Source organism: Erigeron canadensis, chromosome 8, assembly GCF_010389155.1.
Source record: "Erigeron canadensis isolate Cc75 chromosome 8, C_canadensis_v1, whole genome shotgun sequence".
NCBI lineage: Eukaryota > Viridiplantae > Streptophyta > Magnoliopsida > Asterales > Asteraceae > Erigeron > Erigeron canadensis.
Genome location: NC_057768.1, coordinates 22906277 through 22978365, shown reverse-complemented (window position 1 = coordinate 22978365; position 72089 = coordinate 22906277). Strand labels below are relative to the sequence as shown.

Here is a 72089-nt window from a genome sequence, read left to right as displayed (position 1 = left end):
ACAATGTTTTTGAAAAATGATGTATTTTTTATTAGTGCTACGGGTGAAATAAATATGGGATACCGGTCAATGTGACCAACTTTAAACTTTTGAAACATTTTTCTATCAATAAAACTTATAAAAATGTATCTGTACAACTAAATGAGAAATAAAAACTACTACAAATGTCAAAAATATCTTAAAAATCAATTATAAATAGCCAAAAATCTTTAAAAAAATGCTAAAAGTCGTAACAATTTAGTCCTTACCATTATTATCTTTACTTAAATGCTAATACAAAACTAGTGGGGAAAAATTATATTACCGGTGACTTTTGTGTCAGGTTTGACCATATATATATATATATATATATATATATATATATATATATAGCTACTAAGTATATACTCGTATTAGGTAGGTAGATACATACATGGACATATTAATGCTTCTCTAAAGCCAAGGTCACTCGGAAAAGTTCTAGCCAAAGCCATCAAGAGCCGATCATCTTGCATAGCCACTTGAGGAAATTTGTTAACCAATCTCGATGCCATATCTGCAAGAGTTTTAAAACTAGCTAGCTCATTCTTTTATTGAGGTTCAATTCCGTAAGGTTAGGTTTGGAATGGCAACTACTCACGTACCGTATTGTTTTGTGGAAATAGCATCATCAAGAATACCAAAGTCAATAGATTTACGAATTTTATCTTTGGTATTTTTCATATCCTTATGTTCGCCTTGCTCATTATTTTCAATAGCTTCCCACAAATATAAAAAAGTATCGAGGTTTTTGTTGTCATAAGCCCACTGTAACGGTGTCTCGGAATCAGAGTTCGCATAGAATAACAAACTTTTACATCTTTTAACCAAGAGTTGGGCAGCACGTTTATTGTTTTCGTATGCCGCCATGTGTAGGGCAGTATTGGTTCTTGTTTTCATTTTATTTTCATCGTCTATGAAGTGAAGCAACCTTTCCAGGAATTTATTGCGGCCTTCTTGAACAGCTATGTGAAGCATTGTATGGCCATTAAGAATACCTTCTGTGGCCACATCTTTATTGTTTTTTAGCATGACTTTGGCATCCAACCATCGCCCGTCGGCAACGGCTTTGACCAACTTTTTGTTGCGGATGGAGTTGTCTGTTGGTGGTGGTGGTGGTTGTGGTATCTCTGTTAGGGCCGTGACTTGCTGCGGCGGAAAAATCATATCCTCCACCCGCTTCTTAAGAACAAGATCTGGCCGGCACAGATTTGTAAACCAACTTAATTAAAAAAGAGTGTTTAGGTTTATTTGAGAAGATGATTAATGTGCCTAATTCGTATAAGCTAGCTTAAAAGAGATATCAATCCATGTGATAAGATCAAAGGTAAAGATGATGAAAGAGAATGATCGAGTGGAAAACATGACGAAGTTGACATATTTTTAGACATACCTTCCCCTATGATCCGAAAGATAGCAACAGATTGAATTCAAGACTTGTGCTAATATTCAAAGACACTACATCAACGAGTTGATCTCACATCGTTCGCATTAGTTAAGATCTAAGAAAATAAAAGATTTGGTTTATAACTTTCTATAATAACAAAAATCATTTTATTTTGTAAATCTTGATTCTTCAGTATTGTGAATTTGTGATACAGAATGTATGGCAAAAATCAATTTGATAAAATTAAGATTTTTATTTTATTAATAAGTAGCTAGGTCAATTCTTTTTAATATGTTAAAATTAAGATAAAAAGTTTAAGATCGATTAAGATTTTATTTTTTTTATTAATCACAGGAAGAATAACGTACTTTTGCATCTGTATACGGTGGCCCATTATACTTTTTTATTGATGAGGTTTACACAAAAACTTTTTCTTTTGTACACGGTTGACTCATAGTTGACCGGTTTACTGGTTTTAGTCGGTTAATAAAGCTGACATGGAATCACAACGATAGGTTTAATCTCTGGATGACTAATGTAATTTTTCTTTTGTACATGGCTAACCATTGAACTTTTTTAATTGATGTGTATTACCAACAAACTCTTAAAATTTATACATGGTTGACCCAAATCTTTAAAAGTGGTTCTTTCTCATAAAATATAATGGGTAACCATGTATAAATGAAAAAGTATGTTGGTCTTCCCGTGATTAATCCTTTTTTTTGACATTCACTCGGTATACGACATCGAGGAAATCTCATCGCACAATGGTGAATCCTTGCACGTACCCTAGACAACGAGATATTGATCATGAGCCATTACAAGTATTCAGGGGGAAAAACCCCAAGTTTACCATTCATAAAGATCGAACTCAAGACTTTGGTAAAACTAAAAGTGTATCTCACCAGTTGGATTCATCTTCATTGTCATTAAGATGTTAACTTGATAAACTCATTATACATTATTCATTTATTAATTTTCTTTTTATTTGTTTAGTTAAACTTTCTTCTTATAATTATATTATTTAAATATCAAATCAATTTATAATAACTTTATATTTTGTAATAACTATTATGACAGTAATAATGAAATTTATATAATTAGAACATTATTTTATATATATTGTGTCTTTATTATGAGCAGTGTGTTCAACATCTTCTGCCAATTGTCAGTCTGTTCAGCTGACCTCAAAGGATTCCAGTCATCCGAAACAACATGTTCATTCTCGGCAGCGATTACAGTCTTGGGTCAGACCATAAGATCAGTAGTCTAAGTCCAGTTGCTTCCCTTTTAGGCGCTTCCTCTAGTCAAAGAGTGAATTCAGGAGTTTTAGAGATAGGAGATATGAAATTCTCCGCAAATTATTAATTATATGTTTTTAATAATCTAATTCAAGATTTTTTTTTTGTTATTAACTAGCTTAAACTCATGCATCTTAATCTTATCTTAATATACGAGAGCAAATACCCGCACGTTGCGGCGGTAAAATGATGAGGGTGACAGGTCATAAAGTGTGATAAGTCATAGGAGGTTATATGTCATAAAGTGTCATAGCCAAATGCCTTAGTCATACAGACTCCACCCTCGGATTTAAAAATTCGTCAAAAGTATAGCGAATCACATCTCTAATGAAAGAGCATGAAATTTTAAGAACACCCATATAATTTTTTATAATTTATTGATATACGGTTTTTGAGATAAAAGATTTTGAAAGAATTAGAGGAATAAAATAATTTATGGAGGAGAAAGAAAGTTGTATTCATTGATGTATGGTACATCATGCATTAATATGTGTAGATTGTTGAAATTAAATGTTGAAAGTTGAAAAGTGAATTTGCTTTATAATATAATATAGATATCAAAAGTCAACTAACCTAACTTCAATTGACCAATCGCAACTCAAAAATTTTTCTATCAGTTTACACTTTTAAACTTTTTTCTTAATATAATAAATTTATTGAAATAAAATACATAAAATATTAAAGATATGTTCATCCCAAATATCCAAATAGTTAAATAAAAATATCATTTTAATAAATAAAAAAACAACTTTGTTTACAATTAGTGTTCATCCAACTATAAGTATGACTTATTCAAGTTATTAATAATTATAACTTATCAAATTATCAATTAGTATATATACAAAAAAATATATATCTACTTGATAATAATTATATAATCCAAACTTTCATGAAAAACATATCACAACAAAAGTACAAGAAGTTTCTTTAATTGTAGACAAACAAGTTAAACGTTTTCGTCAATGTTTCAGTATTACAAGTTAAAGCTTGACATGATAGATAGACGAACAAGTTAAACGTTTTCATCAATGTTTCAGTATTATATTCCGTTACTTTGATTATCATTACATTATTTATATTTAAACCGGTTTGTTCTTTAGTAATTTTTGTTACATTCTGAAATTTACCGGTTTGTTCTTTCATAGTTTTTCTTGGATTACATATATTTAACTTAATCTTTAATATATTATAAAATAATCCGTATAATTGACACGGGTCTAAATTTAGTTGCATGTTAAAGAAAATTAGTTATGATAAAATTTTGTAATTAAATAGACGACTCACACTAAATTGTCACACAAATAAAAATGTATTTACCAAATTTAGAGTACAAGATAATAATATATTGTAGCATCAATGACAATATAGACAAATGTATAATTACTTATTAAGCTAGTAATAATTTTATATAACATGTATATTTATTAATAGATAAACATAAAAAGGTTAAATTTGAATGAATAAAACTTAAATAAATTGGTTTTTATTATTATTATTATTATTATTATTATTATTATTATTATTATTATTATTATTATTATTATTTGATGTATCTAATAATTACCATTATAATTAATTTGAATTATAATATATCTAACATATATAAGTACAATGTTTTTGTTAGACCATCATGAACAACTCTCAAAATATTATATTTAATTAGTATCATACATTTTTAAAGGGATCTAGTAAACCGATGAATTATTTTGACGATCAAAAGACTTACTGAGCAACTTAACTTATAATGATAATAATAATAATGATAATATCTATACTTATATATAAAAAGAATAGTCCCTTTATTTGTGGAAATGTTGAAATTACTCTATGCAATATGACTATAATACCCTTAATCTTTTTCTACCCATCTTTATTTTATTCACTAATTTAATTATCTCCACTAATATACCTAAAATACCCTTAATGAAATAAATTACACTACCAGTCCCTCAAGTCTTAAAATAACTACACTAATCTAATAGCCTACACTATTTGTCGTCACTGCCATCCACTCATTGTCAGCCGTCACCACTACATTGTCGTCACCGCCGCTGCATTTGCGCGGACACCATGCTATATATTATAAAAAGAATAACATTTTATTTTTGTAAGTGTTGAAAAATATGTAATATTTTCATTTAGTACCCCTTAAAATATTTTCATATACACTACCTTCTTATTGATTATTAAAATACACTATCAATTCTTAATCTTTTAAAAGAGGCCAAAGTACTTTTTTCGTCCTTGTGGTTTTTTGACATTGCAGTTTTCATTATCGCCGTTAACTTTTGCCTAAAATCATCACTATGGTTTGCATTTTGGCTCCGTTAACCCACTCACGTGAGGGACATTTATGTCTTTTCACCCATCTTTATGATTTGTCCTTATGGTTAAGTGCAAAATTCATCCCTGTGGTTTGTTGTTTTTGCCTTTTTCATCCTTATCTTTAAAAAACCTCTAAACAGGAATTTAATCAAAAACCAAAACAAAGTCATAGATATGAGGCCGTATAAATATATTGGAATATTATCATAAATTCTATATATATATATATATATATATATATATATATGAAGATCTAATCAATCACCTTCAAATCCAAAAATCCATATATGAAAATTTAGTCATCTTCCCCATTTTAACTCACATTTATGTCTAAAAATCCACTTCATATTCAAATGCAGGTTAAAATGGAAAAGATGACTATATCTTCATATCTAAGCAATGTTTTAAAAATCGGTATTTTGGTCAAAAGATGACCATATCCGCATATATAGGCAATGTTTTAAAAACCGGTATTTTGATCGTACCGGTGTGGTGATTTAGTCTGGTATTACCATAGTATTGACCGAAAATACCGACCGGGACGGATAATATAAAATGTTATGAACTTGCTATAATTTAACGAAAATAGTCAAAATATAATTACAATCTACTAAAAAATAATACCAAATAGGTACTTTATAACAAACTATAAATTTTAAAATTCACAAATTACAAAAAAATAATGTTAAAGTACTATAAAAATATATTTTAAAAAAAAATTAAAAAACTAAATAATGTGAATACCGGTCAGAATTGAATAATGAAAATACTGGACAAAATTCCGTGATAGTTGTACCAGAGCACCCTTCGATACTGGTATTACTGGTAATATCGACCGACATATACCGGTATTTAAAATATTGTATGTGCGTGTTTGCATTTGAAGAAGATTGACTAGATTCTAAAATGTAGATATATAGGTTTTTGATTTTGAGTTTGTTTTGTTTGGATTAAATTTTTGTTGGAAGTTGAAAATGTAAAGTTATCCTGGATTTGCACTTATATGAGTGAAAAGACAAAATTACCCTCACGTGACTTGCATGTGAGAGGGTTAACGGAAAAGTTATAACGGCAGGGATGAAATGCAAACCACGAGGATGATTTTAGTCAAAAGTTAACAGTGAGAATGAAAATTGCAAAATCAAAAAATCACAAGGACGAAAAAATTACTCTGGCCTTTAAAATATTTTCATTAACTCTTTACATCAATTACTTCTACATAACTTATCTACACCACCCGACGCCGTCTCCAACACCAACAGTCACCCAATCACCACACCGTCGTTGCCACGACCATCTTCGTATTTGCGCGGGTACCGTGCTAATAATAATAATAATAATAATAATAATAATAATAAATTATTATTATAATAGTAATAATAATAATAGACAACTAATAATAATAATAATAGACAACTAAAATTTAAGATAAATCAAGACTTAAGCTATAATCAATTAATAATTTCAACTAACTAAAAAAAATATTCTTACAGAGATCTGCACCAATTTTTTTAGCATTTTAGTAGTGGGTTGGAATTATTGCGTGGAGTTAGATCTCAACTATTTTTTATGTGCAAACTGCGAAGCAATGGCACTATACAGCTGTACATAACTTATGTAATGCAATGGCTTAATTTAATTGAAATAATTTTTAATTTTTACCCTCGTGGTTTTAAGAATAAACACAAATAAATCCAACATACACCTTTGTTGTACACATCTTGTGTACAACCCAGTACCTATAATTGTCTCACTTTTTATATACTAAACTATTAACTTTGATAAACCTCTAAGTGAGATGTTTCAAATGTTAAGTTTATTAATTGTTTTGTAGTATATGCTAAAGAAATTTGAAAATTTGGTAATTGGTAGTGTTAAAAGAAAAAGTTAAGTGTCGGACACGTTAGTCCCGTGAAAAAAATTTCTATCGTAATTTCGATTGCCGGTGAGTATGCTGGGTCAACACCCACTAGATAATAGGCAAAAAAAGAAAAAAAAAATCATCTGAAACAAAGATTCGAACCTGCGCGCCACTTAAGTTTGTCCCTATGAGCCCTCACACCGTTATAACGAAAATGAAAACGAAAATGTACGTACCGTTTGTAAAATCTTCTTCTTCTTTGGGAGGATCACATATTTTTTCTAGCGTTCCCCAAAGCGTTCGGGGGCCTTCAAAGCCCACCAAAACCTTGAGCATATGTTCATTTAGTGAACCATAAATCCAGCCTTCAACAAGCTTCTCGTATTGTCTAACGATGTTATTGCTCTTAATCTCTGGCGGAAGATTATTAATTGCAGGATCAACGAAGACACGCAAGTTCTGACTGTCTAGGAGGTAAAGCATTTGTTTCCTCCAGATAGGATAGTTGCTTTTAGTTTCAAGACTCACCGACACGAAGTTGGATACGTTAATATTTGATACATACAAGTACCTTAACACCTCTTCGCTTATTGGCGGCTCAGAATAACTAAAATATTGATGATGATCACCCGTTTTGGGCCACTCCGTTGTTGGTACTTCTAAATTTGGATGACTACTACTACTACTACTACTACTACATATCGTTTCTAGTGCGGACCAAATTTCTTGGGGGCCGGCACAGTCAAGTACACGATGGAGCATATCTTCATTCAGCGAACGAAAAATCCAACCTTTGACAAGACTATTGTATTGTTCCAAGATCTCAAAGCTCTTAACCTCCAGTTTTCTAAACCAGCTCGGGTCAACCAAACTACGCATATTCTGACTATCTAGAAGGCAAAGCATCTGTTGCCTCCAAAGAGTATAGTTGTTTTTATCCAAAAGCTTCACCGAAACAAAGTTTGAGACTTTAACATTTGATACATACAGATACCTCAACTCTTCTTCCTTTATATTTGGCGGAGAATAAACATGATGATGATCAACCGATTTGGTTGAAAAACTACCACTTGACATACTATCTCGATACAAATTTCACTCGTTGATTGACTTATTTTTCAGAATTATATATATATACTAAAACATCAGCTTTATTTCACAAGTTTGACTTTTTCTAATTATTATCGCTCATAGATCCGCCGTAGTAGGTGGGAGTCAGAAAGGAAAAGTTCACACCTTACCCAATACCCATATAGACAGTTTGTATATATTCAGATCCCGTCCAGTTTCAAATAAAATAATATATACGTTTCGTTTGAATATAACTTTTATAATTTAAAATTTAAAGTACGAGAGTTAGTGTTCGCACGTTGCAGCGGTGAGATGGTGGGGTGGTAGGTAATATGAGGTGATAAGACATAGAGTGTGATAGCCAAATGCCTTAGCCGTACGCCCTCGAATTTGAAAATTCGTCGACGGTATATCGAATGACATCTCTAATGAAATAGCAAGAAATTTTAAGAATATCCATACAATTTTTATAGTTTATCGATATACGGTTTTTTAGATAAAAGATCTTGAATAAATTAGAGCAACAAAATGAATAAATTATGGATGAGAGAGAAAAAATGAGTGATTGAGATTTGAGAAGAAAGAGAAAAATGAATAGTTGAGATTTAAGGGTATTATAGGTATATTAGATAGAGATGTTTAAATTAGTAAATAAAAAAAAAAGTAATATAAGTACTTCAATTCATCTTTTGAGAATTTGAAAGAAAAGAGGTTCTCCTTTATAATATAGTATTGGATAGTATTAGATATGCAATAGACAATGTTAGTATAATTAGGCTTGACTAGCTTAAATGAACTATTAGGTTTACTAAGGTAGTAAGGTTTGGCTCGGAACAATATCAAAAAAGAGAAACAATAAACAAAAGTTGAGGATAAGAAGACTTAAAAGGCCATGATTTAACATGAAAGTTGAAAAAAATTAATAAAATAAATGATGGTTACCTTAAACTGACCCGTAGTTTAAATTGAAGTCTCCCATCAAACGGGACCAATTAAAAAAATATATAAAACTATAGGATTAATTAGAAGAAGAATTAGGCTCAAGGAGGAGGATTAGGGTGTCAAGTGCATCCCTAACCTCCTCTTTTAGTTATATTATAGATAATAATAATAATAATAATAATAATAATAATAATAATAATAATAATAATAATAATAAGAGGGAAGGGAATATGAGGCTGTTAGACACCTAAGTTGGGTGAAACCCTCACATATCATTTTTTAAACCATAAAAATCATGGGGACCAAGCATTTATTCAAAATATTAAAATATTAGTATTTGAGGGGTTTTTTCACCCAAATTGGGTGCAGAACAGCCCCATATTCACTTTTCTCTAATAATAATAATAAAAACAACTTTTATTGAAACTTTTTTAAAAAATTTACAAGAAATTAGTGGGGAGCCAAATGCCTTAGCCGTACGCCCTCAAATTTGAAAATTCGTCGACGGTATATCGAATGATATCTCTAATGAAATAGCAAGAAATTTTAAGAATACCCATACAATTTTTATAGTTTATTGATATACGGTTTTTTAGATAAAAGATCTTGAATAAATTAGAGCAACAAAATGAATAAATTATGGATGAGAGAGAAAAAATGAGTGATTGAGATTTGAGAAGAGAGAGAAAAATGAATAGTTGAGATTTAAGGGTATTATAGGTATATTATGTAGAGATATTTAAATTAGTGAATAAAAAAGAGGGGCGTACTTCAATTCATCTTTTGAGAATTTGAAGAAAAGAGGTCCTCCTTTATAATATAGTATTAGAAGTATTAAATATGCAATAGACAACTGATGCCCAAGTGAAGAAGTGGCTGCCCAAAAAACCTTATCAACTGATGCCCTAAGTTCAAAAGTCAACAAGAGTCAAAAGACTCTTAGATATGAGCCTATTTGATGGGCTTTCCTCATGGGCTATGGAAAACAACCCAACATCCATGTCATGCTCGTCCCGCTTAATTAGACACATATACTTCGGGCCTTTCATGTCCATGCCAGGCTTTTGGCCAGCTTAGAATAATACTTCTTCTGTCCCATTTTAACTGTCCAAATTTGACTTGCTGAGTTAATCTTTTCAAACTTTTACCGTAAGTATTTTTGTTTGTATACTATCATACCTAATGAAAGTTATATCAATAAAAAATACATCTAAAACTCAATCTATCCATATATTTTACATCAATTATGTATAGATAACACACACGTAATAATTTACGGTCAAAGTTTCGACGAAAAGACTTCAAAAGTCAAAATATGGATAAAAATCATGTTATACATAAGGGATATGGTGAAGCAGAATGTTAGATATAAGATAGGAAATGGCAACTTTATCTCTATGTGGTATGACAATTGGTGTCCTCAAGGACCACTGAGTAATTTCATTACTCAGAGGGTGCTTTATGATGCAAGATTAGATGTTGGTACCAAAGTTGTCTCAATGATAAATGATGGAAAATGGATGTGGCCAAAGGGTTAGGAGGATAATTTTGATATTTTGAAGGAAATTAGTGTTCCTGTTTTGTAATTGGATAAAAAGGATAAAGTTGTTTGGGTAAATAGAAATATGCAGCAGATGGAGTTTTCTACTGCTCAGGCATGGCAAGATTTGAGATGTAATTGGCCTATAGTTGAATGGAAGGATGTAGTGTGGTTTAAGAAACTTGTTCCCAGGCATGCATTTATGTTGTGGCTTGCGTTAGGAGAAATTAATGACTCTAGACAGAATTGCAAGATGGAAACAAATTTCTATGCAATGTAGCTTATGCAGAAATGGTATTGAGAGTCATAAGCATTTATTTTCCAAATGCAAATTCACTGAGGAGATTTAGAATAGGTTGAGGAGCCTGACATGGAATATGAAGGATCATACTGATCTGCAGGATATTGTACAAGAAATCAAAGTGTCTAGAGGTCAGAATAACCTTAGAGTTGTAGTGAACAAGCTTATTCTTGCTGCTGCTATTTATTATATTTGGCAGGAAAGAAATCATAGAATTTTTCAATATAAGGAAAGGAATGAGGAGGCTATAAGTAATATCATTAAGGAGAGTGTCAGAAATCAACTCATTTCCATTAGAGTAAGGAAGACTAAAAATGTGATCAAAATAAGTGATCAATGGAAGTTGAAGTGGGAGAATCTCAGTCTAGTGGCTAGTTAATGGTTTGAATCTGTTTGGTCTAACAAACTTGAAGTATGCGTGCAAATTAGAATAGTGAACTGTGAAAGATGAAGCTATCTGGTCTTTTTCTAGCATATACTTTAAGTTTGTTCCTTGTGAGTTTGTGTCTCCTGAGTGTATTCATTGGTATGTTTAGGGTGGGTATGTTTTTGTTTAGGTTGGTCAGGTTGTTTGTGTTGTTTGTTGGTCTGTATGAGACTTGGGGCTATCCAAGTTTCTTTGATGTTATGTACATATTCTGATTTGTTAATAAAATTCACAAGTTTAGAAGTCAAAATATATAGGACATTTAAATTGAGATGGAGGATATATTAGACTTTCCATGTCCATGTTACGCTTATCTTGCTTAAGTGACGTTCCATGTCCATCTTAATCTCAAATGAATCCGACACAGAGATGTCCATGTATATATATTTGCCACTACAATCAGTGATAATCAGATCCATAGCAGCTAGGTCCAAGAAAGCCTAATTTAGTGGACTAATATTTAAGATTCTTGAATAGGAAATTATATATATATTTTTTTAGCATTTATAGGTCAATTTCTCCATTGTTACTAAACAATAATGAAATTTAATATATTTCACCAATTACATTTATTTTATTCATTTTATTTCTGAATTTCCAAAGGGGTAAATTCAAGGAAATGAAATGAGATTCTGCGAATTGAAATAGAGATATTGTTTGGTAATGACAAGTTACCGGCCCGAACAGAACCTTCAGCTCATTAACCTATAACTTAAATCACCCTATCTAGTTCAGGCGCCATTTGTCAGCTTCATTTTACATTGACTCGTGTATGCGTGGCAGTTTTTTTAGCAAGCGGCCGGTTTGACCGATAGGCAGAGAGGTGACATATTTGAGGATATATTTTCTATTTTTATATTTATATATAGAAAATAAAAATGAAAATGAAAATATAATTAATATAGGATAAAATGTTTCATAAATAAACTTTCAAAACAATTACTATCCACATGCAAGCCTATTAAATAGCCAATTGTTGAAGGGCCCCTGACTTTAACTACCATTTAAAATTTAGGGGTGTTTGATATTTCAATCTTAGAAATTATATAGTATATGTATGTTGGAGTTAACTCTTGTGTACGTTTTTCTGGCGTGGCCCCGTCCATGCGTTTGTAATTTAGCTTGTTGCCGAAGGTTGTGTAGATCACTTGAAATTGAGAGATTCCTCTTTTATTGTTTGTAATATAACGAAAAATAAAGTGATCAAAGAAAATTATAGATATATATTGTTAGTAAGGATTTGATGAGGACAAAACTAATTTCAATTAACGTATGCCATCATTATTGGAAGCACTACTAAAATATATATAAAAAAATATTTTTGTCACTAATCCTTATAGCCTACTCAAATGAAGATTTAATATGGTGACAAAAAATACATGAAACAATTCTTCAGTTCATCTATCGTCCAATACAAAGACAACAATCTTTATATATAGTAAAACAAAATTGTCTTATAAAACTATTTTTAGAAAACAAGATTATATGGCATGTTTATATTTTTTTCTAAAAAATTTTATTTTATTTATGATGTCATATTTAATATTGAATATTTTTAAAGATAAATAATTAATTAAATACTTATTTTAAATTTCTATTTTTATTTATTTTTATGTTTTGTTAATGCAATAAGTATCCATATATCTATAATCTCTTATAAAATATATTGGACTCCCTATTTTAGAAATTCAACAATCTATTCAATATCTTCATATTGCCCCTAATTCACATGTTACCTCTAATTTTATATCTCTAAACAAGATCTAACACACAGTCACTTCTTTCTCTCCTTCCTATTTACAGACACGCATATCGATTCCCCGACCCACTGTTTTGTATTATTATCACCGTTTAACCGTCGCAACGCGCAGACACCAAACCTCGTATATATAAATTATGTTAGTCAATTTAATATCTTCAAACCAAGTTATAATATGTCAATAACAAAAATTACATATACCTTTTTTATAATTTTTTTGCTTTTAAAAGCTTTAGTTAAAATATCCGGGTTAAACCCGGGTCTATTAGCTAGTATATATATGTATAATTACTACGTACATTTTTTTTCTACCTTTTTAAAGTTATCACATTCCATGAAATTAATGATGAGATTAAATGCTAGGCTTAACATATAGCCTTAATTTATTCATATAAGTTACATATTAAAAATATGTATACATGAATGTCATAGAAAATAACTTATACGGAGTATATATATGTTTACAAATTATTGAGAAAACTATATATGTAGTATATCAAATTCTACAAAATATATATATGTATACACGCAAGGGAAAAACAATATATATAATTATATACCATCTAATTAATTCCAGTTAAGCAATTCTTCTATCATCTGCATTGCCATCCTATTCTCTTCCTCTACATTTCTATCAAGATGTCCTCCCGGACCACCATCTTCCACCACCGCCACCGGAGACAATGATTCCAACGACGACGTCGTGTCAGTGGTTGTCGTTGCGTCAACCAGTTTTCTCTTGCTACCAACCTCAACCCTCATTACCCAGCCGGAGTCAGACCCTTTGCCAGCGCGTTTTTGCCACACACCAATGTGGGAATTGTCGCTATCTAGACGCAAACAAGTGAGGGACGGGGCAGGGTCCTTGCAGCATTTACGGAGCTTAGCAGCTATATTGGTTTCTGCTGGAGAGCCTTGGCTGCTGGTTATAGGGAAATTGGTCTTTGCATTTTGACCATTCATTACAATGGCTGCTTGATCATATGCTCTTGCCGCGGCTTCAGCCGTATCAAATGTACCAAGCCACACCCTTCTCTTCCTATACATGATGTAGAAAAGTATATTCACATTTAAGTATAGAACAATAGTCGTATAAGAAAAAAAGCTTTTGCTAATTATATATTATATATATAGAGAGTTTTTTCTTATTTTGAAAACCATTTTTTTTTATAAAAAAAATATCATGAGAACTCTTAAATTATACATGTTTTTTTTTCCATTCACATGTGAAGTAATATAAAAATGTATATTGTAGAAGAAACTTTTTTAAAAAACCTTTAAATTAGTCTTTTGTGAACTTATGAATGAATTTGTTCATTTTTTGTTCACATGTCATAAACGTCTATATATAAGGTTTTTGAAATAAAATTTCCTTCTACAACATACGTCTTTAATTATGACGTTTCACATGTGAATGAACAAAAAAAATAAATTTCTTCTACAATATGTTTTTCTGACATTTCACATTTGAATGTACAAAAAAAAAATATGATCCAATATAAAATTTAGGAGTTCTTGCGGTTCTTACAAAAAATGGTTTCTCAAAGTAAAGGTCCCTATATATATATATATATATATATATATATATATATATATATATATAGGGTAACACTCCAGTGAAAACAGTTTTAAAATAAGAACGGTGAGAACACCTTAAAAACATCATTTTGATGCATTAAAAGTCCATAAAACTAACATAGTGCAGAACTAATTATCTTTATTTAAGTGTTTAACAACACATTCATCCGTCAAAATCGAAATAATCATGTTTTTTGTTTTGTGCATCCATCTTGGAACTTGGATGCATAATTATCAAAATGATGCATCTAACAAAAAACGTGATTTTTTCGATTTTGATGAATCAAATTGTTGTTAAACACTTAAATAAAAATAATTAGTTCTGCACTATGTTAGTTTTATGGACTTTTAACGCATCAAAATGATGTTTTTAAGGTGTTCTCACCGTTTTTATTTTAAAATTGTTCTTATTTGGTTGTCCCATATATATATATATATATATATATATATATATATTAAATGATAGATAGTTTGAAATATATGGTAATTATAGAACAGCATATACGTACCAATATGACTATAAATTCTAAATAACTAAAGTAGATAAAAGGAACAACACATCCTTCTTAGTCAAAGTGGATCTACATGTAGTAAAATTAGTACCAACTTTTATATATGCAACATATATGGATCATGACTTCAAACAAAATTAAGCTTAATTACTTCATTGTACGTAATATATATATGATCTTTTTTTTTTTCCTTACACATTTGGTTATTATCCAAGAGAGATCATCATTGGAGAATAACAAATGTGAATAGTACTAGTCCTTCAAACAAAAACAAACTATGAATATTATATGAGTAGTAAATGACTAAATGCTATATATCCACATGTTAAAATGTCGGCCATTGAGTTAATGTGGAAGTAATATTATTATATATTCGAAGTAATGTACAGTAAAAGACAAAAAAAAAAAAAGTTAATGAAACTAACTAGCAAACTTACAGCAATGGATGGCGGATCTCTGAAACCCATGACCCCCATTGTCTTTGCCTGACACCACGAAACTTCTTTGATTGATGTACCTCCATTCTCTCTCTCTCTCTCTCTCTGTGTAATACTCTCTACCAAACAGATATAAATATAGAGAGAGAATGCTACAAGCGGTGATCACACACTTCTTATTATATGAGAATATGAGAGAGGGAGGTTTATATAAATAGAGAGAGAAAAGAAAGGTACGTACATTGTGATATTAAAGATCGACAGGTGTGTGTATATGTATATGAGATGGAAGCTAGTCAAGAGAGAAAAATAGTTAGAAGGTTAGAAATTACTAGTACTTTTTTAACGGTGGTTTGAATAGAACTTGTTCCCTAGCTAGCTACTAGCTGTTAGATCAAATTAATCGGTTGTCTTAATCAAGCTATGCGACATCAAATGGTAAGTAACTATCTAAAGATAAATAAACCCTTAGACACCCTAGCTAGACTTTTGGAATTACTGAGATTTAGTTTAGGAAAACTGTTATATGATCACTACATGCAAATAATGTTGCATTTGTCCATATTTTTAATTAGTGTGAACAAATTATTTAAAAAGTTTGGCACGTTTTTATGTGCGTACACACTAGAAAGTGTGTGGATTTTAAAAGTTCACACTTTTTAGTGTGAACTTTTATAATTAATTTCTAACACCTCATTTGTTCACGCTAACTTTTTAGTTATATATATTTTTACACACATAAATGCGTGACAAATTTTTTAATTTGTTCACGCTAACTAAAAGTTTGAACAAATGTAACATTATTTATAGTGGATGTTAACATTACGATGACACACTCACAAACTGGCATCATTGTGAACGTACACTTGACATTATATATAGGATGTACACGTAAATTCGCATATTCAAACCTATTTTAGTAAACTGATATATATAGCCTTTAAAGTTAAACCACAATGTAATGTGATCTCTTGATAAAGGTTGTCTTGAGTTTTTAAAGTACTAAATACCCACCCACCTCACTTCCCCTACCTACACAGACAACCTGAAAAAGGTTAACATTTTTCATTTTAGATATACAAACTTTGACATATGTGTATATATCCTTAACACAAGAAATGGTAATTTAAACTTAAAGTATTATACACATTTGGATTCACATAATTGTTATCCTCATTAAGGCTCATTAAATACATGTCTCTAGTAGAACTTCATTTTCACATGTGTCAAGAATGAGATGAAATAGTTAATTATCATGTTATGTAATGTAATTATTGGATGTTGTGTTTTTAATTAGATTGGAGTACATTTTACATGTGTTCTAAAATATGTATCGTGGACTTCAATCCTGCATCACATTTTTAGTATTTTAAAACATATATTGTTATTTATAGTTAACAACATACACATTCTAACTTGTAAGTAATGATACCTATTTATTTATTTATATTTATGCTTTATATAAAGACCTAGAGAAATCAAACGGTGTAAATACGGAAGCATTAAAGGTCATCACCTAACAAAGGTGTTCCTCAAAACTAACTTGAGTAAATGAGGTTGGACTTATTCTTCATGTCGCTTATTTTAAGAAGTGCTCAACCAATATCCTATGCACTTCTATTTTCTACTTTAGTAAATCTAATGAATACTATATGGTTGTATTGTATTTTATTGACTTCACCTTAAGAAAATTCATGCATGCTAGCATTAATTTTATTTTCTTTTGCATTATGTAACACTACTACAAAGAATCCAGAAATAAAGTTTTTTTTTTCTATTTTCATTTCAATAAATTGTATTGTAACGATTTTAAATTAAAAAAACATACGAGTATAATTTTAGAAGATTTGTCTAGATTAATTATTGTAGCTCAAGAGGTCGTACTTTGATTCTCATTCAGTCATTTGTAGGACACTGTTTTCTTTCTTCATCCGCACATGAGAGCCTTCACGAAGCAAGTACTCGTATATCAGTCGTTAGTGGCAAAGACTTTTGGTGATACAAAATAAGTATAAGAGTTAATTACAGAAATCGTCTCTGTCGTGGTATTCAGCTTGCAGGTTTCATCCCTAACTTTCAAAAATTACAGTTTTAGTCCAAAAAACTTTGCTCCATCAACAGTTTTAGTCCTGGCCATAACGTCCGTTTAAAATCAAGTCACGTGATTTGCACGTGATGGGTAATCTCGTAAATTGACTTAATATTACCCAATGTTAATTACAGAAATCGTCCCTGTTGTGGGCGGTCACTTGCGACTTTCATCCCTAACTTTCAAAAAATTACATTTTTGGTCCAAAATCCAAAATAAAATTAAACGCAAATTCATCTAGATTTCTAATGTATAACATATATCACATATACAATCCCAGATCCAAAATCAAACACAAATTTAATCCAACATTTAATGAAACTCCAAATCTCATTACTTTCATATCAATACACAATGGTTTAATTGCCCGTGCTTCGCACGCCGAGTTTGAAATATATTGGTTGCATGTATAATGTTGTCGGTATATTGAATCGTTAATGAAACTCAAAGGTTAAGACATTGATATAAAAGAATGTAACAAATGGTTAACGGAATAATACATGTTTTATAATTCATGTTACAATGTTCGCTCACATAGATACATATAAAAGCATGAATTCCCTATGTCTATACTTCTATCTCTATACTTCCATATTATGTACTAAAAAAGAATAGTCATATGTTGAACGTTACATGAGAGAAAATGTCTAAAATACCCTTAAGGATTATATTACACTATGAGTCTTTTATCTTTTAAAGTATCTTTATTAACCATTTACATCAATTACCCTTACATCAATAATCCACACCACCACACCGTCGTCGTCACGAATACCGTCACATTGCGCGGATACCGTGCTAGTTTAATTAAAAGATAAAGAAAGAAAGAAGTTGCTCAGTGCCGCCTTCCGTAAGTTTTGAGACCCAATACCTCGACGGTGTATGAGGGAGGTTAAGATGTAAGCATACCTTACCCCTACCTAAGTAGAGAGGATACTTCCAAATTCTACCTAAATAATAGAAAAAACCCTCCAACCTTTGCATGAGATGAAGATCGAACCCATAATCATACTGTTTTTGCTAGTTTCATTTTAAAATTAATGACTATATTCTACAAATATATCTAACATGCCCTCCATAAACTTATGTCTACCAAAACGTTACAATTAATGCTTAATTACTACTACTTTACACTTGAAAGACGATATCCAACACGCCATGCCTTTAATATCGATATGAGTCTTGACCCATTATTCTTGTTTTATCATATTCCCAGTAGCAATCTCTAGTCCATATCTGTGTTGATCCATCAGAAGCCTATCAATTTCGGTTAACCTGCAAAACTAACTATGCAAGAATAGAAAGCATAGAAACACATTGGAACTTGAATAGTTCTTTCTACTTGGTATAATCTTGTAAGTGTTTCAAAATTCACATTTTCTTGAAATAATCACAACTTTGTAAAATTTGTAAGAATAAATCTATATATAAAAAGAAAAGAAAAAAAAAACCTAGATGTGTTCATTTTAATCCAAGATTGACAACATATATAAAAAACACAAAATTAATATATGTAGGGATTATACATGTTGAAGGGTTCTAGGGTGCTTAAGAGCAGGTCTTCATTGGTTGCAGGTGCTACAAAATTGATTGCCGTTGTTCTCATCGCCGCCGCCGCCCATTGATTTTTCACACACACACTTGTCGCAGACCATTCAGTCCCCAAAATTAATTTATTTTTCACTGTATGTAAACCACCTAAAACATAAAAATAATCGAAGATGGATAACTTAATCTCATGGGAGTATAATCAATTTACCAAGATTTACACCTCCAAGGGTAATATTTTTAAAAAAAGTTAATTACAGAAATCGTCCCCGTCGTGGTACTCTCCTTACAGCTTTCGTCCTTAACTTTCAAAAATTACAGTTTTGGTCCAATTTTTTTGACTCTATCAACAGTTTTGGTCCTAACCTACAACGTCCGTTTAAAAAATATGCACGTGATGGGTATTTTTGTCATTTCATTTCCTTTCTCAGATCTTTAATATCAGAGTTCATTATCTTCTTCCCCGTAATACCCCCACGTAGCCACTTTCTTCAAAATGAATACCAGATTAATCATCAACATTAATAAACAATTAAAATAACAATAAGTCAATTACCAGATAATCAAAGTAAATTGATCAACAAAATCAATATCAGACCATCATTATCATATATCAGAACATCAGATCTGTCAAAAAAAATCCCAAAGATTTACTATGTAATTTGATGGATAAGAAAATAAAATTAAAAAAAACAAGATGTATAGATACTTGTGATACATGGCCAGCAAAAAAAAAACCGGAGTTTGATTTCCAATCTCATACTATTCTTCTATCTCAATTTATATTTCTTAATTTTTTTTTTACTACCATTTATCCATTGAAAAGAATTAATAATATTCATTCATAACAATTATATTTTATAAACAAAAATCAACCTCTAATTTTTATTACAAAATTTACATAAATATATTGTAAAAGAAAGGAAATACACATCACAAAATATATTTTTTATTTTTTTTGTGTAAATGTTTCTTTTCATATAGATTGAGGATAAAAATTTTGGACCAAAACTATAATTTTTTGAAAGTTAGGGATGAAAGCTGCAAGTGATCGTCTACAAAAGGGACGATTTCTATAATTAACTCTAGGTATTATTAAGGCAATTTACGAGATTACCCATCACGTGTGAATCACGTGACTTGGTTTTAAACAGACATTTATGGCCAGGACTAAAACTGTTGACGGAGTAAAGTTTTTTGGACTAAAACTGTAATATTTGAAAGTTAGGGATGAAACCTGCAAGCTGAGTACCACGACAGGGACAATTTCTGTAATTAACTCTAAGTCTAATAAAAGAAAGAAAAAACGCACAAGGATTAAAACTCAAAATGTTCGAACCACAAGGATGATTTGTGACATATACTCAAAACTTTAAAAATAATCGGAACCTGAGTCGACTAGGTAATCATCAGTGAACCCTATACATCAAACGCAGCCCCAAATACACAGTCAGAATCAACGAATTACAGAGCCTTCCAAATTATTCAAAAGTAAGTTTCAAATCAATTCAATATAGTGAAACAATTTATCGTTTGTATATATCATTTACATACTTCAACTATTTTATTTTTATTTATCATTTCAGATTTAGGGTTTAAGTTAGTATTATTATTTGTATGTCTATATACACCTTGAAATAATTTTTGAATTATATGATGTTTTCAAAATATAAGAAATGGATGTTTGAAACTATACTAAAATGTTATTTTGAGGTATCCCTGTTTAGGCCACACGTAGAAGGTACTCGGAACGATTTGAACTTTGAGAGTAATAAAATACATGATTTGTGAAGTACTTGGATAGAAGTAGAAAATAAGCTCTTTGAGGATTATTGAATAAAGTATCTATAGTAAGCAGATTTGGCTAAATTTCGATAAAGTTTTATGTGTCTTTCACTCGCTATAGCCGAATATATGTCTATGTGGTTGTTTGAATAAATAATGCTTCCACCACTATCAAGTTGTTATTGTACTATAAAAATTTGACTAGGTTGGCCTGCAGAAATGAAGGTGAGGTCGTCAGTGAAGAAAATGTGTGAATTCTGTAGAACAGTGAAACGTCGTGGTAGAGTCTTTGTTCTGTGCTCCGCAAATCCTAAGCATAAACAGCGACAAGGTATCTCGACAGTTTCTTTCCCGGAAGGTTCTCTCACGTCCAGGTATTTATTCTTTTTGTTGCTTATCGTTCTCGTTTATGGGTGTTTTGCTTTTGATGTATTTGATTTAATATAGTTGCATTTTTATTGTTCAACTAGCACCACACCCGTAGGTACATTATCATAAAAACTATGTGTGGCTTGCTGGCTTTTAGCTTGGCAACTATTTCATGTGAAACTTATTATATTGTTATGGCTTTGTTATTTGTGGATCAAAAAGTTTTAGTTCGTTTAATCAGGTAAGGAGTATCTGTCACATAGTCACAGGAAACGGGTACGAAGCAGGGTTTCTCGTACGGTACACCTCGTACCGAAACGCAGTACGAAATCGTCCCGGACGAAGGCGAAACGCGATCCGAAACGGTAAAATAAGCGTACCTGATTTGACGTATCAAGGCTGAAATTCGCGTTCCTTTTAGCTTCGGTTCGCCGTACCTTTTAATAGAAATCAATGTTCCGGCAAAGAGAAATCGTTTTTTTTTTCCGGTGGGGAGAAAAGTGAGTAGAAAAGTAGCGGCTGTAGTGTCCTCTTTATTTAAAGTGGGAAAAGATATTTTAGGGTTGATAAGGAAATGGGTTTATATTGGGCCATAAAATACAATTTTCATATAGGCTGATTGATAAGGAAGTGGGCTTATATGGTTTATTTCATACAATTTTCATATGACCCAGGGTCGATTAATTATGGTTTATTTTTTTATGATTTTGATTATGAACAACTTTTGGATTTTGGTATGAATAACAAGTAGTTATTTATATGTTTTGTACCAAGTTTACGTACCGAAAAGGGTACGTCGTTTCGCATACGCAATTGGCATTCCGAATGAACCTACCCCCCCCCCCTCGTACCGGATTTTGGAGGCTTACGAACCGCGTACCCGTTTTCGTTCCACGTACCATATCGTACCGCGTTCCATGTGACTATGATTCTGTCATTCTGTCCAAAATTCTCTGCACCACCTTTTTACTTGATCAAGGTTTCTTTTACCCTCCCGAGCTTTCACCATTCACTAATAAGTTACGGTTCACTTGTGTGCCTGTATCTTCATTGCAAACTCATGCAGATACTTTGCTATTGCTGTTACCGTAACCGTGAAAACATGTTCTACCTTTAGGAAAGAATAATCATGATTCTTCTTCCAAATTAATGTTTATTTGCATAAAACAAAAATACGTACGTATTAATCACATGATGTTTCTTTAATCATATTAACTACACCTTATTCTTAGCATCTTATTCGTTGTTAATGTGTTTATTGAAGTTAGACTTATTGATAAAATGACTTTACTCGTTAATAAGTTAGAAAATGTGCAAGTAACATAACATTTTTAATTTGATTTACACCATAAGTTCAATTTAATTGCGACCTCTAATTAAGAGCGTTTCAGTATCTGTACTCTATAGAACTAAGGTTTCACCCATCTATTTATATGGATCTGTTTGGGGGTTGTATTTAATTCTTAATAGGTCGAATGGGTTGACTTAAAAGGCTTAGCCAAAAGGAGCCGTTAAATGTGTAAAGCAGGTTAGGAGTCATCTATCAATCCAAAAAGTAGTGAAGTTTATAAACCTTTTTTTACAAGTATAGATTATTTATGAATGGTTATTGTAATAATATACTTTATGATTGTATCAATTATATTATTCAAAAATAACGAATTTTAGTGTTAGTGGGTTGGCCCAAGCTGATCTTACGCAAACTACAAAATTGCTTTAGTTGACCTATACATGTTTGACCAGTTACTCAACCCGCCGTTTTCCAATCACTAATTAGAGCTATTCATTCTTTGACATAAAAGTTTTTAGTCATTATATGTTTGTTTTGCTCTCAGAATATCAGAAATGCAGATAACTCAAAGCAGTTATCAAGCTCCTATTTCTAACTCTGGCACTGGAGGTGGCTTGGCATCTCTACTGGTTGAGAGGAAAGTGCCCGTGCTTTTTGCTGGATGGAGAGTAAACATAGCATCTCTTCTTCAGACACGGGCCAAGTGATGATTGCCGAAATGTTACCTTTTGATGTCGGAGGGATTTTATTTGCTTTCTGTGTTTATGGGTTAATAGCCTGCTGACACAATATTTTTATGTCTCTCTTTAAGGAATACAATTATTATGCTCATATAAAATAATGCAGTCAAACTTTTGAGGATCATCCACTTTTGTTTGTCAAGTTAATATCGTGCCTCTGCAAGTCCTTCGTTTTGGGAACATGGAATGCACACAGCTGCAATTTCAAACAGAGAATGTGACAATACGTTAATGCGAGTCGTGTTCCACCCTTCCATGGGTTAATACGTCTAAAACTAAAGAATGTATTCATGTGAAGGAATTAGTTGAATATAAAGTTGGATATATCATAGAAACCCTTGTCATGTTTCTCAATCATATGTATTACCTATTGTGTATCGATATTTCATTTCATTTTTAGGCAATTAACGCATGAGCATATTCAGTGACATTTGTTTTTTATTCAGATGTCACTGTCGCCTGGTAAAATTTGTTTGCCGATTGCCCAATTGTAATCCTTAATCCGGTTTTGAATTTCGCAAAGATCATATCAGTTTGGCTATCTTGCATAGAAATAAATTTACAAAAATGAGAATGGACACCACTCTCAAAATTTAAAGGTAAAAGGCTTGTGACATAATTAATGTAAACAGCTGCAATTACACCCACACATATGTTCAAGCTTGAAAATGTATGTAAACTAAAATACTTGCCTTTCCAAAATAAAAGTCAACTAAGATACAGTCTGTAAAATGGACTCGATGGATGCCTGCCAATGCCTTTGGGATGTCAAACAACTTCAATTAATAGATGAACGGTACAAGCTCAATGAACCATTTGTGGTGTAGGATCAAAGTTCATAAAGTGTACATTTGTAGACAGAAATGGAAACCTCAAATGTCTACATGACTACATGAACTGTCCCTCATCCAGACATCGTTGAGTACTCTCGGTTGGTTTTAAAAAACGAGTGCCTTGTGATAGAGGATGTTCATCTTTTTCTTTGTTTTTGGAAGAATGTGGGACCACTTCACTGAAATGAACCTTTGCTCGGTTTTTTACGCTTAGTTTGTTTCAACACATTCAATGCTTAATACATTTCACATATGACATATAGCATCAATCCAAGAAAAGCGCCACAGAGGCCAAGCTGAGATTCAAATCTCTGCCTTGTGGGTGAAATATGGTTGCCACATGGATCATTGGCTCTTAAAGCTATAGATAAAATTTGAAGACTTTTATTTGAAATGTGTATTTTAGTTTAAGTTACTTAACGTTATCAGCTAGTATCTTGACATGGCACTTAACAAAATTGAGGTTGGCATGCCTAAAACATTTGTCCATCCGATTATTGAATTCAAACTTGAAAATCAATGGTTCATTCAAAACTGGTTTGATTAATGGAGGAAGCATCTGGCCCAATTTCTTCCAATCCTCAAAAATGTGTCCACCTAAGCATTATTCAAGTAGGACGATAGATAAGTAGAGTAAGAAGAGGGTTTGCAAACAGTAAGATGCGGAAAAAACCAAATCAGTCGCAACACGATAACGTAAGTTGTTCTCAAGACGCAAGAGGAGGTTCTTAAGGTGCAAGACAAGGTGTTGGTCGATATGCTGCAATGGTAGTTGGTTTTATATTTCGTAGTTTCTTTAATAAGCAATTGAGTTCGAGCATACATAATAGAACATGAACAAAAAGGATGTAAAGAAACACATTTGCATAAACTTCATTACTACAAAACCATCTAGCACACAAGACGAATATTCGCAATGTTTGTGAACGTAGTGATTAGAGGTTCCCAAACGGGCCTACATCGTTAGCCCAGAAACCCGACTAAGTAGAAAAAGATGTGGCCTAGTAGCCAACAAATCAGTTAAAACTTCCAGCTAAAATATTGCCCAGTCTAAGCTGGGCCCAATTATAGTCCCAATATCAATTTTTTATAGCTCAAAGTTTCAAAGCCCATTACCATTTTTTTTAAATTTAACATACACCAAATATGTTCTCGTTAAATTTAAAAGTATCAACATTCTTTTTGGAAAATTTAATTTTCTATTGTTGAGAAGAATTTTTGGTGTATTAATTGCATTTTATGTAGCCTTATAGGACATATTACCTTATATATTTGCATAAAATATCGACCATAATTCATGTTATAATGTTTCTAGACCTTTTCGAACCTATTCTATGTTGCGAGTGTTTATTAAATTATTTTTGTCTCATATTTGAAGAGAAATAACCACACCAATTGGGTAGGATCAGTGGTTGGAGCTTATGCCTCTGGAAAAAGAGGTCATGGGTTCGATCCTCATGCCCAGCAAGGTTGGAGGTCCTTTTCTACCTATGGTAGAACCTGGAAGCAACCTCTCAACCTTTGGTAGGGGTAAGACTGTCTACATATCAACCTCCCCCATACACCGTCGAAGACGGTATTGTGACCCAAAACCTGTAAAAGACGGCATTGGGAGTTACTTTACTTTACTTTCTATTTGAAGAGAATTAACCCAGAAACAAGATGTGAGACTAACTCAGTCCAGACCTTAGAAAAAAAATGGGTGCATAACATACATGATCAAAGTCAATTCTATATTCAATCATATACTTAAATAACATATAAAACTTCTTCCGCTATCGAGAATGGTTGTATATAAGGATGTCCAAAGGTCAAAATCCGGCCCAAACCAGGTTGACCCGTGACCCGCGAGTGCTTGAAAAATGAAATAATGACTCGGCCAGCCCAACCAACCCATGACCTGGCCCATTAGGGCTTCAGGCGGGTTCGGGTTTAAGAGTCTTGTTCATCCCTAGTCGTATATTGTGTACTAAAATCGAGGTGCATGTTGCTACTTGATGAGTAACCGGGAATAAAAGAGAGGGATAGGGAAAGAATGAAGTAATGAAAGAGCAAGTCATGGCGAAGTGAAACAAATTTGAAGATGTAAAAGCGCCTTGATGATCAACAAGAAGACCACCGGAATATAGGCACCAAAAGTCCAAACCGCATTTACAAGACTATAACAACTCACTGGTAGTATAATCTTTGCATAAGGTAAATGAAGTGAAAGTAGAAGTCAAAGGTTCAATCGTCACTTCATGCAAAGGCTGAAGATCCTTTTTTATTATTTTAATAAAACCTGGAACCAGCTTCTCTACCTTGGTGGAGGTAAGGACGACTAAATCTCAACCTCCCTCGTACACCGTCGAGGTATTAGGACTTAAAACTCATAAAAGACGACATTGGGTGTGTGCACAAATCCTGTCAATATATTACATTATATTTACACTAATCTATATCTATACTATATTATAAAGCAAATAGCTCATGTCTAACATTTTAAGTTTCAACATTTACTTCTCCAAAATGTCCATCCTATCTATTCTATATTTACTTAAAATAACTATAATACCCTTTGTCTATTCTCAAATCTGAATCATTCGTTTTTTTTCCCCTCTCTTTCATAAATCATTTTATTCCTTTAATTTATTCAAAATCTTTTATCTCAAAAACCGTACATCCATAAATAATAAAAATTATTTCGGTGTGATTAAAATTTCAAGCTCTTTCATTAGATAGGTCATTCGATATATACTTTCGTCGAATTTTTAAATTCGAGGGCAGAGCCCGTACAACGTAAGGTTGATTACCCCATCACCACCACCACCACCACCACCGCCATTATATCACCACCCTGTCATCCCCTTCGTCACCGCCGCAACGCGCACCTTTCTCTCGTTTACACTAAAAGTTACGAAAACAAAAAGTTCTTATGTAAATTCAACTGAACACTCTCCAGTATATGTAGCTTCGGTAGTCCCTCTCCCTCTCACTCTCCAGTTCTTATGTAAATTCAACGCGTACCATTACTCTTTATTAGAAGCGTCGTGACTATAGCCTTACAAAAAATAGAAGGAAAAAAAAAAGCATTGTGACTAGTGTGTTAGTAGAATGCGCAAAACAGATTGATGTGAAGTGTTGGCAGACTGTAACAAATCTGTTCGTTTAACTTATGAGAAAACAAATTAATCAAATGAGCTAAACGGGTTTAAGGTAATGCAAATTGTTCTTTTTTTTTTTGAACCGCCGACTTTTATATCAAAAATGCAAATTGTTCTTAAATGATAGATTATCATCATAACAAAAAAAAAGCCGATGAGAGTTTTGCTAACGATCTGAACGGAACACCAAAATTTATTTCAACAGATTACATATAACTACTATCATTACAAAAATTCACGTACACGTATGATCTACAATCATATAATATGTATATATATATATATACACGTACATATGCTATCTTGGCCCTGAGAGGCGGACAGCAGATAAATACGCGTCACTGTTACAATCAGACGGCCCTGATGACGTCCCTTCTTCACTAACAGATTTAAACAACCCCGTGTACAGCCTGGAACCGGTCTGAGATGCCATTGGCGGTGTTGGCACCGGGCACAAACCCTCAAGCATTTGAACCACTTTGGTCATTGGAGGCCTAAGGTTCATATCATCTTGTATGCACCATAGAGCCACTTGTATAGCAACCATCACACGATCATCTTTCTCGTCAATTTTCATTTGCTGGTCAAAGATTTCTTGTAAGTTTCCTTCTTCCATCATCTTAAAGGCGTAAGATGGAAAATGGGATTTCTCAGAAATCATTGAAGAGTCGTAGTTTTTCCTGCCTCCGATGATTTCAAGTAGGACCATCCCAAAGCTATAAACATCACTCTTTTCAGATATCGCATAACTTGTGATCCATTCTGGCGCTAAGTACCCTCTTGTACCTCTCATAGTTGTGAAAACATGGCTTTGTTCTCTTGTCATTAACTTGGCCAAACCAAAGTCTGAAACTTTAGCCCGGAAGTTAGCATCAAGTAGTACGTTTTCAGGCTTGATATCACAATGAACAATCTTTACATCACAATCTTCATGAAGGTATGCAAGTCCTTTTGCAGTACCTACTGCGATGTTATATCGTGTATCCCAATCCAACAAAAACTCAGTTTTCTTTTTCTTGAAAATCCACCGGTCTAACGACCCATTAGCCATGTACTCATAAACAAGAAGCCGGTGTGCCCCTTCTGCACAGAACCCTTTAAGCCGAACCAAATGGTGATGGTGAATCCCACCGATGATGCTTACTTCAGCACGAAACTCTTTCTTTCCTTGACCAATCCCTTCTAGCTGTTTGACCGCAAGCCGGGTCCCGTCTTTTAAGACTCCTTCATAAACAGAACCGAACCCTCCTTGACCAAGCTTCTTACTGAAGTTATCCGTGGCTTGTTGAAGGTCTAAGTAAGTAAAACGAATTGGCATTCCGGATATACTCTCCAGGAAATTATCCTCTTCTGATGTTTCATCCAACTTATCTGCAGGGGCGTTTTTCTTCTTGGACCATCGAACCCCAATGAATACAAGGCTAACAATTACAAACACGGTGGCTACAACTATAGCAATGATGACTGCTGTCGAGTCTTTCTTTTTCCTTTGTGAAGTTTTTGAAACCTTAACATATGATTCATAACCGACCCCACTTTTAGCGTCTGAAAAACTCCCAATTTGATCAAACAGATAGCAACTTCCTGAATTATTATCAAAGAACATAACCAAACAAGAACAGTTACCCAAACACGATGATTTGCACCCTTCTAAACTTGTCTTTGAGGAGGGTGCTACAAACCCAAGAGCCGAATAGGTCATACCTTCACCTGCATTGATTAGAGTAATTTTATCTTTTGAAGCAGGACAAGACACAACACCAGGTTTGCAGTTGATTTCACTTAGTCCAGAGGGGCATTGACAAGTTTTTCCCTCATGGCATACAAGATAAGGTGAACACGATTGAGGTGTACCACACGAATCACCGGGTATTACATTGTTTCCATTGGTTTTTCCAGGGAGATTATAGAATCTAATGAACCCATCATCTTCTAAAACTGCAGCCCATGTAGTGTTAGCATCAGTACCATCTGCAAACACAAACTGCCATAAAAACACTTTGGTTTGATCATAAAACCTCCAAGAATTGCCATCAATGATGGCGGATATAATCTTTCCGCCATCTTTATTAATAATCTTCCTCTTATCATTACCCATAGCCCAATATGGCTGAGGATTACGAAAACCAGCTGATAAAATCAAGTCACCAGACTTAATCTCTAACGAAAACGACAAATTGCTTTTTCGATTGCTTACAAGCTTCATCCCTTCACTAAAATCTTGATTCGGCATAAGTGTGTTTGTTGGATGGCTAAAACTTTGCCAAACAACACCACCATCACTCCCAACCAAAACCAAGTTGCCTGAATCAAGCAATGCCATAGAAGAAACCCCTTTCCCATTCGTATTAGTACTCCAAATAACTTTTCCATTACTTTCTATATAAGCATTACCATCATCACCAAATACAAAGTTATCAGAATTACCAACAGCAGACCCCCTATTCGCGGACCAAATGATCCTTGAACTCACCATGTGGATAATAACTACAGTAAACGACGTTATATCGGTATTGGGATTGAAACCAAACCCGAAACTTGATGTATTTGATACAAGGAACAAACCATCATTGTCAATGTATTGCATTTGAGACCCTTTAAAACCAGGACTCACTTTCCCTATTTTTCGGACACTTGACAAACATGTTTGAGGTAACAACCAACATGTCACAATGACACAAAACAATAACCACCAAACTCTCATGATCATGTACTAAAATACCAAAATTCAACTAATTGTGCTTCTATATTTATTTATTTTTTTCCTGTTTTTTACTTTTCAAACTAAAAACTCAGACTTTCCCAGATAACCAGAGCAGACTAAATCAAAAAGACTAGGGATCTAAAAGTTGACTAACTTGCACCAAGTACAAAATAGCACAAACTATGAAATTTGGCATCATCATCATAATGACTAATAAGCATCAATAAATACTCTTAACTCTGGCTATAACAAAAAAGTCAAAACAATTCTAGAGCTTTTTGAAGAAAGCCCAGAAAATAGAATACAAGAAAATGACATGAAACTTAACCATAAACACAAATAAAAAACAAGTCAAATTTGTAACACAAAACTCAAACCTAAAGTTTCTTCAATGGGTATTCTTAGTTCCAGCTAGAAACAAACCAAAAGTGCATAATTCATATTCATATAGCTGAAAATAAGAATATTTTATGCACGTATATATAACTTTGTTCCAGCACATGACAGCAATAGATATAGATATAAATACAGAGAGAGAGAAAGAGTATGGCAGTTTGCTGGTTTTAGAAGAAGTTGTTAGTCATGAGGTCAAAAAATATAGAAAGATCTGAGGTGGGGTGTTTTCAAATTTCAACCTAAGCATATACATATACATATACTATATTTTTTTTTTTTTTAGTTTTTGGATATTGTGTGTGGATGACAGCAATATATATGGGACTAATGGGAGTAAAATATAAAGACAAAATTGATGAATATGTGAAGATATATAATGAAGAGTTAATAGGTGGTGTGGTGTGGTAGAGTAGATGAGATGAAATTAAATGTGAAAGAGAGGTCAAAGGTCTGCCCAACCAACTTGTTTGCAAACATCCATTTCATGGCACTGCAAAACAAAGTATACTTTTCCTTCTTTTTTTAATTTTTATAAACATATTTTTGACTACTGTTACTTGCATTTCAAGTCAATGTGACATTATGATTAACATAAGGTTAAAGATATAATTGACTGGTTGTAATTTTTTTGATACGTAAATGACAAATTGGATTGTCATTTTTATGTCACAAGATTCATTTGAAGTGGCAATTAAAAGGTGGACAATGATCGATGCTCCTAATTTATTAGCCTACAAATTATTCTAATTACTAGGATTATGACATGTAAAAAATCAGGGGTGATATTAAGAAAGATAATTAGTGGATTACATGTATTAACAAATGGATATATTAAGAGGATTTTTAGAAGGATTTATCATTTTCCTTATAAGGTTGTAAGTTGTCACCTATATTCTATTTACATCTCAATGAATTGAGATCAAGTTGTTTGATAGGTTTATTTTAATAGTCCAAGTTGTATTTTTTCGATTATTAGTTGATTGAGAGTATATTAAAAGTGTTACTCTCGTGTTCTTTTGTCGAATAAGAGCTCTTTCAATGGATAACATTAGTTGCCTCGTCGTTAACTTTGTCAGTTGATATTACATTAGCATTTCTCTACTGAGCCATCACTCTAAGTTTATTTAACTAAAGTTTTGAAATAGAACTGGACTCAACTTCTCCTTTTTTGATTTCTCTATTTAGGAGTCTTAAAGTTTTCTAAAACCTAGTCATTGAAAAGTGGTAAGTTAAGAAATGTGAACATAAAAATATATGTAGAAACTCCAAATTATGAGAAAAACCATGAATGTCCAAAGACAAAACATTGCAATATATGAAACATTATTATCACCATATAGACTAATATTTTAAACTTCCAATTGAGCATGACAAACATACAACCAGAAAAACATGGGAAATTTAATTTTTTTCACTATCTCACCAACACTCCCTAAAGATTTACCTCGCGTCGTAGAAATTTAAAAACATAAGGAGAAAGAAAAAATAAAGGTTTAAGTGCACAGAAATGTAGTTAACTAAGCTTTTCAGGGTTACGAGGTTCTGGTTGTTCATGCGCACTATAACTTTTCAGGGCTAATTGATTGGAAAGTTTTTCAACTTGTCACGAAAACCTTTTCTAAGGCTCAATCTAAATTTTTTTTCTCGGGTTCCAAACCGACAAACACATCTATTTAAGGTCTGTACCAACTAAGGCATGATGTGGAACCAGTTTTTGCTTACTTGGCAGCCATGATATATACATAATATATACATATATATATATATATATATATCATTTGTAGATAAATCTATCCCCACCCACACACCCCACGCTTCAAATTATAGCCAATAGACCGCCGCCCACCTTGCCAGAATAATAGGATGCACATCAAAACGCTTCAAAGATAACCTCCATCAACATCTAAGCAACACTGGGAAACCATCCAACCCCCAACACCACTCAACGCCACCTATGTCGCCAACCCCCACATTACGCCGTCTCCGCCACACCAACCGAAGGTCACCACCGTCCCGCCACATCCCCCCAACACCAATCTTTCTTGGTTATTTTCGGTCCCTATCAAAAACCTACCAAAACCCGTTTCTAGCTTCCCCCAATAAGCATATCTCGTTTTTACATCTTCATTTTTACTTTTTTTATGCTAATGTTGGTGACTAGAGATAACTTTCTTCAATTATTCCTAGGATGGGAGGGAGTAGGTCCAATCAGATCTTCATCGTCGGCATGCTATTTTTTTGTAGTCTGATTAGATTCGGTTTGTCACAGATTTATTTCATATTCATTTGGCATATTTGTTTGTAATGATGGTTGTTCTTCTTTTCGAATGATTCAGATCATATTCAAATTAATTTACAATATATACATCTTTATTTTTAAAATAACTACACTTTTTACATCAATAAACTACAAGACTTGTTGCCGCCACCAATTGCCCCACCACAACCTGTCGCCGCCGCCAGATATCACGTAGTCGCTTTAACCAATACCGTTGTATCGCGCATTGTTATATCAATATATCGAATATTAAGTAAGATTAAGGTTTATATATACATTCAGCTCCGATAATAACATTACAAAATATAAGAAACTGTTAATCTTAAATCCAAATTAAATCAATAAAACTTTAATAATTCACGGAGTGAAAACCGGTTGCATTGTCTTCGTTTGGTGGCGATTTTTTTTTTTTTTTTTTTTTTGCATCAGATTCCTGTAATTGACACGAATTCTTATTTTTATTTTTAATCCCTTTTGTGACCTTGCAGTAAGGCCCTGAGTTCGTAATTTGGTGTGGTATTTGTCATCCTTTAGTGATTTATGTATGACTTATATATGTGACTGTTAGTAATTTGCTAGTGGTCACATTAAATTAATAACATTTTTGTCATTTGAAAAAAACTATAATAATTAAGAATATTTGTTCCTACAAATTTACAATATGCAATCCGTACAGCCAAAGTAGATAAACTAACAAAATTTACCCACACAAATCATCACATTTTTTTTAAAAAAAAGTGAAGCTAAAGGATGCGTTTGAGTTCATTTGAAAAAACCCTCTATAAATTGATACTTTATAAATTAATAACCTCGATAAAACTAATAATTATAGGACTAATACAAATTAGACTCCAGTTAATAAAATAATAAGATAATAATTTTTTTGAAATCACAATGTATTTATATTGGTCCCGACGAAACTATAAATTAATAATTACTAAAATATTCCAACTTTCAGTATATAATGATATATAGTCACTTTTTTTTTTTTAGAACTTTAACTCTATATTGAGTTTATCAATAAATCTCGTCAAATTTAAGAATGCAATGTAAAAGTTTGAACATTGTTTACCCGTATTGTAACAATAAGTTGTGAAGAGTTCTATTTTTAGATCACCCCAACTTCGTCGTCAAACGGATTTTGAATGATATCCGTCATAACTTCTCCAATGTTTTAAACCTCATAACATTTATTATTTTCACTAGCATAATCTATCAAGTATTTCACATCTACTTTATGTTGATAATACATACGGGTAATCAAAGTATCATACTCACGAATGTGTTCTTCAAAGTTTACATCATAAAACCTTTTTAAATTAATAAATTATTAATTTATTGATATAATAATATCTCATTAAATTGATAAAATTTGTTAGTTCCAAGATTATTAATTTATAGAGGTTTCATTGTATTTATTCAATTTATAACTAAAAGAAATAAATAAGAAGTTATGGTTAATTTTGAGGAGATTTTCTAATTAAGCGATATTGTTTAGTTAGGGGAAAGAAAAGATATAATTGTTTTGATATTCATTAATAAAAAATTACTAATTCTTTGACAAAATAGAAGACTATTATAAATTTTTAATATATTTATTTAGGACAAAGATTATTAAACATTGCTTAGTAGTGGGTGAGCATTTCTGTGACAATAAAATCAACACGCACATGCAAGTGTTAAGCCGTAAAGAAACAATAATCTATTGATGATTTCTTGCACGATATTCATTTTTATTAAAAAAAAAATTCTTTATATATTAGATTTGTATTAAAAAAAAGTGGTTGACAAGGTATATTTGTAAAAATATGTGTTACATGAATCGTTTTACTTAGATTTGAAAATACTACTTAAAATCCAAAAAATAAAAAATAAAAAAGATAAATGCTCGGGTGGTGTTTCCACCAAATATGTTTTTGCATAAACTTGGGTGGTGTTTCCACCAAATCGTTTTTTAGGGTACGTGGTCACTGGGCTTTAACCCAAATGGTTTACTACTTAAAATTCACTAATTAACATGGACTTAATTTTTTCAACTTTTAAATGTTGTGTTTTCCTTTTAATTCATCTTCGTGTTATATATTTACCCATTTTTTTTCTTTTTAATTCTTCCTTGAGACTCAAAACTCGCATAAGGCATTACTAAGCAGTTTTTTTTTCTTTTTTTCATTTTTGTTTATGTACTCTGTTGTATGCTAGTGTCTTACTAGCTTTTCATCACTTTTATTATAATACTGAAAGACCTTGTTTGAATGTAATTAAATTAAAAAAAAAAATGGACTTAATTTACATGTTTAACATCTTATTTCAAGAATGTTCTGTGCATATGAAATGCTATGGTTGGATATATATATATATATATATATATATATATATATATATATATAGCTTATATGTGTGTTTTTTGGGTAATGAGATACCCCTATATATTTTATACCAACAATACAATGTTACGTACAAGTAACGTGGTTGAAATACCACATTAGTTCACATACGACATTTCGTATGATTACAACCCCCTATCTTAGCACAACCAAATGAATCTGATCTGAGCTTACATGTGTGTTTCATAACTACTTGTCACAATATATGTTAAGAATAATAGATAAACGATCACATGACATGTATATAATAAAGAAATAATTAACCATTCTAATTAGATAGCCTAACAATCCTACTAATCATAAGCTGAAAATAAGTGACAAAATCAAGGGATAAGATTAGAAAAGATAATTAATGGAATTCACATGTCATAATTTTAGTTTTAGGATAGTTTTTAGGCTAATTTTTAGGATGATCAATCATTTCTCATATACTAATATAAGAGTAAATTACAATTTTCGTCCCTGTAGTTTATACCAACTTTCACGTGTCATCCCTGGGTTCACGAAATTACGTTATTCATCCCTAAGTTTGGACATCCGTCAACGCTTTTGGTCCATGACACTAACGGTCATTAAAGAAGTGGTCCCATGACTTACACACTTAGGGTATAATGGTCATTTCATTGGTCATAGGACCAAAGCATTATTAACTTTTATAACATGTATCTATCAATCTATGATGATCATCATCATCATTGACCCTTACAAACACAAAATCTTAAAACATCACAACCCTCAATCCCTTTCTTAAACCTCTTTTGTTATATATTCATTCGTATATATATATAGGGATTAGGCATTGTAAAATAATAATTAAAGTAAAACAAATAAGACAAGATCATGACCCTTAGATCATGGTTAAATTGATGCAGGAAGATTCAGGAAGCAATTGATGAACGATGATTTTCATGATGTGTGGTAATTTTGAGTGAAAAAAAACCCTATTGTTTTATATGTTTTACTTTAATACTTGTTTTATTTTATATGTGCGGTGATTTCATGATGTGCGGTGATTTTGAGTCTTATCAGCTTGTCCACTTTTTCCTTTTCCTTTGAACTTACCAAAAGATCTCCTTCTTATCCTATCAGCCAACATAGCCACTTCATTGGCTATCTCCTCACCATCAGATTCATCACATTTAGATTCAGAACAAACAGAGTTAGTGTTAGACTTCACAGGTATAGATTCATTGACACAGGGAATGATCTCATTAGATATTGAGCTAGGGTGTTCAGTCATGGAAGCAACAAGTGCAGTAGGAGGCTGACTATAAGAATCACCCATAGCAATCAACTTTTCAGCCTCTGAACACTCTTGGTTATGGAGCAAACCAAAAAGTCCAAGGAGATCAAGATCATGATATACAGAACTTAATTTCACAAAAGAAATATAATTGTTCCACTTTGGTGGTAATGAATCTAAAAATTTGCTTTTCAAAACTTCATTTTTCTTAGTAATACCAACAGCTTGGACAATGAAGTTACGTGCCTTCACATCCAAGTTAGCCAATCTCCTATCCTCACCTCCCCAATCTGCCCTATCCTTAACAATGGTTTTTATTGTGGCAGGGATGGTTGGTTGACCACCTCTGACCACTACATCTACAACAAGAGTCTGTGTAGGAATGTAAGGACCATCTGTCAGGATATCAGGCATATTGTTATCGATGAATTCAAGGAACAAAGACATACGACCTTTCCACCCACTAAAATCATCTTTGTCAAACATGGGTGGTCTGGTAGAAGAACCATTATCAACATAGGATGACATTTTGCTTTACTATAAGGAAAATAAGTAAGGATCAAGTCAAGTTAATTCTTAATCTGGCTCTGATACCATTTATTATGTCCCAGAAGTGTATCAATATACCAAAGTATAGTGAACTGTAGAGGGGGGTGAATACAAGTTTTCCTTAATTCTTAACTATCTTTTGAAATAAAGCTTTAACGACTCAGATTGCAAAATATAAATTTTAAGTAACTAGAATCAATAAAGCAGTAAACAATCACTTTTGAACGCAAATTGTGGTTTTCAAATGTAATCCTTTATTAAGATATAATCTATACAAAGAGTTACAGGGTTGTTGCGGAAACAAGATAACCTACAATATCTAAACAACCCCTGAAATGACAAACAACAATCAAGAAGTTCTTGCTCAAGAGAAGCAGCCTAAGCTGACTTCTTACAGGCTAAGTTATGTGTAAGAGCAGAGAAAACCTATACAAAGAATGATTAAAAGGAAATGCCACTGGATATGCATACAAGGAACGTGGCTTTTATAGACGAAAACCATTCTTCTCTTGGTATCCAATTAAGCCACATATTCTTCTTCTGTTGGACGATCAAAGGAATATTTGATCGTGCCTTCATCGTACTTGTGGTCCCCAAAACCTGCAGCGCGATATTTTGATCTTCCAATAAGAGTATGGACACACATATGTATATCTGTCACCAACCTAGATTCTAGGAACCTTCCTAGTCACGTCATTTGTCCTTATTAACAAAGTCCAGGTTATCATTCTTCACTTGATTGTCAGACACATATTGCTTGTTTGTCAGGAGCAAATCTGTCCAAGTGTTTTCAAGCAGACTGCTAATCCCAAGCTGACTTCCATATCAGCTTGGTCTTCTATCTTCAATCATCCTCTTCGACTTGGATTGAATGCTGTGACCAATTGACGCAGCTTGAATAACACTTGCTTCCATAAGATAAACAATTATAATATATGAAGCATGATCTGGGTCAGTTATAGATCGCAAGTTGTGTCAGCTTAGTCTGACCCAGATCAGATTACAAAAACCAAAAGATTACTAAGTGTTTATACATCAGATTTGTCATCACCAAAATTTATGAATAGCATTGGGACTCAACAATTAAGGTATATATATATATATACCTTAATTGTTCAATATCCATTCAGTCTAATATATATACATAAAAAAATAAAAAAGTCATCCATATATATATATGTATATATACCTTTTTAAGAAATAATCATCAAAATCCGAAAAGAAAAAAAAATTGAGATTCGCAAGGAAGAAGAAAAAAGGGATGCTCATCAGAAGAAAAAAATAAGAAAGGAGAAGAACGTGATGCTCGCCGGCAAGAAGATCGCGGTTGATTATGCCACTTCTGTCTAAATTTTGGTGGGTTTCGAAAATGGATCGTTGAGAGGGGCTTGACTAATTTATAGGGTTTCTTAGGTTGTGACACAGGTGGTGGAGTTGTCAAGGTGGTGTCCAGTAAAACAGTAGCGGGGATGTTCCGTTACGTAGTGGTGGTGGTAAATGGCGGGGTGAGGGTAGGGTGTAGTGGTGGTGATAATGTTGGTCGGGTTTATTGGCTGGAGATAATTGGCAGAAATTCAGTAAAGGAAAAGGGAGGATTTAGAGAGAATGATTCTCCACTAGGATTTATAAACACACTCTTGTAGATAGCTTTAGATCGGGTGTAGTTGTGAAGAAGACGACGATATATGTATTATTAAATAAGGTCGAAATGATAAATATACCACGGATCAAAAGTGTAATTATCCATTCTTTAACGATCGTTAGTGGCATGGACCAAAAGCGTTGACGGAGGTCTAAACTTGGTGATGAAAAACGTAATTTCGTAAACCTAGGGATGAAATGTAAAAGTTGGTACAAACCACAGGGATGGAAATAGTAATTCGCTCTAATAATAACTTCTTGTTTCGCCACATGACACAACTTTTATCAAATTCCATCTCGAGCAACCCTAGGACTTAATCTCTCTCTCTCTATATATATATATAATATATAATATAATATAATCTATATCTATATCTATATAAATATTAAAACAGTATGAAACTGAATGATTCTAGAGCCTCTAAAAACTCAAGTTTATTTTATAAATTTGTCACATAAGATTACAACTTATGTGTCATTCTCATACTTTTTCTCAATATTTTAATTTTAACTGTACAATATAGAACAAAATAATGGAATAAAAAATTTTTGATTATATATTAGAAAAGGGTAAAAAAAAAAAAAAAAAGGAAAAAAGTCAAACAAACCGTCGACCAAGTAGAATACTATTTTTGTGGAGGGTATTTTTCAGTTGTATGAATTAGTAAGGTCGCATTTGGTTCACAGAATGATGGAATTTGATGAATTGGAATTGAATTTCATTCCTTAGTGTGTTTGGTTGGTTAAAGATGGAAGAATCACATTCCGTTGGAATGTTAACATTCCATCATTTGATGGAATTTCCATTCCTTGGGAATAGGGGAAGGAATTTCATTTCGTTTTTCACTTGAATCTTTAAGAAATCAAAAACATTTCATCAAATTTCATTCCTTCGTATTCCAATTCATTTGAAAGATTCCATTCCTTCCAAAAACATTCTATAAACCAAACGCGCCCTAAGTTTGTAATAAAGCGATGCTTTTGGAGTTTGACAAATTTGATTGGTTAAGGAACTAATATAAAGACATATTTGTGAATTAAGGTAAGAGACTATTTGTGAAGAATCGTAAATTGGTAATTTTTTTCGATATCTATATTTAGTTTTTGTGCAACACGTATGCAACTGATTATTTGTTCCGTAACTCCTAAAGATGAATTTGTTTGTCGACACATGTAAAACGTATCACAAGTTGTGATAATTAGACAATCAGTTTTAATAAGCAAACCTAATGATCCTCAATACAATTTTGTGGCTTATTTTGGTAACATACATTTGATTTTCCAGGATGAAGAAATTGTAATTACATATTACTGCAGGAGGTTTTTTACTATGTAAATATAAATTGAAATGGCATGGTTTGTGTTGACCCATAAACATACTCTTCATTTACAACTCTTTTATGTAAATAATAAAAGGTTTATGTTTATAAAAGCTATATATTTAGTATTTCATTCTGCATTTAGTTATAGCTCTAATCTATATGAACTTCTATTTATAGATTTTAAAAGACAGAGTTAAGTAACAATTTTGTGTTTTTGTTCTTATGGTCATTTTAGAGCTTCCAGGTTGAGTCATGTTTCTAACAACTTCTCTTCAATTTGTAGGACATTTTCCACGCTATATGGGTAGTCTTTATCTTTGGTTTTATTAGTTTGGTTTGTAAAAGCCTCTCATCCAATAAAAGTTTCAACATCTAGCCTAGCACTGTATTCAGATAAGTGTTTTCACATTATATGATGTATAAGAATGAAGGGTCATACAATCTATAGTCAATTGTGTTCATCACTGTATTCAGATAAGTGTTTTCACATTATATGATGTATAAGAATGAAGGGTCATACAATCTATAGTCAATTGTGTTCATAACTGTTGTAACATCTATGTGCAATACTACTTTCAATTGTAAAGTTATTATGTTTTAATTAGTTATGTTAGTTCACATGGGCAATAGTCTATGTATTTTTGTGAGTATAGTTTTGACGGTTGATCATTTTACCAAATATATATTATTCAAAGTTAACATAGTTTTAGGAAAATGATTAATGTAGATAATTTATATGCCTAAAGATAGGCTTTAAAAAGGAGATCAAGCCATGTGGCAAGATCAAAGCTAGAGATAATGAAAGATAATTAGTAGAAAGGAAAACGATAAATCCTCTTAAAAATTAGGTATGAAGTAAACATATCTTTAAGCATATAAGTTAGGTATACATATCATTATCGTCTTATCCATAGTTTTATGATAGAATATCAAAATAATTGATGCACGATTGTTGTGGGAATTTTACTGGTCAACACTTCAATCAAAAAATTTAAACAACCACGCATCACGCGAGTATAATACCTAGTATATATATAAATCTCTATCTCAAACCGATGATATGGCATATCTCAAACCGATGATATGGCATATCTCTTGTATTGCTATATCATTTTTTTTCCTACGTCGCGCTTATAGACTCCTCTTTTTGCTTGACATCTCATCATCTTAGTTGTTATTATAGCTATTCACTTTAAAATAATCAACGTAACACATGTATACGTAGCTTCGAACCTGCTATCACCTAAATGCACGCAATGTGTCCAAACCACTTAATCCTAGACTAGCTTTGTTAATTTATTTCAAACCATTATGTATAAACTATAGTCTCTATGCACTAAACGTATGAAATAAAAACAAATAAATTATTATCAAAATAAAAACAAACTCCATCTTCCATATATAAAATTATAATGTTAATTACATAATAAATAAATCAATCAATCACATGACTTTTTTTTTAGCGTACGTCTATATATACATTTATAGTGTACCAAACTTGTTTGTACAGCGGATTAGGTTAAGGGGTTTGGAGGTGTTTGATGGGTTGGACGGTGATTCCCTGTTAGTAAGAGTTTTTCTTCCTTGTACGCCGGTTTTAGATGTGTCTGGATCTCTTAAGGTTTTTCCCGGAGATCTAGTGTGTTTTAAGGTTTTTCTCGTAGAGAGTATGATGTTGATGATTTAGGGTTTTCCCCCTTTTGTAGTAGTTTTTCGTGGAGAATAAGTCTCCTACGCATTTCTTATCTTTGGCAACGATCTCCCTTATTTAAGGAAGTGATATGATCGTATCTTTCATGTTTATCCTCTTTAACCCGGGTTATGTGATACCCTGGGTGACCTCTTAGCCTTGCCTAGGGTGAGGCTTTATCCTGAGTGACGGTGGGTACACCATCAAGCCCCCCAGACTAATAATATGATATGCCAAGATCGTGTCGTTAGTCTTTGCCGAATAATGAATCTTGGGGGTCTGTTGTCTTCTAGAAGGCTTTTGAGAGGGGTGATTTTGGACTAAGCGAATCTTCAGTGGGTCTTTTCGTTTCATTATTGCTTTACTGGAATCTTTGTCGGCATACATTATTGGGATCTGAGTGTCGAAACAGGGAATCTGAATATTTTTGTGTGATTTTTTGTGAGAATTTTTTTTCGGATTTTAACCTTTTCCGGTGTGGGTTGTGGTGATGAGTAGCGATTGTCCCGATGATGGCGCCAATTGTTTGTACAGCGGATTAGGTTAAGGGGTTTGGAGGTGTTTGATGGGTTGGACGGCGATTCCCTGTTGGTAGGAGTTTTTCTCCCTAATACGCCGGTTTTAGATGTGTCCAGATCTCTTAGGGTTTTTCCCGGAGATCTAGTGTGTTTTAGGGTTTTTCTCGTAGAGAGTATGATGTTGAGGATTTAGGGTTTTCCCCCTTTTATAATAGTTTTCCGTGGAGAATAAGTCTCCTACGCGTTTCTTATCTTTGGTAACGATCTCCCTTATTTAAGGAAGCGATATGATCGCATCTTTTCATGTTTATCCTCTTTAACCCGGGTTATGTGATACCCTGGGTGACCTCTTAGCCTTGCCTAGGGTGAGGCTTTATCCTGGGTGACGGTGGGTACACCATCAAAACTTTTAGTAGAATGTATTCACTTTCCAAAATGTAATTATTTTTTCAATAATTTTTTTAATCAAACCTACCAAATATGACTCGAGTTATAATTTAAAATATGAAGAAGAAAAATCAAACAAAACATATCTTATATATAAATAAAACAAGATTTTGACTACATCATTATGTTTAGGGAAAATCTTACTAGACTTTTTCTTATCAATTAAATTTTTTATATAAATGTATTTATGACATCATATCAAATTTTCATTTTTAATCCATCATTAAGAAGTTTCTCAAAAATAATCAAAATTAATGTAAAATAACATATTTTTGGAGATCTAATATCAATTTTTAAGAATAACATCTCATTATATTTATTTTCATTCTCCTTTTAACTTGATCATTATCATTTTTTGCAATTTAAATTTGATATCAAAAAACACGTGTTACGTACTTAATTTAGTTTTGTTTTCTTAGTTATGTTTTCTGTTTATTAGTATGAGTTCAATAATGATAGTTAGACATTCGTATTATCGTATAGTAAAAGAAGTACAAGTAAGATGTATAATTACTATCTATTTGATCAACACATTTACTTTTATGTCCTACGTAAAAACATTTTAGCCTGAGTGTTAGTCACCTATTTTAGAATTTTCGATAACAATTCTACGGTTCTTTATTTTTATTGTCAACTTTTATAAAAATGTAAGTAATGTTGCATTTTTGTATATATATTTTGTATGCTCATTACCTAAATACCTATGATATGCCCGGGTATTACCCGGGATGATGAGCTAGTGGAAAATCAAAACAAAATTCCCATAATTTGTTAAAAGAAACCATCGAGCTCAAATATCAAAGAACAAAAGTTTACCTTCTTTCTTTGAAGTCATTTGAAGCCGCACAAGAAGAGATGGTAATATAAGTGGGCTGTTTTTTTAAAGAAAAAACTCTTGATATATTAAAATACTAACATTCAATTGACGATGGTTGAAGTGTAATGTGGACTATCATAAGAGATATCCATACCTTTAAAAAGGTTATCTAATTTTCCGTTGTGTTTACTCGTGATTATTACATATTTATTTAAATGTTTATATTCATTTATTATTTGTGTCAATTAATTGTATTTCTTCCATTGCGTTTATCGTGATTATTACATTTATCTGTATTCTTGAAATCGCTCTTTAATCTACAACAAGTAAAGGTGATAAAGGTTATTATCTATTATCTATGTTAACTAATTTTATGTTACTAGCATCGTACTCGTGCAATGCAGCACTGGCCGTGGCGACGACGGTATGGTGGTGGAAGCGACTGTTGGTGGTGAAGGCAACGTCGAGTGGTGTTGATACAAATTGAAGAGTTTATACGTAAATTAATATGGTATTATTATGAAACGGCCAATCATGAATTACATAAGAAGTTTCTACGAATTATGGCACTGGAGTGTAACCAAATATGACTCGATGGTTATGTAATGTAATGACCTTTGAAATTGGCTATATGATGTAAGTACCTATCATTTTTGTTCTTATAATGTACCAGTTGACCTGTTGTACCGGTAGCCGGTAATAATGTTAATTTTATTATGGGATTATGACACTAGAGTGTAACCAACTATGACTAAATGGTTAATGTTATGTATTGATCTTTAAAACTGGCTATCTGATGTAAGAAACTCGCATTTTTTTCTTTTCATGTACCGGTTCACCTATTATAAAAGTCTTTTTTATAATATATAATCTGTCAGGAATCAGTAATATATAAATGTGCAACGTACGGGGTCTAAACTAGTATATATCTATAATATAACTAAAAGAGAGGGTTGGGGGTACACTTGGCACCCCTAACCCCCCTCTTTTAGCCTAATCCTCCATCTTTATTAATTCTCTAATTTTTTAACATTAATTTAAATTAATTTACACTTTTTGTTTTTCCATCGCTAGTTTACACTTTAACCCCAATCTAAAACAATTAATTTATATTTTTTGGTTTCCCATCAACAATTTACACTTTAACCCAATTTAAAAATAATTAATTATACTTTTTGGTTTTCCATCACCAATTTACACTTAAAAATAATTAATTTACACTTTTTCTGTTTTCCTTCACCAATTTACAATTTCACCCAATTTAAAAATAATTAATTTACACTTTTCGTTTTTATTGATAATCTATAATATAACTCACGTACGACAACAAAAAAAAGAAGCTACGATCAACTATAAAAGGGTTTTTCTTTTTATATACTTTGCACATAATTAATCATTATTATTATTTTTTTAACATTGAATTCTTATGTTATTGTTATTATTATTTCTTTTAATTTAATTTGTTGTCCATTATAGATTCGTTATGGCTTTTTCTTCAACAACAAAAAATATGACCACATTGGTTCATCTTGAAGATCTTAAGCCAACATATGTTAACCATCATTTAAGACTCCGTGTTGTACATGCATGGACTGTTTCGGAGTGGAACAACCCGAAGAAAATCAAACGTACGAGATGGTCTTTGTTGATGAATTGGTATGTATTTTCAAATTATATAGTTTACAGTTTTAGAATATAAGAAACTGTAAATTTTTTATTTAGCTAAAGTTGAAAAAAAAAGGTAAACTGGAATAAATATTCATAGGGAGTTAATTTTCGTATGTTTCTTCTTTAGCTTTCGTATTGATTAAGTTGTGATATATGACTTAACTAATCTAAATATTACATATTGAATTTTGTATTTGTAACCTATATTAACTCTTAGGATTTACGATTATATCTTTCTATAACCTTTGTGAATGTGCGAAAAATTTTAGGAGTATTTTGACTGATGGAGTGACTACTCAGCTAGCAAATTTCTAAGTTGATTTCGGTATATCTATTTAATATATTTGAATTCCAAATTTTTTTTTTTAACTTTGATTAATAAATTTTGAGACTACCCGTCCATTGGACAGGCATGAACACTAGTATCTATATATATATTAACACAGTATTTAACTGAGCCTTCTAAAGCACTCTTCAAATCCAAAGCTAAGCTAATAAATTGCCACATAGGATTCTTCATATTATTTTTACAATATAATATTTTATATTATTAAAAAAAATATATCTATAATAAATCTTTATAAAATCTTTAAATATTTTATACATATCACAAAATCATTACGCAATATTCACTTTTTTAAAACCTACAATTTTATTTATTCTTTTTTAAATTTGTTAAAGATATTCGTTGTTATTTTCGTTTTGATTATATAGCAATAATATTTTTACGTACTCCATATATTTTCTTTAACTTTTGGTTCAAGTATAATTAACACATGGTCTTACGGGTGAGTAAAAAAGACATTATATTTTCATTTACAATTGCAAGTTTCTCACCAACTAAGATCATTATTGTTTTTAGTTTGATTTATTTAACCTATTTTAATTTTATTTTTTCTTAAGATTTCTTCTTTTGTTGTTCATAGCGATTTTAAGCCCATAAATTTTGTTTTTCAGTTCTTGATCATGTCAAACGTTAGATAATTTATATTTTCTTATTTGGTTGATTGTTCTATTTTTTTAGTGGTACATAGCAAGAATTAGGTCTAATTCTTATAAATATTTTCTATTCACGTCTCCGTAAAAACAAACAATGCAACAACACCACATTAGCAAAACCGAATTTTGTTGGTTATCGATGCCAATATTGAAAGTTTTAAAACATCAATACAAAAGTCGCGCATCGCGCGGGTGAAAATACCTAATATATATATAATTATCTATCTCAAACCGATGATGTGGCGTATCTCTTAACTCGCCACATCATCTTTTTCCTATATAGCGTCTTTATATTGTTTTGCTCTAAAAGTTTGACACCTCATCTTCCACATCTACATACCTCCCAAATAAATACTCAAAAATCGAATGATATTAATGGGTTTCGAACCCAAAACGAACAGATGGAAACAACATGTTGCCAACGAACTAACTTTCAATCATATTGCTTATTTCCATCTTTTAATTTAAATAATGGCTACATACCTTACCATTAAAGGTTCTTTGTATTTCTTTTTTTACTTATATAAAACGGCATGTCAATTAAATTTTCTAATAAATTTATGATTTTATACAATTCTAAAAATATTAGTGTATAATAACAGATTTTATATTTATAATAATTAATTTTTATATGATTATAACTTTTATAAATATCATCAATTATATGTGTATGTTTACTATTTTATTAAATTAGAATAATTATATTATATTACTAGATTAAATTCATGCTTTGTATGATAACACAATTAGTTATGATAAAATTTTATAATTAGACTACTCACACTAAATTGTCGTACTGATAAAAAAAAAAGTATCTATTAAATTTGGAATATGAGATAACAATATATTTATAACATTAACGATCATGTATATAAATGTATAGTTACTTATTAAAATTGTAATAACTTTATATAAATAAGTATTTTTTAATAGACATACATGAAAGGAAGTATGATTTAAATGAATAAAACTTAAACAAATTGGTTATTATTAAAATTGTAATATTGTAAAAAGATATAATACATAATATTAAGAGAAGATATAATGTAATATGTAATTAATCTTTAATTTTTATTAATCTTCTCAGTTTTCAGTTTGCGAATATATAGGAATAACCTTTAAAAAGATGAAAATATCTTAAATATACAAGGAAATAAGAAGTAGGAATTATAATATATATTCAAAAAAGAATCGGGGGAAGAAATATATATTAGAAGAAAGAAGTATATAATATCTTGAAAAAGAAGAAAATATTAATAAATTAAAAATTGATGATTAAGATCCATTTAGGTGACATGGTTAAATACATGGCAACATAAATCTAACAATTTACTTGGGAAATATGACAAATCATATAAAATCCAATGTCGCAAAAATCTATAAATGATAAAAAAATATATATATCCTCTTTTAGTTATATAGAGAGATAAAGATATAATAAGCAACCAATACACTCTTAAATATACCTATTATGTTTCAATAAGTAAACAAAGTTTTAACTTTTTCATTATAAACAAAGATGACAAGATTGTTATAAAAAAATCTCTCTCTATATATATAATAAAACAAGATTTTTTTTATAAGTATTTTTAGAAAAAAATTTGATGTGGCAAATCCATATTTGAACTTAAATTTTTTTTATTTAATTATGATGTCATATATAAATAAAATATAAATAGCCCTTTACATGTTTATTTAAAAAGTTTTTTAAGATGAAATATGGATTTTATGGACTATTAGGGACACTTCTCAATCATTCATTTTTCACCATCTCCGACCACCACCACCACCATCATCTCCGACCACCACCGTGATCCTCCGGCAACGACAACCACTGTCAACACGACTTACACATGTGTAGGTACAACTTACACATGTGTAAGTTATACAACCACCATCACCACCACCGTCTCCGAAGACCACCATGATTCTCCGGCGACCAACCCCACCATGACTCACACATGTGTAAGTTACATGTCTTTAATAGTCCTTAATTTAAGAAGTCCATAATCTAACCCACCCTTACTCTATATATGTTATATTTTTTTTTTGATATTTACAACTTTTGATGACAAAGTTTTGATATAAATAATTCACTTCAAATTTTATGATTGTTTTTATTGTACGTATAAATATGCAATGCACGTGACTAACCTAGTAATATATATTTGACAACTAAAATAAAAGGTGAAGTCAAATGAAATTCCTATGTCCTATGTGGATGATCTCAAACAAGTCAACGTTGACCAAGAGCGGGGTGATGGCACCAGCAATGCCAGACTTCATGTAAACCACGCCAAACCCCACCCCAACTTTTACACTCCATTCTTGAGTTGTGATTAGGATGGAAAGGATAAGAAAGGAAAAGAATTTTAAGAAAAAAATGTATTTTTGAGTTTTTTTTAAGAAAGAAAGGAAAAAAATGGATGAGAAAACTTATAGCCTTTTTAGTCTCAAATTTTTCAGCCAAAAATGGCCTGACTTGGAAGGGAAATCTTACAAATTTCAGGAAATTAAAGTTATTCATGAATGGATGGAGAAAAGTGAGCATTGATTTGACTAATTGTAGATGCACGTCTAGATTAGGAAAATATACATATTTTACAATTGATGGCTTGGCTTACTATCATTATTATTTACGTAGATATCTATCATTTTATGGTCGTATTTACTCATATCTTCATCTTATTGATTGTTCTATTATCTGCACCATCAATTCATCTGCACATATACATATCCACATATATCTAAAACAAGGATATTATTGTAAAACTATAACTTTTATTCTTTTCTTTTCTTTTTTTTTTCATTTTAACTTGAGAATATAATAAACTTCTTACTTTCTTTTCTTTTCCAATAGATTTTTAACTCGAAAATGAGTTTTACTTGTATAATTTCTTTTCATATCTAATCATTTTCAATCCTATCATTTTTTTTCTTTGTATATAAAACTTGAGAATGCAGTATTAATATATGGTAAGTATTTAAAATTAAATAGCCTAAATAGGCTTAACTCTCTTGACAACAACATTTTGGTTAAGTCACTTGCTAAAATAGTCAAACAATATATATATATATATATATATATATATATATATATATATATATATATAATATATATATATCTATATATATAAAAGAAAAGTGAATATCTGGCTATCCGATCTGTAAGCTTAGATGTAAAACCTCTCACATACTAATTTTTTAATATTCTTTTGTTTGATGAATAAATGCATGGCCCCCATGAATTTTATGAATTAAAAAACAAATATGTGAGTGTTTTAAGCCAAAGCTTAGATACCTAACAGTCTTATATAACCATCCCCTAAACATAAATACAATATACATACACATATGTGTGATTGATGTGCGCCAACATATAATCATTATCGATCATGATGATTATTGATAGCACAAGGAAATCTTTATTAGTTAATACAAATCGCTGGTTAAAACTATCTCCAGCACGTCTAAATCGAAACTAACTTTAAAAAAAAACAAATACAAATAGGTTTTCAGATGATTTTCGTTAATGATAAAATAAAAGGAAATGATATTCCTACAACACATTTTTATCATCTACGACAATACCTGCATCATGTAGTTGTAGTTTGTGCATTCGTTGTAGATGACAAATTGTTGGTGTAAAAATATCATTTCCCTAAAATAAAGGAGTTTGAGGAAGGACCACAAAGCTAACTTGGACAAGTGTCCTCAGTTGTATTCATTAATTACTATATATACTAAAAAGCATGAATCGGTTTGCGTGCGCCATACATTTTCAACACTTTTAGTCCCTATCGTTAAATTTGTTGCAGTAATGGTCCTCATCAGCTAACGACTGCTATTTTTTCCCTGCAATTATAGTCCTTGTCGTTAAATTTGTTACGACAATGGTCCCTATCAGCTAACTTTAACCTTTTAACTTTAGGTTTCTTAATATTTGCCACATAACTTTAACGTTTTAACTTTTGTCACATAACTTTATATTCTTTTACTTTTAGCACAAAAGTTTGTTTTTATTTAGTTTTTAAACATATGTTTTTCTAACTTTTTGTCACGAAAGTTTCAATTTTTTTTTACTTTTTATGATGGAAACTTTTAACTTTTTGTCATATAAATTTTTTTTTTTTTTTTGGCACAAAAGCTTTGTTTTATTAAGTTTTTAAACTTTTGTTTTTCTAATTTTTGCCACGAAAATTCATTCTTTTTACTTTTTATCACAGAAACTTTTAAACTTTTACTTTTTGTCATATAACTTTTATTTCTTCTATTTCTTGCACGAAATATATGTGTTATTTCCCCATTTACTTTTTATACATTTGTTTTTCCAACTTTTGTCACAAAAGTTTCATTCTTTTTACTTTTTATCACATAAATTTACGAATTTTTTGTCATTCTACTTTTTGCCACATCACTTTTATTTCTTCTACTTTTCACACAAAGTTTTGTTCTATTTAACTTTTATACTTTTATTTTTTTAACTTCAGCCACCAACGTTTCATTTTTCTTTACTTTTTATCACATCACTTTTCACCTTTTAACTTTTGCCGCAAAAATTTCATTTTATATAATTTTTCACATGTTTACATGTTACGTAATGTCTCCCGAGACAACGCCCGGGGAAAAAAACTAGTTTAGTTACAAAATCAAGTTGTACTCTTTTTTATATTTGTATGGACTAAACAAAATATCGCAACAAGATTTGAAAATGTTATTTTATATTTGGAAACAACAGAATTTCAAGAAAAACTATAAAAAAAAAATAAACAGATTTGGATTCGCATGGATCAAAATAAACAATCACCACCTCGTACTTTTATAACAATCTATCTATCCAAAAAGTCAAAAAACAAATGAAACTTCTATTTCTAGTTAAGAAATTTATATATGTTTTTTTTTTTTTTGAAATTTATACATTGAGAAGAAAATTTTTAAGTTAAAAAATAATTTGATAGATCATGTAATTATTTTGAACTAACCTAATGAAAATGCTTTTTCACTCACATCCTATTTTATACATTCATCTTTACATATATTACAGTATTATTCATTTTCAATTTCATGCTATTGTATACACTAACAAAAAATGACATGGAATGAGAAAATGACATCCAATGATTTTTTTTTTGGTCTATTTATATATTCTAATCGGTAGTTTTCTTTAATAAAGTTTTTAATTCATTCAAGACCAAAAAAAATAAATATTAAAACACACAATTAACGTAAAGGAAAATCAATTCTGCAATAATCTACAGGCTAGCAAAAACAAATTTTGACACAATAACACTTTTAATTTACGAGAGGGTAACTGCGCAATGCGACGGGCGATGGTGACGTTAACGGTGTGATTATCAATATAAAGATAGTTGATGTAAAAGGGTGGTGTAGTTAATGAAAAACGTATTTTTCTATAGAGTGACATTGGTAGAATATGAGATATGTGTGAAGATTTTTGGTTTTATGTAAAGGTATTTTAGTCATATTAAAGACTTAAAGTTTAATAAGAAAAAAGAGGTTTGCTTTATTAGGTACTAGACTTATGTCAGCGCAATGCGGCGGCGATGGGGGTGTTGGCGGCGGCGACGGGTGGTGGGTGCTGCACTGGGGGTAGTGGTGGGGGCGGCGATGGTGGTGAATGTAAAAGTAATTGATGTTAAAGATGGTAGTGTAGTTATTTTAAGGGTTGAGAGATCTATATTGTAAAATTATTTCACTAAGTGTACTATAGGTTTATTAGGTGGAGCTGTCTAAATTAGTGAGTTGTAACATCCCGAACCTTTTTAGTTAACAGTTGACTTGAGTCGTTGAGTCAACACTATATGTGCTCGTTAAGTCTCTATGAGATTTAATGCTAATTTGGGATTAATGTGTTATATGTGTAAGGTTTTAATGACTTAATTATTGATGTGCTAATGTGTTTAAGGTATATTTAAATACTTTTTGAGGTGTTTAATGTGTTTTAGGTATTCCCCATAGGTAATTTTAGCCTAATATGATCCATAAGGAAGTCTAGGGGCCAGTTTTTGCATATGGGGAAACTTAAAAACGAGATTAAGGGTTTTTTATACCCTAATTACAATTAAAAAAAATAGTTCTAACTCCCTTTTCTCCAAGCCCTAAGCCACCCCTCCATTCCCTTGATCAATTATTGCATGTTTCGATGGTTTTTTGATGATTTGAAGAGGTTTTGATCCATAGTTTGCATCTGATTTTTAATCTCCAGGTATTTGAGGTATTATGTCGTTTATTATATGTCCTTTCAATCCCTTGAATCATTTCACATCTGGTCTAGGTCATAAGATGATTGTTTGTTGTTGAAACCGTTAATTTTAATCAATTCGGTGACCTAAAACGTTTGTTATTGTATTGCAAATCAATTGAGGGATGATTGATGATTTCATTGCATCAATGGACTCTTAAAATGTTTTATTTTGATGTTCAAAAGTCGTGGTGGTGGTTTGGGACCGTTTGGTGTTCGTTTGGATGGGTTTTGGAGTGAAACAATGTCGAATGTTCAGACCGGAGCCCGATATGCGGCGCATATCTTGTCTGGGTTATGGATATGCGGTGCATGGAGCTCTTATGTGGCGCATATCTCATCTGGGTTGTCTTATGCGGCGCATATTCATACCTGATGGTGGTTTGAGTGCGCTTTCATTCTCGTATGACCCTTAAACCTTATGGTTAACTTACCATATGGCATAGGGAGCTTGGATAAATTATTTAAGGTCACGTTTATGCTAGTTATTGATGTCATGTTTGTTTTAGGTAGATGAGAATACTTGCTTTGCACGATAACCTTAGTTATCAATTGTGTGTACTTCTTCGAGGTAAGATACACAACTTTGACACGCTGAGGGTTCAACAAAAAAACATGGTTTTCATATAATAACTTCCCTGAATGATATCTTGTTTGCTTATGGGCTTTCGGGATTGTACGGAAGGTGATATGGGCTATGTAGATGTATATCAAAGCCTAAAATGCTACCCCGATGAAATGTATTGAGATTAGATGCTATTAGACGTTATGAACTCTTATGTACTATCATGTAATGTTTTGAGATTAAATATATGAGATGCCATGATATGAAATGCCTTAGAGAGAGTTATGACTTAGTTCATCTAGGTTATGACTTAGTTCATCTGGGTTATGAATTTGTTCATCTAGAGTATGAAATGATATAATATGATGTGAAATGCTACGAAATGCTATAAAATGTTGTAAAATGCGATATGTGATAATGTTATGTGAAATGTGTATCAATTACATGAGTTGTTCATCTAGATCACTAGACTTTATAAGTTGCTATAACACGTGCACGTTTAATGGCCCAAACGTTAAGATGATATTATATGATAGATGTTTAGGTAATATAAACACCAAAACTATATGAGATACAAATCAAGCTCGTAATTTTAGATGAAAGTGTTAAGTTTAAGCCGTACTTGCCCTTGCCCAGCTAGTACGTAGATGTGGTTGCTTGGGTGGCTCTTTGCAATATGGTAAGATGAACTCTGTGAAGCCTAACCAGCCTCATTGTCTTGAACATACAAACTACTCCGAGATTGGCTTGCCATTCCTTAATAACATTGATGGACCGCTGTAAGGCTTATCCATTCAGTCGGGTGTGAGGTTCCCTGTTAGGTCTAATGACCGCCTACACACAAACTTACACTTACATAAGATGTGTGACTTATGTCACAACTACAAGAAGTTAGATGTTATATGTGAGATGTAAAAGATGTTTAATGCAAGATGTGATATAAGAGATGTGATAACTTGTGATATGTGCCTTAATGACAAAATGTGACTTTTCATAATGTTTAAATGGACAAATGATTTATTAACCATGTGTTATCTTTTTTTTTTGAACAACAGAAATTATATATATTAATAATAAGCCACTAACAAGGTGCTAGTAGCATAGAAAGAACACAAACACACATCTAGAAATACATATAACCTATTCTAGATTCGTCTCGTGCCTTTAACTGCAATGACTACAGAAACCCTCAAAACACACATAGGCGAACCAAGTTGTAACATCCGCAAATTTTGACCCTTTGATTTTTATGTAAAATGCTTAGTAAATTTAAATAAAGAATGATTTAGCTCCTTTGAGATTAAATGATGGGCAAAACGTTTAATGGGTTACATGACCACTCGTTGGATGGTATGATCTTAGACGACAAAAGGCAACAATTTAATTGAGCTAGTAATGTGTGAGTCGGGTCAACTCATGACCCAAGACCCATTCCCCTTCTACCACCTTATCCTCCCTCCCATCCATTCATTCTCCATTTTCTCCCTCTCTCTTGAATTCTTACAAAAACACACACACACACTCACAATCTCACTCTCTCACTAGATTTCTATCACCTTTAATGAAGCTTAAGCAAGATTAAAAACAAGAATAATAATCATCATCATCTCCTTATCATCATATCAATAAGTCGGGTTTTGAAGTGTAGGAAATCGCCCAATTTCGGGTCAAATTCGGGTTTGAGCACGAGGTGAAGGTTTTGGTAAGTTAAATTCATCCCATAGTTATCATTTCATGTTTATTTACATGTTTACAGTTGATTGCAAATGAATTCGGGTCACAAATCGGGTTGAAAAGCAAAACTAGGATTCTAGGGCTCTTAAGGAGTTAAATCTGAAAATCAAGCTTAGATCGAGTGTTTGGATTGGATTTGTGAAGTGGGTTGAGTCTAATTATGTTTATGTATGTGTATTTATGCTTAAAAATGAGTTAGAAAGGTCCTTGGGTCAATCTTGGGTCAAAAATGGGGTTTTGGGATGTTTTGGATCGTTTTTGGCCAAGTTTCTGCAGCAGATTTGGCTGACTGCGGCGCATTGGGAGGTGCCAGACCCCACTGCGGCGCAGTGAAAAGTTGTTGAACCAACGATTATTCGTCAACTTTCAAACGCTTATAACTTTTGATCCGTAAGTCCAATCGAGTCATATGACCTATCGTTGGAATCGTATAAGAGTCTAGTTTCTTGTAGTAACATTCATTTTTCATTAATCTTTCTCCATTTTTAAAAATGTCGAGTTGAATGTGTCTTGTACTTACCCGGAAAAGCGGTTAGACGTCTAAGAGTTCTAACTCGACCTTAATCTTACCAAACCAACTTGTTTAGGATTATAGAAGCTGACTTTGATGATAATATGATATTTATTGCTAGGTTGCGGACTCGTAGCGGTTGTTGAGCATTTATAACTCTTTATTAACTTGTAATCGTAGCTTGGAAGCCAAGGTGAGTTTCGTAGTTCCTGACTCGCTTGAGATTCGGGCTGGAAAGTGAACCCTTACGTGTTTAAATGTTTGATTGATTTATTGATGGTTGATGGTATTATTTGATTTATTTACACTCGTTATGATTAAATATTGTGTGATCGAATGTTGATTGTATTGTGTATTGATTGATGGATTGTTTGATGAGTTGTTTGATGGATTATGCACGTGTTTGGAATATTGTGGTTATTTAGGATAGATATACGTACATGGAAGTCGACTTCTCTTTCAAAAGGTTTGAGATGTGGTGGGAAGGTTGCGGGTGACCCTGTATACAAGCATCAAGGACTCTTTGAAAGCAAGCCCTCTTAAGTGTATGTATGTATAGTTTGGATTGATGGATTATGCACGTGTTCGGAATATTATGGTTATTTAGGATAGATATACATACATGGAAGTCGACATCGCTTTCAAAAGGTTTGAGATGTGGTGGGAAGGCTATGGGTGACCCTATATACAAGCATCAAGGACTCTTTGAAAGCAAGCCCTCTTAAGTGTATGTATGTATAGTTTGGTTTGTTGATGATTGATGGATTTATGATTGAGGTAACACGCATTCGTTGGTTATTGATGAGATGTACGTATCCCCAAGCTATGGGAAACGTGAGTGGGAACGTACGCACCCCTTTTGTATGGGAAACGTGTGCGAGGCCGTTCGCTCCCCGGGGAATGTAAACACGCATATGTACTGATGTGGTTATTGATGAGACGCAAGCCCCCAAACTAATGGGAAACGTGAGCGAGAACGTACGCACCCCTTTTGTATGGGAAACGTGTGCGAGGTCGTTCGCTCCCCGGGGACTTGTACATTTTTGATGATAGTTGAGAGGCACACGATATACACTCATGCATTTGCTTGATCATGTCGCATGTACATATACTTTATGCATTCCTTATTGCTTCGCATACTCTTTGATGTTGATATTACTCATGCATAATTGTGACACGCATCTCTCATTCTTGTTGATACATTCTTGGCTTGTTAAGTGATGAGGTTTACTTTTAGTTACCTATCTTGGTTGATGTTGAGCCTTATAAAGGCTACTTGTAAGCCTTTACTTACCTTACTTACTTATCGTGATATTTGTCGGTGGTTACATGTGAACCATCACTACGAACTCACCAACCTAGTGTTGACTTTGTTTAGTGCACTTTTTAGGTATTCATGTGACTTAGGGTTCATGTTTAGTACTTATGAAATTAGTTGTAATGACCCGTTATATTTCTCATTCATGACTTCTTGTTTACTTTGTATCTTGTACCTTAAATATTGGCTTGGATTCACCGAATCCTTTATTTTCATGTAGTTTATGTTCTACGATAATTCCACCGTGCGCTATATAAATTCAGTCATATTTCGGGCTCTAGCCCGGGGTGTTACACAAGTCCCAATATTGGTCTCACTCCAAATATACACTTTAAAAATTTCAGCATACCTCCAATTATTATATTTGCATCTAGGATAATGCTCCACAAACCGATCTATCTTTTATCGCCAGGATCACGAGCTGAATAATACAAAAAAGGGTTTAGAAGCCATTCTTTCCATCTGATAGTATTCTTCTTATTTCTAATCGAGTACCAAGAGTACGAAAAAACAACAACAACATCAAATCAAATAGAGAGTATCGTTTCTCTTAATTATTGGAGTGAAAATTTCTTCATTACGATATTTTACTTAGCTAATTCGTTAGCTAACACTTGTTTCATGAAATGTGTTGATCCCTCAGGTTCAGCAAACTTGAGCTAGATGATGAATAAAGTGTGAGGCATGGGTAGATTGTAATGAAGCCGACTTTACCCATAGTTGCTTCTCATTAGACATTTGACGTTTATGTAGATGTTATTGACTATGTAGTTACCTTTGATGTCGGTTGTTTAATGTTAGGCAACCGTTGGATTGCCATTTGTACTATTTGTTATGACATTGCTAGTCACACCGTTTAATAAATGAACTAAACAGATCATTTTGGTTTGATCATTTAAAGTTTACTTCCGCTATCTTTTAACGCCGTTAGGCGTAATGTTTTGAAAAATCTATATTTTTAGACAACGGATGTAACATGAATAAAGGAGAAGGATATTTTTTGTTTTTCAAAGACTGAAAATTTAAGAAAAAAAGGGCATTTGATTTATTAAATAACCACCCCCCACCCCTTCTTATTCAATTTTCATGTTGCAGCCAATATAGCTTCAGTCATAGGGATGGCAACAAGCCGAATAAAACCCGTAACCCTCCTATTCTCCCAATTACTTGGTTATATTTACATCTAATATCCCAAAAATATAACCAATTAACATAATAAAAGTTAAATGAAAAATGAAATAGAAAAAATCATCTAAATCCTTCCACCCTCCTACTCTCCCGATTACTTACCTCTTTCACCAACGCCCTCAACTCTAAACTTTTGCTAGACCATCCTTAACCGTCCATCAATTTCTTTTATACTTTTTCATGTTAGCATTACTATCTCACCACTAGGAATGGCAATGGGGCGAGTATTATCGAGGACCTCAATCCCCATCCCTGTACCCGGTTTTCACTTGTAATTCTCCTCCCCGTCCCTATCCCCGTCGGGAAATTAAAACTCATCCTCATACCCGTCCCCATCGGGGATCCCCGTTTTTTGGATGAACATAAACTTATCATAGTTAAAGATAAGTAGGAGAATGTTTATGTCGACATTTTCTTTCAATGTATAAACTAATATATACGTTAAGTAAATAATTGTCAAAGTATAACACATAAAAAGTATTAAACAAAAGCTCTAAACTTAAAAATGATTCTAATATATTTAAAAAAACTTAAGGTGATCTTAATAAATGTATATAGTTTTTTCGGGCTCAGGTATGGCGAGCGGGGATTTACGGTTTCCCATCTCTGACCCTATCCCCATCGGGGAATAGATTTACATCCCCATACCCGACCCCATCCCCAGTCAACTCGGGATTCCCCGGTCAAATCGGATGCGGGTATCGGATTCCCCATCGAGTGCGTCTATTTTTGTCATCCCCATACCCGGTCCCATCTCCGGTCAACTCGGGATTCCCCGGTCAAATCGGATGTGGGTATCGGATTCCCCATTGAGTGTGTGTATTTTTGTCATCCCTACTCACCACTATCATTTTTTTATTTTTCTCTTTTAACCGTTCATTTTCAAATTTAATAGTCCAATACATGTCAAAATAACCTACAATATATCTTATCAAAATAAAATAAATCAAAAGAAATACAATAAACAAAAGTAAATGGCTCCATTATCTCTTTCACCTAAATGAATCAATTCTCCTATCTTTCATCACTTGTAAGTTACTCGCCACTCCTCATTTTGGAGTTGACGATTTGTAAATAAAAGTTTATTATTAAAAAAAAAATCAATTCTCCTATCTTTCATCACTTTTTGTTTCACACATACCTCTTAAGTAACGATTCTCTTCTTCACCACACGTCGACACTTCTATTCACCAATCATATTCATCTTTCCCTTTAAAAATATCCCGAATGGTTCTAAGGCCTCTCCCAAAGGACTCGTTGACCGGCTCTCGACCGGTCGTCAACGAAAACGTTATTGGTAACAACTTGTTGACTGGCTTGTTCTTCCGGTGATTTTGGTGCATCGAAGGGGTTGGACGAGCTTATGTGGGGCGTGTGTTTTCTTTCTTTTTTTTTTTCGTTCAGATATATATATATATATATATATATATATATATATATGTATAGATATACTGTGTGTATGTGTGGTGTGTGTGTGCACGAGAGAAAACAAAGAAGAAGATGAGGCTTTTTTACAATATGTTAGATTTAGTCCTTAAACTTTTAATAGTTTACAAATATAATGAGTATAGTTTAAAAATTGAACACTTTAAACCCATATAGTTATTTTTAACACACACACACATATATATATATATACACACACACATATATATATAATATTTTTTGTTTAAAACATAATAGTTTTACTTATTTTTGGGTAAATATAAAAGTTGTGGAAAATGGTTATTAAAAGTGAGTATGAAAGAGGTGAATGAAGAGAGTGAAAAACTGATGTGGCAGTATGGAAAAGATGTGAATGAGACCGGGAGAGGCCTATGTTTGTAAATGTATCACTTCATTTTTTCAATTTGAAATCCCACGGGCACGGTCAAGTATTGAATGCACATCTAGAAACTATACTATTTTGATCAATTTCTCCTAAGATGTTGCCCGGCAAATATCCACTTAAACACTTTCTTATGAAACTTTTAATGGTAATACATGATATTTACTAATTCAAAAAATGTTAATTTCGATCATAAAGTTCGAAATATTTGCATTGACTAAACTTCCACCAAGTATACAATCACCTAATATCAAAAAGTTAACTAATTAAAAAACTTTTACCTGTCCTTAAAAAGTTGACAAGAAACGAGTGTCATAAAAGCAAGAATACGTTTTCCTATTCGCTTTTACCACTCAACTTTTATTTAAATATATATATATATATATATATATATATATATATATATATATATATAACTGTCACAACTTTCAGTGCCTAACATCAAGGACTTTTGCATCTCTATGCATGAAAACTTGTAATATTTTATGTCACAAAATTCCTTTGGATCCAACAAACATACCTTATGATTTAGTATGAAGTACTTTGTTATTATCCCAAAAAGTATACATAATACAAAATACATCAAATAATAAGATTAATTCCAAATGGGTCTAAACTCTAAAGAAACAGGAACGTTAAAAGACAAAAAAAAAAAAAAAAATGAATATATTAGAGCACAATTAGCAAGATGGAATGTGTTTAAAGATACAAGAATCTCCAACATCAAGAACATGTCCCAAATATAGGCCTACTTGATTGTACTTAAAGCATCAAATGATTCACATGTACAATCGAAATAATAAGCTTGATTCATCAGTTTTAGAGCATAGATTCAATTTTAGTTATTGAAAATCGAAAACCATGTGGCTAGATTCAAATTTGTGAATCTTTCAATCAAAGATTAAGTGAATCATACCGAACCAAATGGCATATTGTTATACATACAATAATAAGCTTCATTCAATTTTATAGACTTGCTCAACTTGTCTTTATGATTGTAACGATGTAATAGTTTGTGTGTAACCCGACATTAAGCTAGAAAAGTAGATAGTGAAACTATAACTTTTATTATTTATATTTACAATTTTATATCAAAATTATACTCTTATGTTAAAAGTCAAGAAAAATGAAACATGCGAATAACCAAACTACTCTTAACTAATAAATTAAATCACCACAAACCCTTCATATTAAATTACATTATCAATCCCTTATATTATAAAAGGAAAATGATATATCTTTATAACCAAATAGCCTAATAATCCTCTTAATACATTAAAAAGGTGACACGTGGTATCCACTAATTTTCTTCTTAATCTTGCCTCTGATTTTTCCACATATCATCCTCTCATAGTTATGAAGATTGTTAGGCTATTTGGTTAGGAAGATTAATCATTTCCCATTATAAAAAATCTTTATTACCCATTCTAAATCAAATACACATTTACATTAATTACTTACACCATTTGACGTCGCCATCACCACATCATCTGTCACCGCCATCACACGCCATCATCATCGTCGCATTGCGCGGGTACGGTGTTAGTTTATATATAAAAATTATAGCCCCTTATATTTAAAGTTAAGAAAAATAAAGTAATTCCCAATGGCGTCTTCCACGGGTTTTGGGTCTCAATACGTTTTCGACGGTGTATGAGGGAGTTTGAGATGTAGACAGTTTTACTCCTACCAAAGGTAGAGATGCTGCTTCTAACATCCACCTGTTGAAATTGTGTTAACTTTCATAAACACGATTAACCATATGTTTTCGGATCTTTGAGCCCATAGGGTCATACATAATAGAACATCTACAATGTTTAACCAAAAAGCTACTGAATGATATTTGATCATTTACGCATTTAATTAAATAGTTTTAATAAAATTATTCGTTTAGAAAATTAACTGGAGTTAACTGAGATAAATGGATAAACCAACAAACCATTATTTATAAAAGTCAATTAAAGTTAGTTTTTGTTGATTAGATAAATGACTTATAATTAATTAAAAGTAATTTAATTAATTAAATGAAATGACGAGTTGAATACTTAATTAGTTAATAGTCAATAATTAATTAAAGGATAATCAAAGTTAGAAAAGCCCGATCCGACCCACCAAAAGCCCCTAGGGGCCGAACCTAGAAGATTCTAGGTGGTGGTGGTTGAAATTCCTAAGGGAATTTTAGGTTTTTAGCTTCCTAATCTTATTAGGAAACTTAGCCTATAGATATCCCATTAAATCCCTTATTTAATTCATGTTTTCAATAACCCTAAAAACACAAACAAAGGTAGAATATCTTCAAAATGTGCAAACCACGGGGATGATTTGTGCAATTAAGTCTTTATAATAATTGATAAAACTTATATTATTTAAAAATATATCAAAAACTCAATCAATTCATATATTTTATATCAAGTGTTTTTTTAATAGTATAAGTTTAATCAATTATTATAAAGTACATATAAAGATATTTACGGTCAAAATTAAAAAAAAAACAAAAGAGTATTAAATTCCCAAAAAATCATAAACTATCTCATGCCAACATTTTCTTTTACTTCTATTTAAGATTCCCCGATCTATTCAACTTGGAAAAGCGAAAGGACTGCTTCATCAGAGACCAATGTACCAGCAGAGGCAGCTTCTCCCAATGGGTCTGGAACTGGACACGCCCACCTTGCACTACCAACGAGCTCACACAACTTGAGGATATGCTCTCATACGAGTCAACTTCTCAAACTCTCATGACAAATGGACTTGGCTTTTTGACCCCTCGGGACAATTCACTACCTGATCATTGAGATTCAAATTACAAAATGCATCTTTTGGGCCGCATCAATGGATATTTCCCTGGAATCGACATGCACCTCTGAAAGTCAATGTGTTTGCTTAGCGTCTCGAAAAGAACAGGATTACAACCAAAGATCAGCTGGCACTTAGGAACGTCTCCATAGCCTCCGCTACCTGCCCTATTTGTAACATATTCAAAGAATCATCCTCACACCTATTCCTTGACTGCTCCTTTGCAAATACTCTCTGGTCACATGTCTCACAATGGCTTCACCTTCCGTCCACTTTGAAACTTACAACCTTACGAGACCTCCTCTGTTTTCACAATGAGCAGCTTGTCGCACTAGAAAAGAAAAAGTATATCAGCTTAGTCGTCCTTGCCTACGTCTGGATGGTATGGAAGACCCGGAATGACTGTTTATTTTCCAACAAAACTCCCTCCTGGCATTTCGCTATTAAAGAAGTAAAGTCAACGAGCTTCTTATGGCTCTCAAATAGATCTCAAAATTCCCGGATCGAATGGCAGAATTGGAGTAGTTTTAATCTTACCTGAGTTTATCTCCTGTTGTATTCTATTTTAAAACCCGAACTCGGATGTATCTCTAGCTTCTCGCTAGGCTTCTTTCGATTAATAATATTACTTGATGTTCAAAAAAAAGGCAACAATCTTTAATAAATGGGCTAATCCCACGCTGACAATCCATTATTATACGAGTAGCAAATAGGGTGTAAACGAGCCGAGCCGAGCCCGATAGTGCTCGAGTTCGTTTAAGGAGCCCGGGCTCGAGCTCGAGCTCGTTCGAGCCCGAGCTCGTTCGAGCCTTAGTATAAACTCGAGCTCGGCTCGTGATTTGTTAAGAAAGCTCGAGCTCGGCTCGTTTGTCAAAAAAACTAAATAAGTCCGAGTTTGGCTCGAGATCAAGCTCGGTAAGTGATCAAAACTAGGCTCAACTATGAGAGGTTCGTGAAAAAAGCTCGTTTATGCTTGACTCGATTAGTATATGAAAACTTGTTTAGACTCGCGAGCTTAATCGAGTTATGGATTCAAAGCTCGAGCTCGAGCTCGTTTAATAAACAAGTCAACAGTTAAGCGCGAATTTGGCTCGAGCTCGTTAAAGCTCGGCTCGAAACGAGCTTTTTATGAATCGAGTTCAAGTATTTCACGAGCAGGCTTGACTCGTTGACACCCCTAGTAGCAAATATCTATCATGATATTTGAGACGCCTTTTTGGTCGTTGTGAATTAAATACGGCCTTATTTTGATATCTAAGATGTGAGCACTAAAAAGCCTTTCGGTAATAGTTAATCCTAGTTACCGTTTAACATAGGATGAAACTTAACGCTACTTACAGAGTGCGATTACAATTCCAGATGCTTGAATGTACATAATGCACTACAATCTCAATATCTCATTCTACAAAGTTAGTCGAGTTTTTGTATCAACCACACATACCATCAAGCAAAAGAGTATTTGTTTCGTTACTTTTTATGAACACAAACCAACTCAATGCACCATTTGGCTACAAACTATGATATTAGAAAAAGGTTACACAAAAGAACTACGAGTAGTTTTTTTCATAGTGATCAAAATCATATGATTTTGACAATAATTTCCAGACCTGTTTAGCTACCAACTTGTTGGAATTACGGGGCAAACTGTCTAAAAAGGACCACAAATCAATTTGAAAGAAAGAAAAGGATATCCTAAATAGTGGTGTAGCCCTTATAAGTTTCAAGTGAGTAACCCCCAATTAACTAGTTATTCAGTTTATCATCGGAAATTTAAAGTTGCCATTTTATAGCGAAAAAGAATATAAAATGCACTGTATAATATGGGCTAATCCTGCATTGGTTTTAACCAATTTACCTCTAAAAAATAGACAACTTCTCATACTCTCAGTACCAGTCCGATCGTTTTCTGAAATAAACAATTGCTTGAGACCCATATATCTATCGAAGCTACAATTGGCTTTTATTTCTTTTTACCTTGATTTTTATGGCGATTCATAACTAACATGGTTTTCTTTTTTTTCTTTTTAAACCCCAATAATCCACCCTTATAAATGTAGAGATTGAGATTAAGTCCTTACCAAGGGGCAAAGGTTTTTGAAACACTAGGAAGAAGAATAAAACTTTCAACATTCAAATTTAGGGTCGCACAAACTTGAATCAGGCTACATTCTTTCCATACGGTTAACATAGGATGAAACTTAACGCTGCTTACAGGTTGTGATTATAACTCGGATGCTTGAATGTTACATAATGCACTAAAATCTGCCTTCTACAAAGTCAACAAATTTTCATATAAACCAAATGTACCAAGAAGCAAAATCATCAATTGTTCGGTAAAAAGTTCAAAGTATATTGACCATACGTACCAACAAGCAAAAAGATCCATTTGTTTCGTTACTTTTCACGAACACAAACAAACAAACTCAATGCCCCATCCTAATCACCACCAGTTGGCTACAACTATGAAACCCGAAAAAGGTTACACAAAAGAACTTGTGTCTTTCATGATGATCAAAATCACATGATTTTGACAACAATTTCCAGATGTGTTTATCATGGACAGTCCCCACCACCATCATATGGTACGTTAAAGATAATCATCCCTAGAGGCCTAGTCCTTTTGTTCTATCATTTAACACATTATAATCAAGTCTTTTATTACTGTGTAAACATCGCATCATTCATCCAAGCTTATATTCCGCTAAAAAATATGGCCAGGATCAAAACACGCAGCCAACGTATGTGCAACACTTTTATTCAGAAATGAGGATAGCAATTGAATAGTAACATAAAAGCACAAAATGAAACCAATTGTATAGTAACAGAAAATCTCTCATATAGGAACGAATAGTTGAGATGGCTGGACCCCAGCAAGGCACAAATCTTGTTGCACGGGTTACAAGACATCATTCCTTAATCCTTAACAGATACCATAACCTAATCAACCTAAAGAATTAATTAAAGAACAAAGAATGATATTGAGCTAAACTACAAGGGTTGGAGGCTTAGAGCACTCTTGCAATCATACAGTAAAAACGCTGAAAATTTTGCTATGTTAAAAACTTAACACAACACTGCATCTATAACAATCACATTACCTTTAAAATGGTAAAAATAAAATACTGAAGCAGGCCCCTTTCCCATGATCTTAACTACTTTGACAAAACCACATCGGCCCCTTTAAAGGACCACGCTAGGATCCCGGTGTGGTCATGGACTTAAAAGTATCACAAAACTTTCAAGGTGGGCAGACTTAAAACAATGTACAAGTACATTTTTGAATGCAGACGGTACAAGATTACCATATATCATTCTGATGTTGGGTGGTGGAGGGGAAGTATAGGCCTACCATACTTATCTTTTTCAGGATCAAAAAGAGATTGGTCAAGCATTAGTCTCCACTTAGAACACCCACACCCCCTATCCATCCCTTTAATCATTCTTCCCTTTTCCCCAAATAAAGTCAAAAAATGAAGTAAAAATGCGTACATATCTCTCTGATATATTGAGTATAGGGGACAGTTCATGTACCCCACTCATGCAACAATTAAACATGTCCAAAATAACACCTTCCCTACCTTATGGCTAAGGCCAATCACTCCATGCCCCACCAACCATGTCAATTTTTGGAATTTTTTTAATCGACAAAATCGATATGTGTGTAAAAAATGAATGCCTAAGAATATGGATAAAGACACATGAAGATTGAAAATGAAGATACGATAAGAAAAATAGTGGAATCCATGTGTGAGACGTATATCATCGTTGTATCCTATACTAATACTAATATACAACATATGAAGATGCATAAAGCTACCATACATATTTGAAGTAAATATGTGCATATCATCCTTTCAGATAGGTTTATTCATACTTGCGTTTCATTATATTGTCTAATTGTGAAATTCGACAATCTATAATCCCAAACTTACAAGTTCAAGTCTTTTTTATATACACGTGTGAAAAGTTACAAGTATGGCCTAATCATATCGCTATTATGGTCAAAATAATTAGTAAACTTTTTTAAAACATCCGATAATAGATAGATACTAATCTTGTAGTGCATTCCATAAAATGTACATTTGATCGAAAACCTTGATTCTCGTCTCTCGATAAGAATAACCACAAAATGAAAATCTGAATGGATCAAAACTTCTTCGATCTTCATTCAAGAAAGGTGCTTCTAAAAGAACTCATGAGCAAGAAACTAGTAGATGGAAGAGTGCTAGTCCAGATTACAAGTAGGGCTTAAATTTACAAACTAAAACTAATACCACTTGCAGACTCTCGAAACCAAATCTAAAGTAACTGAAAGTTTTAAGCTACAAACCTGCATTAGTCAACGAACCCCCATTAGAGTTGGCAGAAGAAACCTTTGGCTGCCAGCAAAATTGTAAGTTCTCATAGAGATTATCAACCACCGCCTTCCGTTTCCTCATTCTTGCCTCCGCCTCTGAACTTTCACTTTCACCATTCAAATTTTTTGACTTGTCAAAATCACCCATATCATGATGTTGACTCTGTTGACTAGGACCCAACCTTAGAGACAAGTCACATTCATGCTCACACGGGTGATCTTCACTCGTGTACCTCAAAGTACCTTGATTTGTATCATTCATACTCATTGGATTAGAAAAAGGCGGTTTTTGAACAAACATCATATCACCGTTTCCTTTAAACTCACCATATGGGTCGGGCGATGCAACATAACTGGTCTTTGGTTCCTTAATTTCGATACCATTTCCATAATACAGAGGATAGACTGATGGAGGTTTTTTAGTACTTGGTGGAGATGAAAAAGAGAATTTGTTTTTGAGAGATTTATCAGTGGGAAGAATTGGTATCCGAGGTGTTATATTGAAGGGTGACAAATTGATGCCATGGGGCTTCATGATTTGTGAATAGTGAGAAACAAATGGAGCAACTGCCATTGAAGTTTCTTGAGTTGTTCTGGGTAAGTTGTTTATAGGACAGAAACCAGGCTCTGTGTTCTTCATGTTTAGGTAACAAGTTGTATTATTATTCCGTTGGCTCCTTGATGTCCTCATTGGCGTGCAACCCAAATTAAGAGCAGCTATTAAGATATTAAATAACAAAATCAGCAACAAGATAAAGTGATACACTAATATTCTCTCAACTCTCATAAACAATACCATTCCCAACAAAGGTAATGTTATTATGTTATGAGTTACTTAATTAAACAGATTTTGCTGATCAGATAGTAAATGTGTTATGACATGAATAAGATTTTTGAGACTATTATAGCACAACTTACCTATCCATAACTTTAAGCAACATATTATATGATCATGAGCTCAAAATGCACATCCAAAAAAAACCCTTAAATACATGACAGTCGTTTTGCTGAATGAGGTGTTCATTGACACACTACGGTCATGCTTTTTTTTACAGATTCTAATCGTTGGAACCTCAGGTGACATACCAAACAAATGGAGAAATACTGAAACAATTTGTATTAATAACCAAGAATGTTTTCATTTATATGAAAGAAGAAGAAAATGATAACAAAAATAATTATGAAAATTGGTACCTTCAATACAAGGCTGCAAGAAATCTCCAGTTTCAGTGCTCTCATCCAATCTAATTATAGTGTTAATAGCATCATTAGCTCTATCCCAAAGGGTTTCAAGATCCATATACTCTGCCTATTCAAATTTCAAATACATACAACAAATAAGCATTACAACTAACAAAAGTAGTAAGACAAGCACAAAAAGTGAAATTAGATTCTCTGTGTATTCTAAAGTAAAAGCCCCCTAAATTCAACTTTTTAATATTTTCCACATAAAGAATCCAAATCCAACTCAAAACCTTTAGAGATAAAATCTTTTAATTTCAAAATGTGTCATCTAGAATTACCTCAGAATTGGCCTTTGAGTACATGATTTCTTCAGCTTTTAGTACCACAATTGGTAACTTATCTTGCCACTCTTTGTTCTTCCTTGTTGTTGAGCTATGAATCTCATTCACAACCCTAAAACAAACACATAATATGCATTTTACACACCCAAAAAATCATTAAAAAAACACCAAAAAAACAAAAAAATGAAATAAATAAAGTCAGAGATAAATGAAAACAAACCTAAAGATTTCTTGAATAAGAGAACCCCTCATGGGTTGATGTCTATCACTATGCCAAGCTCTTCTAACACACTCATAAGGCCTTGGTCCTGGTCTAGGCATCTCAAAATTCTTCCCTAAAAATCACACAAATATTTATATACATAAATTTTATATAAAAAGGGAGAGTTTATGAAGAAAACCCCATTAGCAAAATCCTTTTCTTCTTCTTTATTGATGCTTTTTTTTTACAAAATTGTAACAAAAACACAATAGAATTCAACAAACATCAAAACCCATTAATAAAATATGATTTTTTGAAATGGGTAATCTTTGATTTTGAAAAAAGAGCAAAGGAAGCAATGTGGGTACTGAAATTGAAGAAAAAGTAATAAGGAGAGATTAAAAAAAGAAAAGAAAAGGGGTTTTCTTCTTATTATTATTTTTTTGTGTGTGTCACTTTCAATCACACAATAATTTCAAACAAGGGAGGTTGCTTTTCTTAATTTTTATATAATTTAATTTGAATTTTTTTAGTATTTTTGTTTCTCCATTGAAGTAGTGTGAGTAAGTATTTAGGGTGTGTCCCCCACACATCCACATGCCTGCTTCCCCATCTCTTAAGGGTCTATGTCCTACACCTCTCTCTTTCACACACAGTTACACACACTAAGTATTCAGAAAAGAAAAAAAAAAAAAAAAAGGAGAAGATGAGGGAGAGGAAGAAGAGGTTACCCTTTTGTGTTATCTCTCTCTCAATGTTGTCACTGTCGGTGGCTTTAAACCAAACCCCAGCCCCTCATAACTCACAAGCTCTTTTTTTCCATTCACTCTCTTTTTTGATCTTACATCATTTCTGTTTATTTATTAGAACAAATAGAATAATTAGTTCTGTTTATTCTAATAATGTTTTGATGTATTTTGTTTGGAATTTAATGGATTTAATATATACTCAGTGGTGATGACGATGTAATGGTGGTGATGGTGCCAGTAACGAATGTTGGCGTGTGGCGGTGGCGTCGACGGTGGAGGTGGCGACGGTGTTGGTGGTAGCGATTGTTGGTGATAGTGGCAACGGTATTGTAAGTTATCGATGTAATGTGGTTTTGATCAATTGTGGAATATTAAAGTTTAAAATTCAACAAAATGAGATTTGTTGTATAATATAATATAGATGTAGATAGATAATTAGATTAGCATTTGGCCGTAAATTTGTGTGGGTTGAAATTGTTAGTGGTATTTTAGGTTCAATGGCTGAATGAGAAGAATGTTGAATTTGTCGAGGTAAATAAGTATTTCAAAATTTTAATTAAGGAGAAAAGTTAGAGTTTGTTTTATAAAATATTATAAAAGTATTTAATCAGTTAAAAAAATTAAAATTGTTTGTTTTTAACTTAATAAATAAAAAAACTATGATTTTATACGTGTAAAAATTATTAACTATTCAATCACTAATAAACAATAGCATTTATCTATGGACTCATGTATTCACGTGATGTATTGGTTTCACCGCATTGATGCCTAGTAATGTTTATTTCTTAAAATATTTTCTCTAAATGTTGTTAACTCATAATACAATATTTTATTTTAATTAAGTATAACTGTATAACTATATAGTTTATCAGAGCATCAACTATCAAGCATGCTTGTCTTGAGCTTTAGTTCAATTATTGAAAGACTATCCTCCTTACATGAGGTTTGTGTTTAAGCTTTGAGGAGTATATAAGAATTAAGTCTTTTTACGGGGGTTTGACTTGGGTATACTCAGGTTCAAGTTTGAGAGTGCAAGATTTACCCTTATTAATTGTCGTGCTTTCGGGCGGATTAGTAGGGGGTTTTCCCCCATCGGGTATTTGAAATAGACATTTTTACTTCGAGGGAGCTCTCTAGCGCGGACCCGGTTAAAACAAACGTATGCTAGACTTCCCGCTGTCAAATCGCGACATGAAGTTTTCTATCGAATTTCACGTTAAAAAAAAAAACAACTATCAAGCATTCTTCAACTCAAGTTGATTTTGAACGCAAATCAAATGTCATATATTTTTCTCATTTCATTATGGACAAACCATTTTAACCATTAGTATTAATCATTCCCTCCCTAGACAACCTCGAAAACCCAATTTAACGGCGTGAGATGACGCAAAACAAAAAACAAAAATAGAATGCATTTAGATTTACCTGCCGTCCTAATCATAAGAAGCTAGACTCTCCATGGCGACATCAAACATCGTGTGTGATGAAACTCAACACTGGACACCACGTATGTGACATTGACATCTAACTTGAGCATACACATGTTGCTTTCATTTATCGTGTTCATTGTGTAGTTGTATTCTTAGATCGTTCACATAATTAGGAAAGTGAATGGTGAATAATGTATTTAGAATTGCTTGAAAAACTTTTGTTAGATGTCGCAAGAATTATACCAATCAATGAGTGTTTCAAAGATGGTCAAAAAAAAATAAATTTCCCATAGAATTCTAGTGTATGTACAAATCCTGGATGACAATGAACATCCTAGCTGGCTATCATTTTTAAAGAGGATATAGCGATACGACACGTCGGTTCGAAGTTCGTATCTTGGATTTTTTTATTTATTTATTTATAGGTACCATCACATTTTTATAAGGTTAAGTTAGGACGATTTTATCATATTCTACCAACAAAGATATAAAAGACGGAACACATGATATTTAACTAATTTGTATCTATTCTACATTTTGTTTGGATTGTGAATCCTTTGTTCATATGAATTTGAGGTTGAACATCAAAACATATACTTTTTTTATTATTATGATTATTAATAGAATTATTTGCTATTTTTGGAGTTTTAAAATTTGGACTTTGGGGTTGTGATAGTTTAGGTCTACAGACTTACATGTTTCTATGTGATCATCTTAGATTATATGTCATCAGCTTGAATTCATGCCCGGATATTAAAGGATGCTTGCGAGAATTGACATATTATATATGAGTAATGCTTGTTTAAGAAATAATCTATTTCGGTTTTGATGATTCGGCGTTTGGTAAGAAGGTTTTTTAAGGTTGGGGAATCAAATAATGAATTGATTCCTAAAGATATTGTTTGATAACAAAATTTAGTAATCATAAAAATGTTTGATTAATCAAACCCAAAGATTGAAAACTATGTAGATGTATATGTGCTAAATACCCGAATCCGAATTCGCACCCCCTTAGTTTCGACACGGGTTACACAGTCTTGTTAAACTTGGTCTGTCAGAGATTTGCGTTGGCCCAATATAGCTCAACAAATAGTCAAATAGCGAGAAGTAGACCTTTAAAAAAAAATAAAAGCGAGAAGTAGTATATTTAGAAATTGAATAAAAACTTGGGTTGGCCCAATCAGTTTTTTGATCTCTTTATTATCTACTTCTACTAATATGCTATTGAAGAAATCCCCACAATAAAAAAAAAAAAAAACCTTATATGGCACAATCTAAACAACAATATTTTTTTAATTGTTATGCGTCATGATTCACTAATCAATTTATTTTATTTTATTTTATTTTTTCTTTTGTTTTTGGTTTTAACCTGAAGTTTTCCAACGACGTACAATAATTATCGACTTAGATAAAAAAAAACATACTCGAACAAAATACAAATTACAAATACTAATATATAAACAAACATTAAATTATAAAATGCCGACTTTCAAAAATATCCGAAGAAAATTGTATAAGCAACCCGTGTGTTTACACTGGATATCGCAGTTTTCTTATTATTGGAGATAATTTCATATATTTACATTAAACTTTTATAGTAAGTTGATACGAGTATGTATTTTAATACATTTCAATAATCTATACTAATTAAAAAAACACCCCATTTTGAAAGTTACACGAGGAGAAATATTTAAAATGATCTCCCTTATC

General features: G+C 32.3%; 4 protein-coding genes across 6 annotated transcripts; 1 reads left to right on the top strand and 3 right to left on the bottom strand.

The window, feature by feature from the left end:
• Positions 1–13279: 13279 nt before the first annotated feature.
• Positions 13280–15677, bottom strand: LOC122579490 (ethylene-responsive transcription factor WIN1-like). The gene is made up of 2 exons (XM_043751672.1): positions 15460–15677; positions 13280–13971 (listed from the first exon to the last, which is right to left on the bottom strand). Exons 1-2 carry the CDS (start codon positions 15543–15545, stop codon positions 13500–13502), a joined length of 558 nt encoding a protein of 185 aa, XP_043607607.1. The 5' UTR covers positions 15546–15677; the 3' UTR covers positions 13280–13499.
• Positions 15678–20478: 4801 nt separating this feature from the next.
• On the top strand, positions 20479–23405 carry LOC122579208. Of its 2 annotated transcripts, none has more exons than XM_043751323.1 (3): positions 20479–20587; positions 21099–21255; positions 23086–23405. In XM_043751323.1, the coding sequence occupies exons 2-3, from the start codon at positions 21101–21103 to the stop codon at positions 23246–23248; spliced, it is 318 nt and encodes a 105-aa protein (XP_043607258.1). In that variant the 5' UTR covers positions 20479–20587; positions 21099–21100; the 3' UTR covers positions 23249–23405. The 2 variants fall into 2 exon arrangements, with proteins under 2 accessions (XP_043607258.1, XP_043607259.1); XM_043751324.1 differs by having other exon boundaries at positions 20481–20587; positions 21087–21255.
• Positions 23406–27432: 4027 nt separating this feature from the next.
• On the bottom strand, positions 27433–30321 carry LOC122579469 (G-type lectin S-receptor-like serine/threonine-protein kinase SD2-5). Its single transcript, XM_043751651.1, has one exon. The coding sequence runs from the start codon at positions 29965–29967 to the stop codon at positions 27556–27558; it is 2412 nt and encodes an 803-aa protein (XP_043607586.1). The 5' UTR covers positions 29968–30321; the 3' UTR covers positions 27433–27555.
• A 35830-nt stretch (positions 30322–66151) lies between these two features.
• On the bottom strand, positions 66152–68576 carry LOC122579613. Of its 2 annotated transcripts, XM_043751816.1 has the most exons (5): positions 68219–68576; positions 67996–68110; positions 67667–67781; positions 66800–67189; positions 66152–66715 (listed from the first exon to the last, which is right to left on the bottom strand). In XM_043751816.1, exons 1-5 carry the CDS (start codon positions 68317–68319, stop codon positions 66438–66440), a joined length of 999 nt encoding a protein of 332 aa, XP_043607751.1. In that variant the 5' UTR covers positions 68320–68576; the 3' UTR covers positions 66152–66437. The 2 variants fall into 2 exon arrangements, with proteins under 2 accessions (XP_043607751.1, XP_043607750.1); XM_043751815.1 differs by having other exon boundaries at positions 66152–67189.
• Positions 68577–72089: the final 3513 nt, after the last annotated feature.

Bases quoted from the DNA above. Each gene is read 5' to 3' on its own strand.
- LOC122579490 (XM_043751672.1), bottom strand. From the start codon at position 15,545: ATGGAGGTACATCAATCAAAGAAGTTTCGTGGTGTCAGGCAAAGACAA. The intron at 13,972-15,459 runs GTAAGTTTGCTA...CATCATGTATAG, and splicing joins GAGATCCGCCATCCATTGCT to GAAGAGAAGGGTGTGGCTTG.
- LOC122579208 (XM_043751323.1), top strand. From the start codon at position 21,101: ATGAAGGTGAGGTCGTCAGTGAAGAAAATGTGTGAATTCTGTAGAACA. The intron at 21,256-23,085 runs GTATTTATTCTT...TTTTGCTCTCAG, and splicing joins GAAGGTTCTCTCACGTCCAG to AATATCAGAAATGCAGATAA.
- LOC122579469 (XM_043751651.1), bottom strand. From the start codon at position 29,967: ATGATCATGAGAGTTTGGTGGTTATTGTTTTGTGTCATTGTGACATGT.
- LOC122579613 (XM_043751815.1), bottom strand. From the start codon at position 68,319: ATGCCTAGACCAGGACCAAGGCCTTATGAGTGTGTTAGAAGAGCTTGG. The intron at 68,111-68,218 runs GTTTGTTTTCAT...TGTTTGTTTTAG, and splicing joins CTTATTCAAGAAATCTTTAG to GGTTGTGAATGAGATTCATA. The intron at 67,190-67,666 runs GTACCAATTTTC...ATATCTTAATAG, and splicing joins CTTGCAGCCTTGTATTGAAG to CTGCTCTTAATTTGGGTTGC.